The following is a 62,212-nucleotide window of genomic DNA, read 5'->3' as shown; positions in this document are numbered from 1 at the left end:
TTTTTTTTTTTTTTTTTTTTTTACTTCTTCCATTTGCTTCTAAAGTAATGCGAAGCATTTAAGAAAACACCCTGCTGTTTTTTGGCAATAAATTGTTTTTTGGTGTCTTGAAAACAAGCAGTTTCAAAAACTTACCACATTCAACGAGCATTCCGCCGTTACCTAGCAACCCCAGCTAAGGCCAGCCCCGTTACCTAGCAACCCAAACTGAGGCCTGCACTTTTGGTGATATGGTTTTAGCGTTGGCTGCTGGAAAAGACAGATGTTTTGTTGTTGACTTACCACAGGCAATGACAGGAACAGATTTTTCAAAGAATATGGATCGTTTGACACATTGCAGTGTGAAAGCAAACCACACCAGCTGAAAAAGAAACAAATGTTGCAATTTTGGTCACCAAATGAACAACATCTCCTGGACTATCAGGAGTGAAAACAGCTTAAAATTAGACTTTCCAACTTATTGGTTGTTCTGCTTCTCAAAGATGTACAGTTGTATAATTGTACATCTGTTTGCAGCCATTTTCATGTGCGAGTGTAAACGTTGAGTTGAGGGGTGTGGCCAGCAGCTAATTGGATTTAAAGTGACAAGAGGCCCTAAAACAGATTGTTCTGAAAGGAGCTCAAAATACTGACCAGACTAAAATCTAATTATGAGTTTGTGGAGAAAAATGTCATGAACATGTTTTGTTTATCCCATAAACATATCTCAAGGAAGCAGAATAGGCCACCTTTAAATAGTATTTTAAGAATTGGCCAAACATTGACAGATTGACGCATGAAATGCAGATCAATAATAATCCTCATCTGAGATTATGCCACCTCATTTTTTAGAGGTCTAATAGAAAAGCGTTGTTTTGTTTTGCTTTCAGCCTGTAAACACCGACAGCAGCATCAGTCAGACCGAATCAGAGCGATGGGAACAGTATAGCTGAGTTAAAGCTGCCTGGATTAGGAGCAGCCTGGCATGGAGCTTCACTCCAGCTGAATATACAGATTAGTTCTGACTCAGACTTGTGTAACTACAGCTAAAAGACTCCTTCCACCCAACAGGTGTACGACCAGATGCCTGAGCCCAGATACGTCATTTCCATGGGAAGGTGAGTTATTCCTTCACGTTGTTGAATCAGAAGAGTCGCAGTCGAGATATTTTGACGACATGGGCTTTGAATTTTATCACAATGTTTTGTGGTACAATAGTGACAATGACATAAATTATGATTAAAAAATTTTATTTATTACTTCTTTTTTAGGTAGATGTATGGCTAAATCCTTCTCTTGAAAAACATTCCCCTTCTTCACTATGTCTCTTACTTAAACGAGTGTGATTTATATCTCTAACCTGCACACAGTAACTACATTTAATCATAGTTTTTAATTTACTGACAGTGGTGAAAATAGTAAAAAATAACATTCCCTATAATGCTGTCAGTTTGCTTTGGTTTTCAACATCATTAATTTCAATGTAGAGATTTTTAAAGTGTAATTTGTTAAAAAATAAACAGATTTCATATGGTCTTACATACTTTAACTGACAACTCTGAATTGTATTCAGGCCCAGATTGTGTAAATTATTTTAAAATCTTATTTATTCATTTCAGGACATCATGACTCAAAGTAGTATGAGAAAATCACAGCTTAAAAAGTTATTAGGACCCAAAATGCTCAATTTATTACCTATTAAAGTAATAGGCAAGAAGTTGTTTTCTTTAAAAAATATTAAAGATGCTGCATTCAGAAACCTCCATCCAGTCTGCAAACTAAATGTGAAATATAGTTACTATAGTTACAAGTATTTATCACATGGTGGCAGTATTGGCCTTCTTATCAGGATTAAAGCTGAAGTTAAACTTCAAACCCATCTGCCTGAGTCACTCTTTGCATATCATTAGTCTCTAGACAGACTAAAAATATTTAATGTTTTTCTGATTTCGTTCCTGTAGTTGTGCTAACGGAGGAGGTTACTACCACTACTCCTACGCTGTGGTCCGAGGCTGTGACCGGATCGTACCGGTGGACATTTATGTTCCAGGTAAGCTTGAAATTTATGTTCAGTGACATTAAAAAGTGGTTTTTGCATAGTTTAAATCAAATTACATAAACCAGAATTTATGTAATTCTGGTTTATGTGAGTCATATTAAACAAAAAAGATACATATATTGCCCTGTGCAGTGTTTCACTTTTTTAGCTGGAATAAATTATTTATTGATATGCATCATTTAATTCTTAAAAACTAAATTCTTGAATCTTCTCGTTAACTAGGTCTGCAGCTAAAAGTTATTAGTAATCTATTATTCTATCGATTATTCTGATCAATAATCAAGCAATTTGGAGGGAAAATTAACAAACTGCATTTTTTTTTTCATTCAGAATACAAATGAAAATAAGAAACTAAACATTTTACTGCCTGAAATGCAATAATATAGTGTTCCTTCAGTGTACGTTTGATCATTTTTGGCATCTCCAGCTAAAAAAATACTAAATAAATACTTAATAAATAAATACTAAATAAATACTTATATTCAGAAAGCTGTATCTAAGTACAGCAGTTTTTGGTTATAAGTTCATGTTTTTTGGAGTTTGTAAAATGAGCCGTTTCTTATGAATGGACCTACCAACCCCAGCAAAACCCAGGCCGTTACTTAGCAACCCCATCAGAGCTCCACCCATCACCTAGCAACCCAAGCTAAGCTCCAGAACTGTTTGATCAGCTGGTTTTACCATTGTATTCGCTGTACAATGGCTGCTGGAAAAGACAAGTGTTTTGTTGTTGACATCCCACCCAGAAACTACTAGCTGCATTCTTCTTGGTTGTGCAGGAGGCTCTACTTCTGCTTTTCAAAAATGTACAGTTTATAATAGTCCATATGTTTGCATTCATTTTTATGTGCGAGTGTAAATGTTGAGTTGGAGGTGTGGCCACCAGACAAAACTCTCATTATCTAAGAATGATTTTGTGCAAAAAATCCAATGAATATGTTTTGTATTGCTCATAACCTGTTCTAGGAAGCATAATAGGTCACCTTCAATGGCTTCTTTTCGTTCCCAGGTTGTCCTCCCACAGCAGAAGCTCTCCTGTATGGCTGTTTACAGCTGCAAAAGAAAATCAAACGAGAGAAGAAGATAAGTATCTGGTTCAGGAAGTGAGCGTGTAGTATATCTGTGTAAATCTGTGTGTAAATGTATTTCTGGTTTCATTTGGGGCATTGCTCCTCTTCCACATAGAGCAGCAGAAACTTCAGTAAATGAAACATTGTAATTTATGCAAAGCTGCTTTTCATGAGACTCACCAGCTTCTGCTCTGTTTAGGTTTCTGGGTCTTTAAATTAATGTTACTGTTTTAAAACACAGTTTAAAGGCAAATCAGTTTAAGCAGCATTTATGACTCTACACACGGTTGTAAACAAAACAAGTGATGCACCACAATATAATAAATGTTGTTTCCAATAAATTTTGGTTCATAAAAATCAAGGATTTTGTCATTTTTGCAACTGCTAATTTTTGGTTGACACAAAATAATGAATTGTTATACTAAGTAATAAAAAATACAAATTGTTTGCAGATATCTTAATGCATTAATTAAATACATAAATAGATTGTTACATATATGGAAATTATTCAAAGTTGTGTTGAACTGCATAAATTTGATGGTTTTTGCTAGAATTTTGTCCCATTCCTCCTGACAGAAAACTGACCTAAAACAAGAATTTTAAGTCAGACTGAGAAAAATAAATGTATTTTTGTACTTTGACTCATCTGGGTTTGTTTTTTTTTTAGCTTTGTCTTAATTCATCATTAACACAATTGTTGAATTATCTGTGTGTCCACATCATTTTAATGCCTTAAAATGTTCATTTGAAGAAAGTAAGTTAGCCTTAAATATGTTAATCACATGTCTTAAGGTTGGTCTTGGTAGATCTGTTTATAATCTAATATATTGAATGTATTTTTCTCTCATGGGACTTTTATGTCAGGCAAAGGTTTGAGTCAAACAGATCTCTTCACTGCATTCTGTGACTTACTGCAAATATACCATGCTAGCTGGCTGGCATTTCTGAAGCTATCATGGGTCAGTGCAAATTTACCCAGTTAAATTCCATCCATAATGGTCTTTAAAGTCCTTAGAAATTCTTACGTGATTTGAGTCTGTAAAACATGCAGAAACCCTGATTATAATTTTTTAGAGTCTTGCACTTTTTAACTTCCATAAAAGAAAAGTTAACGATGAAAATCATTTTCTAGAATCTTCAGCCACAGCTGCTTCACTGCATGCTTAATCATTGTAAAGGTAAAACATTTATTTATGCAACACGCATTTGAACCTACAAATATTCACTTACATTTGTTGTGAGAGTTTATGAGTCATGCATTCACTTTGTGTTATTGCTCCTGGGTGCTCTTGTTCTTTAGCTGCGAACATATCAGACATTGTACTCTTTATGGTTTTAACAAAACTCCATTTGGTTACTGAATACTGTTTTAACGCATTATCACTGAATCAGCCACGAGTTTACATTGAAGCACTTTCAAACAGACGAACATTTGTTATATCCAACAGGCAAGGTTGCTCATATGCAGACATTTTCTTTATTTTTGAAATCATCTGCCCGATGTTAGATAAAAAGCATGGTTGATAAAACCTGGTAAAAACCAGCTCCACTTCCTACGCCATTTGCTTCGCACTAAGCTCTCAGCTGTTGAGAAGCGATTGCTTGGACTCCGCTGAAGTTTTTAATTTTACCCAATCGCTAACGTTTGCCCGTGACGTATGTAATGCGTCAGTTCGACGCTAAGAAGCTTATCGGAAATTGCCTGCGCTGTAAGCAACCGTTTCTCCACTGCTAACATAATAGTGCCAATCCGAATAAGACTGCTCTTAATGTTAATTCAATATTTGGACTCGAACTGAACGGCTTCGTTCACCTTCTGACTAAAAACTATAGGTAGACTACAATTTTAAAACAGCGCAGAACATTTACGTCATCGTTAACAACTTCGCTGATTGGCCCAATAAAAAAAAAAATGTACCGGTGGGAATCGAAGCGAAGGAGAGAAAGCCCAAACTGTGAACAGTAAGCTAATGACCAGGCTAACACTGTACTCTTTCAATAATACTTCATTTTTACTGTGAAAATAGAAGAATAAGATGTGGAATTTTAGTTCGAGATTGTTCTCTCTGGTCAAACGCAGACATATTCTCTACAGTTCCCTCCCCTGCCCTGTTATATAGCACTGTAAATGAACACGTACGGCTGGTCGGTGAAGTCCTGATTCAGATCTGTGAGCCGCCAGCAGCTGTGGTTTCCCACCAGAGAGCAGTCTGTTGTTGCATCATCCATCCGTCTAATGATTAATGGCTCCTCGCCAGGTGGTTACTTGTTCCTACGTGTTCACTCTTTAATCTCACCTTACACTTATCTCCAACCATAAATTAGGACATCCGTCCTATACTCAGCTGTTACAGACAGTTTAAGAGATTATATTTTAATACAAAACTATTCACACGCGTCCATTTCTTTTTCATTCTGCAGCCAAACTTCAATGTGTTTTGTTAGGATTTTATGTGGCAGGCGACTAGCATTTTTTAAATCCCATTTCTCCATTAATCGATTAAAATAATAGACTACTAAAACAATCCTTAGCTGCAGCTCTAAACCTATTTAAAAACAAGAATCGTTTTCAGCTAAAGTTGGTAAGAGCCATTGCGAGGTCGGAAGAATCACTTCACGGTAAACCTACATTTTCTGCAGTCTTGATGGGCATTTAGTTTTTATTTTAGCTCTTTACATCACCACTCATATTAACGTAGATATTTATGCATCGTATTTCCTAATTTATCTCGCTGTTATCTTCAGAAATATTCACAGACATAGGTGTGCAGATTTACAGATAGTACCTCATTTATATATTTAAGATTTTTATTTCAGAAACTTCCTATTCAAACTCTGTTTGCTTTTAAAACCACATGTGAACTCTCCATCCCGGGAAGGTTTTTACTGAGCCAGCATTGTTTTCAGGTTTATAAATAACAAACACAACAAAACATAAATAACACGAGTACTGCAGACGGGGAACATCTTGCACTATAACTGCAAGAAAGCATGTTTTTGTCCTGTTCCATCAGTAATCATTTCACAACGTAGACTTGGAGTGGGTGCATCCATGACAGGAGGCGTGTTGGGTGATGTAAGACCTGGAAACAGGTGAGTTTGATGTTGGAGTAGAAGGGAAATTAAAACCAGTACAAGAATTTTGTGACAGGAAGAAAATCTAATAATATCAGCTACGATAAATATAGGGCTGAAATGATTAATCGTGATTAATCGATTATTGAAGTGAACGTCAGCTAATTTAGTAATCGATTAATCATTAAGTAGAATCATTAATTAAACCAAAACTATATAAAAAATATATTTTGCATTTAAGAAAATAAATATTTGTAATATTTTCTATATAGACCTCCTGAAGTGATATAAATAACTTCACCTTGTTCAAATTCTATTAAAGAAATTAAGCACCTTTCCTAATTGTTAATCATTTACTCAAAAAAAAAAACAAAAAAAAAAAAACAGATCAGCCAGCCCTACACTGTATTGATAGAAATGGCTGAGCTAGATGTAGTTTTTCATATGCATCCTTTGCTACAAATGATCAAACTCTAAAATAATGCTGTTTTTGAACTTAAGGCAATAAAATGCTTATTTTCTTATTTAAAATAGAAATTGAATAATTTGCATCTTTTACTTTATTTCTAATATTGTCTAAAAAGGCTTAAGTATAAAATCTACAAAATATGGCATTTTTAAAATCCAGATGATTAATTGATAACTAAAATAATCGATAATTGCAGCCCTGCTCTATAAGTTCAGCACATCCACCCTTTATTCCCCCTTATGCATTTCTGATTTAATAAAAGTGGTCAAATGAAAAATGTATTCTTTTTTTGTCTGACAGATCAATTGATTATCTAAAATAACCAATAGAATAATCGATTACTAAAGTAATCATTAGTTGTAGACCTAAATAAATACAAAAAACATTAAATGCAGTTATGATGGAGTTTGTTTTATTAAAACGTTGTACAGTGAAATACGTGATTGGCAGGAGACAAAAGGCACATCTGAATATAAAAAGGCTGCAGCAGCAGCGGCGGCGTCTTCGTCCTTTATTCTTTCACAATAGTGGGAGTGATCATCTTCTTGAAGGAGTAGTATTTGCATTCAGTGGGTGGTTCAATGTCCATGGTGGTGGTGCTAATCTTCTCCTTCTTGAAGCCGGCCTCGAGCAAATGGGGCACCTGGGTTTCCTGAAAATCATTAACAGAGACAGAGAGAGGCGGTCGGCGTGCGGTCCAATTCGGTTTATCAGCAGCAACCTTCACATGAAAGCAGCAGGTAACTCAGGTGAACGCAGTGATGTTTTCACCATCTGCGTGTGTCTCTTGTGATAATGGTTGTTGCATTGGAAGCATCAGCATATCCAAAGGAATGCAGATGCAAATTAGCTTCTGCTATAATCTGGTACAGAAATTCAAATGGTGACATTTACACCATTTGTCCCTTTTAAAACAAAGATTATCATTATCATTAATAATAATTATGATCTGCATGTTTTACAAGCAGAGATCTGCATCTACAGCTTTCCAAAGCTACATCCCTACAACGTTTTGAGGTGCATCTCTGCTGCAACGCAGCCGAGTGAAATTATCGGATCACCTCTTCAGTGTCAAGTTTAAGACGGAAACAATTAATGGGATTAATCAGGATGCAGCTCTAATCATCTAAAAGCTGCAGAACCGTAGCTCTGCAGTTGGAGGGTCCTGCTAAAGTACGTAGTGAATTTATACGGCCAAATCGTCTTATAAAAACTGTCTTTATGTTTCGGTTGCGTAGCTGGATCATGGGAAGTAGTTCAGGGGAATTGTTGTAGAGAAGCAGACAATAATCAGATAATCGGAGGATTTGATTTTGATGAGATCATCAAGGCAACAAACCTGGAACATTTTCTCAATGTTGTCGTATTTTCCCTTGAGCAGTTCGCCCCAGGAGGTCAGGTTGCAGTAGGTGAGGACGCCTCCAGGTTTGAGCATCCTGTGAGCGTGACCCTGCAGGTAAAGAAACCACAGCGTTAATTTTCCCTTCATAAAAAATAATAATAAGATGGTCTGGGGTCTCGTTGGGCTCCGACTACAGAAACAATTCATCCTCCACCTCAATAACAACATGGTAAACACAGGAGCTGTTAGAAAATGTATTTGACTAAACTGAAATCAAATAAAACTCTGAAAAGACCTTAAGGGGACACATTATGCAAAAGTCACATTTTGCATGTTTTTATACGTTCATTTGGGTCTCGACTGCTTCTATAAACAGTCCAAACTTGTTGTTTTTTGACAATAAGTTTATATTTTTTGGTGTCTGAAAAACAAGCCATTTCAAAAATATTCCAATTGTTGAGTCACAATCAACGAGGGCTGCGCTGTTACCTAGCAACCCCAGCACATCACCTATGGCTGCTGGAAAAGACATGTTTAGCTGTTGATTTCCTACCCAGAAACCACTTGCTGCATTCTTGATGGTTGTGCAGGAGGCTCTACTAATGCTTTTCAAAGGAGCTCAATATAGGCTGAACTGTGCAGACTGATATCTCATAAACTAAGAATGATTTTGTGCAAAAAATGAACTAAAAATGTAAAACAAACCTCTGCTGCTGTATTTAAAAATAAAATAATTATAGGAGTTCTTGTTATTTTTGCCATTAGCTTTAAATAGAACCAACAAAGTGGCTGAATAGTTTCAGCTGCAGATTCAGCTTAGAAAATTAGCTTCTTTCAGTCACTTACCTTAATGAAATCAAACTGGTGAGTGTGCCACGTTTCCTCTGAGAGAGGATATGTGTCATAGAGAATACCTGAAAGAGAAGGCAGAGGTGGCAGCATGCATCATGCATTCGAATTTATTTATTTATTCTTTTTATTATTTCTTCTCTACAGTCAGTCATGCTTTCCTTTTAGCTCATGATGTCACAGGTCACAGATAAAAACATTCAGTTAGCCCAGCACTGCTCCAGCGTTCCTGTTCCCAGTAATTTATACATTTATGACGAAATGCGTCAGGAAATGTCTCACCATCAAAGTGATTGTCTGGCAGGGTTGGAACAACGTTTTCCCAGAGACCCTTCAGAGGGACGACCTGCAGGAGGAAAAAAGAGGCTCACTAGCACCTTATTTTACCAACTTTCCATTCTCAGTTATCACTGCACTGACTGAGTCTAATGACCTTGTGAGGCTGAGACTTGGCCCAGTTCTCCAGACGGGCAAATACTCCATCGTTGCACTCGATTATCCAGTGCTCCTCGATGGGGAAGGACTCCACCTTCGTGGCAGCGATGGCCATGCCAAACCCGATCTCCAGAACCCGACCGCCTGTCAGACAAACAGAACCAAACTTTTCATCTGTTCCCTGCTAGTACGACATTTACAAAACCCATCAAATGTTCAGGGTGAACTAAAATTGTCAGTATTCTACTTTATGTGTGATTTATTACACTGTAGGGCATTGAGAGTAAGTGATTGCACAGAAATGTTGAGGAGTAACTTATAAAACTTAATGCTTAAGTCTTTTATTTAATGATTGAAAAATCTTTTAATTGCTTTCAGATCATCAGAAATATTTAGATTTGCTTATATTTTTGCACCCTCCAGGAAATTTGTTCTAAGATGCCGAATTTGCTTCCAAATAAAAAAAAACCTTTACAATGTAGATATTTTACATGCATTTGCACATCAATCTAAGAAATAAACTGAATATATCATTCTCACTGTGCAAATTAAACTTGAATTTTAAACTTTTTTGCATTCTTTGAAACATCTGGATCAGTCTGGCTTTCAAAGATGAACGTATGTGAGCAGAAATGCTCTCTGCCCTCTGCAGACTTCTTGGCCTTTTCCCAGTAGTGAAGTAACAGCTGCTGCAGTACTCACCAACACAGCGCACCATGCTTCTCACAATAACATGTGTTTCACCATTACAGAATCAAAGAAACTGTAAACTGTAAACTTCTTTTGGTTAATAGAAAAGACGTTTACAGATTTATATACTCACATACATAAACTATTATCTTTGTATATATTCTAAAAAAAATTGCAAATATTTAAATCTATTTTTGTAGTTTGTAGTCCTCAATATTACGCATTAGAGCTCTAACAAAATATTAACACATTTATATTTTCAGCTGAGCTAACACTTTTCTGTCAGACATTTTAACGCCTTTTAAGTGTACACAAGAACAAAAAACACATTCCTTAGAATATTCTGTGTTGCTGTCTCTTTAAATGACAAGTTCATGCAGTGTGAGTTCAACATCGGACAAGCCGCGCGGCAGGGCGCGATGCCCGATAATACACACTCCTTCCCGGCCGCTGTTACCTTTAGAAGCTGCAACGGTCGCCAGCGAGTGCATGTACGGGGTTTCCCAGCGTTCCATGACCGGCTTGCCCATGATCTCTAGGTGTGTGTCGGCCTCATTGTAGCCGGCGTTAGCGTCGTGCCAGGAGGGCTTGCAGTCCTCTCCCTTGGTGAATATGGGCTGAGGAGCGGAGGTCATTTTGGTTTGCTGTCGTTGCGGTTGGCGGGCTCTACTGGAGGGTTTCTCTGACACAGAAGAGGGTGAAAGTGGAGGAGGCGGTGGTTTATATCGAGCTCACAACTGCTGACACCGCAATCGTGTGACTGGGGGTCAAAAAGCGCAAATACACATTCCAAGATTTAAGAGCCCAAGATCCTCTGAAGATAAGAGAACTCACTCAGTGGGAAATAACGGATTATCATTATTGTTATATGTACCAGTTTGATGGCTTTTCTGAGCCAAATTTTCCAACTTTTAAAGTACTTGCAGGCTACTGTTTTGTTGTTGTTGTTGTTGTTGTTTTTTCTATTTTCAATAACAACACAAAATAATTAATTTTGATGTTTGTACTTGTTGTTCAGCAATATTTAATGAATCAAACGACTGAGTCAGATTTCTATAAAAAAGGGGATCTTTAGATAATTGTTCATCCTAAACATAAAGGTATCACAGGTTTACTTTTTTCTTGAAGAAAAGCACACAGTGTTCTGATTGTTGAATTTTTCTAGCATAGATTATGAAGTCATTTAAAAAAAATGTTGCTAACCTCCCATTTTAAGACAAAAAAAAAACTCCTGTAAAAAATTACAGATTGTGTCCATTTGCATCATTTTTTAAATGCCTCCTGTAAAACATTTGTATCATTCTTGAAATGACATTGTGGTTGGGGCCACAAATATAAATAGAAAAACAGAGTGTCTTCAGTCTGTCTTGTTGTAACCTTTCCTTCCTACAGTTATAACCATCTACAATAACTCTTTTATTAAGAGTTACAACAATATTTAATTTCTCTTTGTTGTCTATAAAGTATTTTTTCACCATTTGGACACCACTGGCCAAACCCTACTTGGATTGATCTTCTCAAGGAAGATGTGAAAAATGTAAAAACTGCATAAATATTCATATATTGAGGCACTTCACCATTAACAATAGCCAAACAGTCGCTACAAATGGAAATGTATTAATTTAGGTCAGGTGAAATGGAACAGAGACACATCTAAAACGTGGGTCCTGATGACCAAGGTTAAGTTACTGGTCTATCACTTAAAACACCAATAACATACCGGTTTGTGGTTTTCACATAAGAAAACGTTCAATGGTTTGAACATGAAATAAATCAAATGACTCTTCTTTTGGCAGCTTTTTCCAGAAGCAGCTTATCCAGCTGCTTCTGGAAAACATATTAAAAGTTGCTGCTTTCAGCTTCTACTGTTAAGAGTATCAATCTGACTTAATCTTTGGAATTTGAACTTTTGGTCTCACAAAGTACTTATATCAATACCTTTGAATCAGCTGCTGTTCTGGTAGACGTGTCTGAGCTGTTCCGTTGAAAAGAGTTAAATCTGCATGGAGGACAATTAAATCTACCCTGAAAAATAAAAAAACACATTAAAACTTCAGAGACAGGAAACAAGAATGTCCTGGGTTTGAATCACCTTTTTGAGTGACGTTTGCAATAGTTCTCTCTGGGTACGGCTTCCATCCACAGCCAAAAATATCCAAAACCAGCCTAACTGCTGGTGCTAATTTCCTCTAAAGAGTGTGTGCATGGATGTGTTTTTCTACATTGCGTACTTATGGATGTGTGAAATATTCAGGGTCACTTTAGCTTTTGATTATTACAATTAATTCATCAGTTGAATTTAAACAATCGGTGCATTCTGCAGATTTTTAATCTAAACCTACAGAATTAGATCTGCCCACAGTTATTACCATTTTTTTCTTTTTCTTTTTTCATCAACTTATTTTCTACTGTGTTATCATTTTTGTACAACGCTGGTGCAGTTTCAAACCTGTTTTTAAAGGTGCGATATAAATAAAGTTGACATGACATATTAGAAATGCTTTAAAAAACAAATAAATTCAATTCTTATTTCAAATAAGAAAATAAACATTTTATTATTTGAAATACAATTTCAAAGTATTCCTTCTAGTGTTCATAAAAGTTGCTTCTGCAGCTAAAAAGATACTTTTAACATCAACATGTGAAAAGCTCAGCTGATTTCTGCTTGACTTGGCATCAGTACAGTGTAGAGCTGATCTGTTGAGTATTTTTTGGATTAACTGATTAATAATTTGTGCTTCATTGGAAAATTATTTTAACATAATTTGAACCAGATGATGCTATAACTATGCCACATGTAGGGGTATACTTTTGGCTTGATTACTGCTCTGATTGTGTTGTTATTTCAGAAAATTACATTTTCTTCAGTCTGTATACTCCACCAAGCAAAAATTTAATATTTAATTGCAGAAAATGAGAAAGCGTCAAAATAACAAAAAGATACAGTTCTTTCAGACCTCAAATAATGCAAAGAAGCTAATATTAATTTAGAAACAACAATACTAATGTTTTAACTCAGGTGGAGCTCAGACATGAGTATTTGGTGGAATAACAGGAGGTTTTCAATGGGGCACAGTTCACTGGGCTCTTAGTTTTAAACAGAGCTGCATATAATAGAAAAAATATGTATATTATCCTTCCACCTTTATTAATATCCACTACTCTCCTTTGTTCTGTCATATAAATTTCCACTGAAATACATTGAAGTTTGTGGTTGTAGCGGGACAAAAGAAAGCTCAAGAGGTGTGAATATTGTACCTAACCAGAAGAGTAGTGGTTTATTGTTTCCTGTGTCAGAATGCATTAGTTAATGCATGCAAGTGAGATTCAGTGCAGCAAAGTGTCATTGAAGGGAGTGGATATCAAGAGGCCCGTAAGAGGTTTGGTGGATGATGAGACCCTGCAGAGCAACAAGGACCTTCGCTCAGCTTCATCTAATGGAGTAGAAAAGGAATTGGAGGGAAAGATGATCAGCGGATCTGTTCCCAAGCGTTGGTCTGTCTGCTGTGATTCACCACATAATGTTGTGATTCACATCATCTGCAGTGAAAAAGATAAGTGGCTCTAAATATAGTTCTGAGAAGAGTGGGCTTGATTTTCAGATTTTCATCCATCCGTCGTTTACACACACTTATCCTGGTGGGGTCATGTGGAGGGCTGCAGCCTGTCAGCAAGAGGACAGAGACTGAAACGATTAATCAGATTAACCAGATTAACCAGATTAACCAGTTATTGAAATAATCGCCAACTAATTTAGTAATCAATTAATTCTTACCTGGAGTAAACAGACTCCAAAAAGGTCCGATTCCTGAAACAACAACACAGTCAAGGCAGTAATTAAGTCAAAACTGTAAAATATAAATATATTTATATTTCCAGAACTTTTCAAGTGGCATAGTTTTGAGTGTTTATTTCATTATTTGTTTATTTGCATTTTAATATATTTTTATCAAGTTTTCTTTTTTTTTTATGTTTATCATATATTCTTCTCTGACATTTTACTTGTTCAAAATAAATATTTTATTTCATTATCAGCTGGTCTGGTGGCAACAGGAAGAGGGAGCTGTTTTTCTAACCCGGCAAAGCTGCAGTTTTCTGCACACAGCAGCTGGTTGAATCTGACTTTAATAACACAATATTATAATAGAAATGTGGCAATATTACATACTTAATCGGGAAACATTGAATTTGTGTCAGATGTTACGATCAGAAGAGGTTGTAACAACATGATTCATTCTGCCAGCAGCCTTAAATATCATTACTTACACACAGGGCCGGCCCAAGACTTTTTGGGGCCCAGAGCAGATTTTCAATTGGTGACCCCAACATCATTTCTAAGATACTCTATGTGTGTAATGCAACAACTAGTATCATTAGTGTCATTTGTAATTATTTTACATCACACAAATGTTATTATGGCTGTTGATTTTAGCATTACAGGATTGCAAACTAAAATAAAAAAATATTTGGATTTTCAAATGCAGAATCATATTTAAGTGTGACATATTATTTTAACTGATAAACATTAAATTTACTGTAAACAAGTTAGTAAATCTGATATCTTACCCTTCCTAAAGGTGGCAGCAGCCATCAGCAGTACTATTTGGGTAAAAACTCTGAAAATAATAGAAGTAATTTTTCATGTGTAGTTTGTGTTTTTTTTTTTACATAAAGCTCTTTAAAAATTAAGACTGAACCCCATTGGAGACCTCATGATTATTCCACCAAATATTGATCCCTGAACTCTTCCTGAGTTAAAACATTAGTATTGTTTCTAAATTAATATGAACTTATTTTCTTTGCATTATTTGAGGTTTGAAAGCTCCGCATGTTTTTCCTTATTTTGATCATTTCTCATTTTCTGCAAATAAATACAAATTTTTGCTCTGAATATCAGAGACATGCTGTTAGTAGTTCATAGAATAAAATAACAAAGTTCATTTTACTCAAACATAAACCATCAAAAAGTAAAAATTAAGTGGTCTTAATTTTTTCCAGATCTGTATATATTTCATGATGGACTAAGCAGACAAAATGTATCCTATTAATCCTATTCATGCTCAATATTTGTGATCATTTCAAAGTAAAATACATTTGACACGTTTGAATATTTACTAATTATACCCCTTATTTATGTGCTTTATGTCCGCCTCCCCTGCTGCTCCTGTTTCTGTCTTTGTTAGTGAAACAGAAGTGAGTCCATTTCCTCTGAGAAACATGATCAAGCTGTTTCCCTCACACATGAGGTGTTTTGAAAGAAATTGGCTCCAGTCCCAGCGGAGAGGCTGCTATAAATCATGACATGCTGATGTTTGTCCTCAATTTGTCCTTTATGAATGATATGAAGCAGATAAAGAGAAACAAGAGCATCTTCCAGGGACACGCTTTGCTGAGTGAGAAGGTGGTTCTTGTTCTGACTTTTATAATTCCCACCGGCTGACTGGGAAAGCTTTGGGAATAACAGCAGCACAGAGACACTCCTGTACTTCTATTTCTGTTGTTAATTAGATCCAAGATACATAATTGGTTGAAAGGACACAGTTATAAAGGGAAAAGGGGAACAAATGTGTAATAAAGATGATGATCCATGCAACATTGTATAATATTTTCAGACAATATTTTATCTTCCAAATATCTTTGTGTGTGCGTTTGATTCATGAAAAAAAAGTGGAGAAACGTTTCTTAAATCTGAAGCTATTGATAAGCTGATTGGAGGTGTGGGTTGTTGAGTTCATTTAAAATATATAGAAAGTTGAAAAAATGTAAGATTTATGTTTTTTTATTATTATGTGATATGTTTTAAACCACATGTGTCAAACTCGAGACCTGTGGGCCAAATCTGGCCCGCCATAGTTTCTTATGTGGCCCTTAGATTCTAGACTACTAAATGTGCTTAAATACTATGTTATCAATCAAATCAATGCAGTTTTTGTCTGTTTACCGACAAATTATATAAATTGACTTTTTATTACTTGGATCATGGACTACGATCTGACATCAATTAGACTCCCAATTATGTATTAGCACAAAAAAGAGGGTGGATTTTACATGAATTTGCACAATAATACTCAAGAAACCGGAGGGTCTGACTGATATAAATAAGAGCCCCAGTTAAATGACATTTAACTGAAGTCCTAAAAGGGGTGCGGGATTTAATGTTTTTATCTTTTTTAATCTTTTTCAAAATGTCTTTCTCTTTGTCATTGTTTATTCAATGTCACATGCTGTTCTTATTTTAATTATGTAAAGCACTTTGAAATGCCTTGCTGCTGAAATGTGCTATACAAATAAAATTTCATTGATTGATTGATTGATACATTAAGCGATTATATTTTTGTGATTTCAATTTGCGCAACTTTATTGTTAACAGAAACACAGCTAGTGTCTTCTGTCAGGCTTCTTGAGATGTTGCTGTAATACAGACTGCTACAGGAGATCCTTCAGCATCTACAACTCTTTGAAGAAAAAATGTTACAACATTCAATTCCCACTCGGATTAATACAGTATTTGAATATGAGTTAAACTTCACAGTTACTTGCAACTTCATGTCGCTTTATCCCATAAAATCCCAATAAAATCCAGTGGCGTTTGCGGTGCACTGTAAACTGAGAATGACGTAATTTCCAGATTACAGTTCTGTCTTTCTAAGCAAATGAACCATGGAGAGCTGGTGTTTGGGTGTAATGTTCCTTTAAAGGCTGTTGCCCCCTGCAGCGTCGTCATTGCGCAGAACAGTTTGAACCAAAAAGCGGAGTGACCTTCCTCCGCTTTCAGTCTGAGAGGGGCAGCACTGAAGCAAGAAGCCGCTCACAGCTCCCAAAGTCCACCGCTACAGCCTCAGAAATGAACAACAACTTAGTCGGAGATGAAGTCGGGTGAGATATGCCTAAAAGAGTTTCCCTGTGTTTCCACAAGAAAAATTTTCTGCTGTTTTGTAACTTGCAGCCTGCGCTCTGTGTTGTCAAGCTGTCATTTGACAGCTAGCTGCGGCTAGCTCGGTTAGCTTCAGTAAGCCGGAGGAAACGCGGCTAAAAAGTGAAACTAGTCCTCAAAGTGAGTGGGTTGTTTGTGTTATGGCTTGTGGCGAATTATACCTGGTTGACCTGCGGTAGTGACACACTAGTTGTCAAATTGGTTTTTACTGTTGTCACTTATTTCTAGTTAGCTCCAAGCAGCAGAGCTAGTTTTGCTAGCGCTCGTCAGCGAGGCGAAAGTCAGCTCTTGACTCCGCCGCGGCTAGGACATTTAGCGGGCACTGCTGGAGAATGGAGCATCCTCTCCTGCACCGGGCTCTCGGTTTTTACATCCATCACCTCACACCTCATGTCGATTATCTCCACCGGGTAGCTACCCGAACAGTTGAAACAGACGCTGAACTTCACGGTTATTTAATCGGCACCGGGAGTTTGGTTCGCTCCGCATGCAGCGAGCCGAGCAACCGCGCTTCCCCCGGCTCTGCTTCGCTGTGGTCGGGCTCTCATGGTTGAAGGCTGGTGGTTTCCAGTTAGCTCCCCCAACGTCACGGCTCTGTCCCGGGCTGACTTACGTGGCAGGACGTTTCATGTAAAAGACCTCTTTATTGTCAATGCCGCTGCTTGCAGTATTTAAAGCGCAAAGTGGCGAACAGCGAACATTAAGACGCGGTGATTTTAAGCGTTGCACCGTGTGTTTATATCCTGATGTTGCAGCAGCTTGTGTGTGTGTGTGTGTTTTTCTTTAAACTTTTAATGTTATATCCGCACATTTTAGCAGAAGCTCTGTTTTTCTCTCAGTTTATCTCTTTGCTATAACTAGTGATTATGTTTGGTCTCATCTTTTAGGAAACTTTTTGTAGGTGGACTGGACTGGAGTACGACACAAGGTAAGTCCTGCCGCCATAACATAAGTAGGCATGTCAGGAAAATAAAAATAAAGCTAAAGATGTAATTGCATATTTGTGGAATATTGCATTGACTGCAAGTGCCAATAAAGCCACAAGTTCTTCATTCATCCAATTTGTCAAATATAACTAGCAAGAAAGATTTGAATGCATTGTATGTAAAACCCTATGAAATGCTGCATTCAAGCGTTGCACTAATTGACTTGTATGCTGATTATAATTCCATATGTTCTGCTTCTCTATTCAAAACAAACATTTCCTTCTGAAAACAAATGATACCAGCATCATGTTAGGACTCCAGTTAATATCATGCAACTTTTATCACCATCTTTTAGCTCTGCAGAGGTCTGGAAAAGAGCCATTAATTTACATCAGGTGTTTAGAGTAGAATAAAATTACTTTTTATTGTCCCACACTGAGGAATGTTTGGGTGCAACAGAAGTAAAGTGACAAGCAATCAAAGTATGTAAAGTATCACAAATGCATATAAACAGAAAATATATAAAAACAGAATTAAGAATAATTTGCTGCACTGTAACAGTAAAAATACAACATAAAAATACTGTGCAGTTATTAAAAATAGTGTAATCTGAGGCAGAGGTGGGCAGAATACACAAAAATTGTACTCAAGTAAAAGTACTTGAACATATTTTTACTCAAGTAAAAGTAAAGAGTGGCCATCCAAGAAATTACTCAAGAGTGAAAAAGTATTTGGTAAAAAATCTACTCAAGTACTGAGTTACTGATTAAATTGTCAATCATTTAATATTTAAAAGTTGCATAATCAGACAGACCAAAATATAAAGTTAAGTGGAAATTTTATTTTAAGGATGAAAATGACAATAATTCAAATAAGTAACAAAAAATAACAAAATCAGGCAAAAGAAAATCTTTCTAAATCAGTTTCTTTCAATAAAAAAAACTTATACAACTTGAACAAAAACTGCAGGTCTTTGGTTGATTTTTGGTTAAAACATGTTTTGTTTTTTTCATTCAGTGAAGTAGAAAATCCAGAAATTTTACTCAAAGAAGAATAGAAATATTTCATAATAAAATTACTTAAGTAAAAGTACAGCACAGTAAAAATCCTCCTAAAAGTCTGTTGTTTTTTCCCCAAAAAAGTTACTCAAGTAAATGTTATTGAGTAATTGTAACTAGGTACTTTCAAACTGTGTGCCACTGAGTAGGATCAGTTTAAAAGAAATATACAAAATGTGTGTTTTTTCTTAAAAACAACAAACTGTTCACAATAAGTGACAATAACAGGAGGTTGTTGGGAGCGGTGATGGTAATAGAGTTTAACAGCAGATCGAAGGAAGGATCTACGGTAACGCTCCTTTGTGCACCCAGGATGCAGCAGTTTGTCGCTGCAGGAGCTCTGCAGTTGAGCAACACATTGTCCAGCAGTGATGTTACATTACTTATTCCTTCGGCCTCCCATCACCTGAACGGGGTCAAGAGGTCGTTCTGGGGCAGAACTGGTGCAGGATAGTAGATCTTCAGGACTGGACTGGTTGAAATTAAAAGGCAACAATGTTTAAAAAGCTGATAATCTGGGGTAGCTGATCTCATTCTAGGGAAATTAAAACCATAATAATAATTCAGAAATGTAAAAAAATTTGTATTTAACTGGCAGATATTTCCCTCAAACATTCATAGACGCTCTACTTTTTTAATGCTTTGAATAAAATCTGTTGATTGATTTGTATTAGTTTTATCGGCTAGAAAATATTTTAACCTTTTAAAATGACTCATTATATTCTGAATCAAAAAGTCATCCTGCTTTCTTTGATGTAAACGTTAGAGTTAAATGTAGACTCGTTGATCAAATGAATCAAATCAGTTGATATGGAGCTGATATTTAAGGCAAATCAAATGCATCTGTCATTAACATGAGTAGATGGCAAGTTATATTCTAAAAAGGTTTTATTTACATTATCAATGTCATTTACTGAAACTGCAATCCTCATCATAAAAGAGTGCTGCTGTAATAATAATAATAATAATAATAGTTATTATAAAACCACATAAATTTTACATAATTTTTGACTAAATGTGAAAAAAAAATCTGAAGAACTGATTAAGTACAAGAAACCATCTGATAACTGGGCCTTTAAATATATAGCATTTAAAAAAAATAGTTATTACAGGATGATAAATTCATTACTTCTATTTGATATCGGTTATGCAGAACCAGAGCAAATGGTAAAATAAGGCATGTTTATTACGCTTACTTAATTTTTTATTTATTAGTAGACATGCACAAATTTTTTTTTCTGCCGATTTCAGTTAAACTTCAAGGCACCGATTCCAACTTTTATTTTAAGTACATTTTAATTCATAAAAGAAAAATGTGCTGCTGGGTTTTATTCATACAGGAATTGGTTTTGAATCCCACTGACTTTGAATGAATAATCTCAATTTATGCATAAAGCAATAAATAACATTATAAAAAAGAAAAGTCAAAGTACATGCAGGTGGTTGATGGATTTATTTACTGAAATTATTGGAGAATTTTATTTTTGAGGCATTAATTGCACAGGTTTGCAACTGAAAGTCATTTTTGTCTTCAGTTCTGCTGTATCTTTTAATCTTTTCAGGGGACAAAAATTTAATTAATAATCTGTAATCAAAATTTATCATTTTTAAACCACTGCCATTTTTGTCTATTTTGACATTTTAAAACAAACAAAAAAAAATATACATTTCATTATTATTTCATCCGCTGATCAAATGCAAAATGTGTCAATCGATTAGTGTCTCTCTATTAATTATTTGCATTGTTTTGTAAACAAAGGAAATAACACTGGAGGCTAAAGGCCTGCAGGAAATGCTGATTTGTTTCTGCTTTGCTCTTTCTCTTTCAAGTCATTCAAGGTATTTTCCAGATATGATCTAAAGGGAAGCGCTCTTGTACATTGAGACAGTTTAATTTTATTTAAATACACATCTTTATGATGCTTTCACATGATATTTGGCAGGAAGACCTGTAAATCAAAAGCAGTTGGTTTATATTTACGTCCTGCTTGCATTCAGACCCAACAGGAGTCGACTTCCAGGTTTGCTTGAAGCCCTTCTGCAGCTCATGGCTAATTTGCTGTTGTTTAACTTTGCACAAGAGCTTGTCTGTATTTACCGCCGTCTTAACTTTAAGATCTGCACCACAGTTCTGCGTAACTCTGTGGTTTTTCTTCTGCGCCGATGCCCCAGGGCTTTCCAGCAATAAGAAAACCGATTATACGAGCTCTCCAAAGTGACTTCTCATTTGTTCAAACTTGCTCGTCTTGGTTGAATCGGCTCCCTGGGTGTGTGCTGGGTTTGCAGTGCTCAGTAGCATGTTTGGCACCGTACAAGATGACTCTAGCTCTGTGCTTTGTTTGCTCTTAGGGAGTTTCTGTATGCGTCTTATTCTAATTTAATGTTTTCACGTAAATAGTCCAATCCCTGGTAATCTGATACAACATAAATTCAAGGTCGCAGGAGGATTTTCAGGGTTTAGCAGCTCAGGATGCTTTACTTTTGCACTTCTTTTTGCCCCACTTACATCTTCAGAGCAAGTTTAACTGCTAAGCATAAATTCATCCTCCATTTATCCTGACTGTACTTCTTGATTCTGTTTTTGAATCTGTGGTTGTAATTTCCTGCAAAGCTGTGAAATATCAATGCAATGTCTGTCTCTGCTTTCTTAGAAACTTTGAGAAACTACTTCTCGCAGTATGGAGAGGTAGTAGATTGTGTCATCATGAAGGACAAAACCACAAATCAGTCGCGAGGCTTCGGCTTTGTTAAGTTCAAAGACCCTAATTGTGTACGAACAGTGCTGGAGACAAAGCCACATAACCTTGATGGAAGAAATGTGAGTATTTTAGGCTGTAAAACTCCCCTGCTTTGTGCTAACTGTGCTTAAACATATTTCATATTTATAGGAAACTGTTTGAGGAAAAAGAGAAATTATATTAGGATACTGACCTTTCTGTGCAGTCCTATGAGTGAAATGTGATGTTTAGAGTAAATATAAGACTTTATTGTCAATATATATACAGCTCTGGAAAACATTGAGCCCAGTGCACTGAATCCCATTGAAAACCTCCTGGTTATTCCTCCAATTATTGATTTCTGAACTCTTCCTGAGTTAAAACATTAGTGTTGTTGTTTTCTTTGCGTTATTTGAGGTCTGACAGCGCTGCATCTTTCTCGTTATTTTGACCATTTCTCATTTTCTGCAAATAAACACTACATTTTTGCTTTGAAATTCAGAGACATGTTGTCAGTAGTTCATATAATAAAAGAACAATGTTCATTTTACTCAGACATATACATAAAAAGAGTAAAAACTGAGAAAATGATCATTTTAAGTAGTCTCTTACATTTTTTGTCAGATCTGCGTTTAGGTACATTTAAGAAAATTGAGAGTATAAGTTAATTTATTTAAGTATATCAATTAGTTTAAGTCTTTAAAGTCTCAGTTGATGGAAAAACACATTTTCTGTTTTGCAGTATCATGTAAAATCAACTGCAGATATTTTTAAGTAGAGATATTGGTCAGCAGAAAAGTATTTTCATGAACTGATGCATGCACTCAGTTCTTAGTGGGGCTCTGCCGAGGCGGTAAGGCAGTCCAAGTTGCCCTAAAATGTATTTCTAATGTAAAGAAAAGGGCTTGAAATCTGGAGACTGTGCCAGTTTTGTCATAATAATCGATAGAATACTATAATTAAAATAATCATTAGTTGCAGCCCTGCTTGCAGCAAGCACCATGTTTGTTGTTGCGTTAATATGATGCATCGTTAGGCGTTTAGCTCATGAATCTACATTCGACTTTCTTCTGTTCTTCTCCTTGAGAATATTGTGGAAATATTTCCTCCTCCTCTCCCGTCAGATTGACCCAAAGCCATGCACACCCAGAGGAATGCAGCCCGAAAAGTCTCGAACCAAGGAGGGCTGGGTAAGGGTAATCTGATTACTTCTCAGATAAAACACACTTACGAAACAAGATGGCGGCTTTGTGCGTGCTGACGTCACTCTGAACGATGGAAACTGATGGAGTTCAATGATGGGGGTGGAAAAAAATCCATATTTTTCTAAAATTAAATATTGTTTAAAAAATTGCTTAATTGAAGGCTGTTCATCATTAAAGATTTTCCTGAGCGATAAATTGTCCCAGAAATTGTTTTGATAAATAATATTATTGTTTTGAGATCATTTTCAAATGTTATATTTATTATTTTCATTATTTTATGAAAGTTTTCCCTCTCAAAACTTTAACTTTGTGCAGAACACTTAACACTAGAGCTGGAAGACATTTTAAATATTCAAAATAAAACCAACAAGCAAAAACGGTAAATAAAACGGAAGTAAAAACAATGAATAAATTGGATTACGATGTCTCTGAAACTAAAATTACCCTTCAAAAAGTTTACATTTAGCTCATTTTAACTTATCATATGATTAATTAATTGCTTAATTTGAGAGACTTAATTGGTTTATTGCCTAACCCTATCATGAAATCACACATTAAATTCCTTATTTATGGTTTTCCCGTCTCTGTGGCTCCTTGGTAATTTGTAGAAACATTTTTAAGACAAACAGCCACTTTTATGTGAAACGTTCTCCCTTGTAGCATTTTTCTCTGGATTTGGATTTGAAAATAAACTGGATTTTATGATGTAACAAAAAAAACAAATAGCTCTCAGCACTGAATTTATTTAGGCAGTGAGAAATCTTTCCTCCAACTTGGATAATTTTGGGTCAACCAGCAAATGCTGCAAAGCTGGAGTCATTTTAAGTCACATATTTGGCTGTATGAAGAATGAATGTCAGCTTTTTAACCCCCCACCTTCCCCAAGTCATTCAGCTGGTTTTTACTGAAAAAAGTCAAGATTAATTGGGTAAAAAATAAGTAATTTAAGCAGCGCCTTGCTTTTATTGCCAGATTGCAGCAGCAGCAGAGAAAAGCTCTGCGGTTGAGTGGAAGTGGAAGATGCCGCGTTCTAGACTGGAGCTGCATTGACTTGACATGTTAAGAATTATACCCCAGGGCAGTAGAAGAGCCTAATTTCTTCTGCACCGTCTAAATAGATGATAGCGTACTGACCTCCCCCTCCTCCTGAAGTGATACTGTAACACACTTTGATATCAAATCCATCCACTCTCTTGCTTTTTTTTATTTCAGAAGGGCAGCAAAGCTGATAGCAATAAATCTAAGAAGATATTTGTAGGTGGAATTCCCCATAACTGCGGAGAGCCTGAACTCAGGGACTATTTCAATAGATTCGGAGTGGTAAGTATCACTGCTGCCCATTTAGTGTTGGTTAAAATCACATTAACGTAAAAAGAAAAAAAAAAGTCCCATCAGATTTCCTCTGGTTTTGTTTTTTTCTGTTGCATTTAAGTTTTTCAGACACAGATAACCTGAGTGAAGATAAATCAGAGTTTTCAAATTTTGATTATTAAAAGAAAAAAAGCCAGCCAACTTGCCTCTGTGTGAAAAATTGAGTGTCTGCAGCTTCCTGCTCCAGCACCGCTGAATAAAATGAACGACTAAAACTGAAGTAGAAAGTTTTGAGAAAACCAGAAACTTGGCGTGTTTTCACACCTGATAGTCGGTTAGACGGTTTGGGACCAAAGTTGCAACATTTGTTACTTTTTCAGCTGATGCGCTTCTCTTTCTCACTGCACTGTGTCAAATGGACCAAACCCTTTGAAAAACCTTTTCCCCTCCTCGCCTGTGGGGACGCTGCATCAAGAGCTACTGAAGAAGACGCTGAATGCTACTTCCTTTTTATGAAATGTAAACACAAACAGAGTGGCGTCAGATTTAGTAGGATTTCACTTTTGTTTTTGGTAAAAGACAATGAGCCTTTAATTTTAAAATTATTTGAATAAGGACGACTTACAGGTTCTCAGCTCCTCCATTGCGAATCGTGTCGAGCTTGAGAAATTGCCAATTTTCCTGTACCTTTAAGTTATTTCTCCACCTTTATCAAAGCAGCAGTCTTGAGCTTGAACCACTGTACTCAATGTGGTAGAGGCGGGTGTGAGCAGCACCTTTACAAGTGTGATTGACAGCACAAAGACCCTCCTCTTGGCTCTGATTGGTGGTTTTTGAGCAGGAGTGTTGTATTTCTGCAGATGGCAATAGGACCACAGGGAGGAGATGGAGGAACCTGATTTAGTTTTTCACATTTTCTGTCTCATATTACCAGGAGATTGTAATAGTTTTAATAATTAGTTAAATAAATAAATGTTTATAGAAGTTACCTAGTGCTTTGCCAAACCTGCTGATTGCCAGTGACGCTGCGGCAGCAATGCATCCAGATGTTGGAGGACAGCGTTGCAGACACCCGATTTACAATAACTGATGATTTTTTGTGTGGCTGAAATGTTTAAATTCAGCCACAATTAAGGGTTATTGAGCATCAGTTGTCTGTTCTCCATTAGATACAAATGCAGACTTTGACTAGACCAACTCCCAGAAACCTTCATTGTGTTTCTCTATAGCCATTCAGAGATGAAGTGACTGCTTGTCAAAATTTGCTTTAGCTTAATGTAACGAACCGATGGGCGAACATTTTCCTTCAGGATTTTTTTGGTTTGCAGCAGAGTTTGGTTATTCCAAGCTGTCCAGATCCCCAGATCATCATACTGCCGGCACCGTGTCTGACCATAAGCATGACGATCTTTTTTCTGAAATGCTGCTTCTCACCAGATTAGTAGCCGTTTTATTCGCTGAGCATCTTTCCTGTTGAATCATCACTTATTTCACCGAAGCAAGTGAGACCAGCGTGGTTTAGATGTGGTTCTGGGTTCTTTTGTGACCCTGATGAATCGCCACTTCATTCCTGGAGTAATTTTTGTTGGCCAGCCGGATGAACTCCATGTCTTTATAATTTGTTGTTTATGGCTCTCACTGTTTCACTGGAGTCTTGGAGCCTAGAGGGCAGCTGCACAGATCAGTCAATAAATACGCCCCAGTTCATTTTTCTACCACACACACTGTCTGCGTCTAGTCGGTGGCCGACGCTCCGAGGCGCAACGCCCACATCAGCACAATGAGGCTAATTTGTATTAAAGATGCAGATTTATGCGTTAATTGATAAGATCCAACAAAGTGTTTTTGAACCTTTTCCAGACTGATGGATGTCAATGGTTTCCTTGTGTTATTAAATCTATTTTTTGGATTTTTTTCTAGCTTAAAATAGCAGGAAAAGGTTCTATTTGAGGAGATTCTGGATGCTGCAGCTCTGCTTGTAAAGTTGAACTGATATTAATCATTAATTACAGTTAATTGATTTAAAGTGATCAGTTATTGTTTTACATAGGGGTTGGTTGCTTTGGATACCTTTTTTCAATTTTAAATAAATGAAATTATTTTGTAAAATAATCTACTCAGGTTATCTTTGTCTATCATTTTTGATTATTTGAATCCATAAAGATACATTCACACAGCAGATCTTGATACTTCATTCTGATTTTTGATTCTTTTTTTTGCTTGTTTGTTCATAGTACCAATTAAATGCGACTGTAATAAAATTTCAGTTGATGAAAAATATCCAACCTTTTTTTATGCCAAATTTGATTTCTGATTTTAATCTTTTTCTTCTTCGATCAATTAAAAAAGTTATTTTTAAAAATTAAATTAATTTTTTTCAATCCTTCTTTCTGTGAGTTGACCTGAATTCAAAGTCGAAATAATTAGAAGCTGTAAATACGCTTGTCAAACAAGATGGCTGACATCACTCAGTCTGAACTATGGAAACTCAGAGTGCACTGCTGGAAAAAAAAATCCAGATTTTCCAAAAAAATTAATTTTCAGAAACAGAAAATTTGATTAATTGACGACTACTACTGTAGATACTTGAAAACAACAGATTTAGTATCACATGTGGAAGTGACAAATCAGATTTTTTTTGATGATCGAAAGAATCAGAATTGAGTCGTTCAGACTGGTGTGAAAAAGTCTGATAAAGGTCGCATTTGGGCAAAAAAAGGAACAAAAATCAGATTTGGGTCGCATTTGCCTGGTGTGTGAACGTAGAATGAAACACTTTTTCATGGCATTGAAGAAGAACGTTAACAGTGAGGGTTATTAAATTGAATATGAAAGGATCCTGTCCATTTTTCTAAATGGAGCCACTGTTTTCCTTTTGTCCCGTTCAAGGTCACAGAGGTGGTAATGATCTATGATGCGGAGAAGCAGAGGCCCCGAGGTAAAAGCTGATCCCGTTTTTCTCCCCCCCTCTCTCCCGCTCTATTCCTCACCATCTTAAATCCCATGGCAAACTATTCTGGCCCAAAGTGAGAAATCACAACCCATTCATTTCCATTTAATTCACTTAAAACATGTCACCCTGCAGCAGGAGTTGTATGTTGGACGCACACTGAATGACAGGCACTTAAAAGAAGCTCAGTTTTCTAGAAAACATTTAGTAGAAAAATGACTAATTCGTCTCACCATCTGCTATCGCTTCATGATTGAATAAAACTTAACTCATTGTGTTTTTATTGTTTTTTCCTTCATGTTTTTTGAAGTTACTGTAGCTATTGTAGGGTTTGCTTTGTAGTGTGTGGGTTGTGACCTTGGTGGAGAACATGAGTCTTCCTGTGATTTTTCCTCAAGATTGATTTCTGAAAAGAAATCGGTGATCAAACAGAGCAAGAAAGCTATTTATTTTAGATTTCTTACATTGAAGGACAATAAAAACAGAGGCTGTAGCTTTAAAAATACCTCTAACAAGACGACTTATGACATTTGTTTGTTGACTTGAGGTTATTTGTAGTTGAAGGTTCTGCTTAGGCTCTTGATTTTACATTAGGACACTAAAATATTTAATATGCATGCGGTAGAACGCCATTTCGATTTATTTATGGATTTATTTTTATTTTATTTTTTTGTTTAAAGGGGACCTATTATGCAAAATTCACTTTTTTGACATTTTTATACTTCCATTTCAATTCAAATTCAATAATACTTTATTGATCCTAAAGGGAAATTAAATATTTTTGTAACTCGTATTAATTAAAAATTCTTCTGAGTTATTGAATCTCAGATGTTCCTAAAATCAGCTTAAGATCTTAAAGAAAAATACCCAGCTGATTTTTGGCGATGAGTTACAGTTTTTTGAGGGGTTTAGAAAACGAGCCATTTCAAAATATGTCCCAGTGCAGTGCTGTTACCTAGCAACCCCAGAACCTGGCCCATCACCTAGCAACCCAACTTGCTCCTGCGCTTTTGTTGGTCAGTTTGTTCTACCGCTGTATGTGCCATACAATGTACCTATTCTAACCTGTTCAAGGAACTATAATAACTTTAACAGCTCTCCATATTTCTGCAAAAAATAAGTAATTATTTTGCAGGAATTTTGCGAGTTCTAGTTTTTGTTTTTGTTTTGTTTTTGTCGCATTTGCTTGAAAATATGCCTTACACTTACTGTGGCAGTGACAGCAGGGCAAATGTTTTGTGTATTTTAACAGGATTCAGTTAATGTTAACGCATCGTTGTCTAAAGTTTTATGTAATGTTTTGCTTTATAGGAACAAAAGCACCAGGACACATACATTTATATTTAATAGTATGTTATGTTTAATATGTTTTTTGTTTTTTTTTAAAGGTTCTTGCTACAAAACACTACACTAAGCCGTAAAAACACAGCTAAAATAAATATTTGTAATTGAATCAGTTTTTTTCTGTGCTGTTATAAAGATATTTTCTTTTTATGCAAAAAGAAAAATTAGAAAATCCCACATGGGACGGATGAATGCAAATCCGTGTCCACAGTGGCATTAATTACACATGTTGATGTATAGCTTCATAAAATGCTATCTTTTTTTTTTGTTTTTTTTCATAGTAGATGCTTCTCCTATAAAATACAACAAAACGGATTCATTCAATTAATGAAGAAGTTAATGAAATGCATTCTGGGATCAGAGCTAAAAGGAATTGCTACCTGATAAGGAGACAGATTGTGGGAAAAATAGGTGCTCCAAAAAATACAGCACTTAATCACAGTGCGCAGCTGGCATATTGAGAACAGTTTGAGCATCTAAAGAGGGATTTGTCCTTCAGAGCGGCGGCTCGCAGCCCAAAATCCATATGGCGAATACGACATCGTTACCACAGGAACAATAGCATTGAACTAAACATTTTTCACCCATTGAAAAGTTTCTCTAACCTATTTCCCGACTACAGAAATGACTGACTTTTACATCTGTCCGGTTAAGTCATAAATAAATGATGAGCCTTTGACATGTGTCGACACTTTTAGCATTCACGGTCTCCTTGGGAATCAGACTCGTCCCGCCGGCTGTGCTGGCGTCAGGCTCGGTCCGCTGAGTTACAGCCACAGCTGTTTCATCTGCGCTCGTCCCGCATCGCGGCGATGCGGCCGCTGACCCACTGCTTCCATTATCGCTCCGCCTTTTATGTCACCATTCATCCGCTGTTGGGAGGAACCCAGAATAGTTTATCATTGGGATTTAACATGATGATCTGCATCAGTAACAATCATTTATTTAATCTTTAATAGCATTAACGTTTTCTGGTACTAAAACTACTTTATATATGTCTTAAAGATTGGAATAAGTTTTCTTTACCTTGATTTAGAAGTAACTTGTACTTGTATCTTAAATGGCATAGTATGTTTTCCCATTTGTAGAAAATTAAGTATTTTTGTAAGTAAGCCCTTTCTATTTTTCTTTCTTCTGTCCCCTTTCTCCTTGTGAATGGTTTGAATGTGATTAACTTTGTTTTCATAAGATTTGTCTTTTCTCCTTTAGGTTACTGTGCATTGACAGGTAACACAGAGGTACAGGCCTGTTGTAAAAGCACTTCATTTTTACTCTGAAACGGGGTCTACAGAAGGTGCATCAGTTTTTAGACTGAGATAAGTGGTGAGAGAGAGAACCGACTTACTGAGAGTTTTCAATCAGGTTATTCTGGTGGATGGGTGCATATGAAATATTTACTGCATTTATTCTAACCATATGTATTATTTACTGGTAGAAAACTGGCACTACATTTTCAATTGCACTGATCAGATTCTGCGTTTAGTGTTAAATCAAAAACCTGTAATCAGTGGTGGTTTTTGGCATACATGCATTAATAAATTAACAGCTTATATAAGTGTTAGCAAATTGGCGATAACATCTGCACATCCATTGTGGAGAGTATTGAGATCTGAATTTATTAAGTATATGAAAATAATTTATTAAATATTTTTGACTTGTTTGATATTTGACTGATTCATTTAATCTGCAAGTTTGGGTTTTAAACATCCTTCCTGTGTAAAGTTTAAACATATTGAGACATGTTTTTTCATTTGCATTCCCTACTATGTACTATAGTCAGTTCTTGCATCTTAAATGCATGAACTGCTACAATATAACATTTTTGTACCTTTTGTTTCTATGTATGTTAGAATATCTCATTTGTAAGACATCAGATGTTTTACATCTTCTTTTGGATTCTAGCGCACCACAAAACCTGTGTGCTAAATGCCAGAGGCAAAACGGGTCAAACATGAGCTTTCCATCTTTAAAACATAAACACGACGGAAAACTTTCTGAAAGAAAGCAAGCAAGCTTGAAAGAAAGAAAAATCCAAACGATTTGGACTATTGGAGTTATTTTCATGGAGTACTGTCGCCATCTGACAGGTTTGGTTGTCTGAATGGTTAATAACAGGCAGTTTTCATGTGGAGTCCCATCTATACCGAAAGATATTTCACAAACACGCAGTTAATAAATTGAATTCCTGCACCAAAGAGTTAAGAAGTATATATAAGTGCAAGTTTAAATTGATATTTATCACTGTGAAGGAATACAAAAGAAAAAAAAAATCACCTGTGCCCCTTAAGGGGATCAGTAATTTTCAAAAAGTCACTCCAGGTGTAATATGTAACCTTTCTATGTAATATAATATAAAAATGCAATAAATAACCTTAAAACATGCAAAACAATAGCTCCCAATGAGAAGTTGGCAGCAGTTATCATTGTAACATTAAACATGGCTAAAATGGGCAACATTAATAATGATACAAAACATAGCAATTTACTCATGAAACACTGTGCATTATTAATTTGATCTAAAATACATGTTAAAATACACTGCTCAAAATAAAGGGAACACTCAAATAACACATCCTAGATCTGAATGAATGAAATATTCTCATTGAATACTTTGTTCTGTACAAAGTTGAATTTACTGACAACAAAATCACACAAAAATCATCAATGGAAATCAAATTTATTAACCAATGGAGGCCTGGATTTGGAGCCACACACAAAATTAAAGTGAAATGTTCCCTTTATTTTTTTTGAGCAGTATATAGTACTTGTAAAGAAAACGCAGAGCTGATTCTAATACATACCACAGTTACAGACACCTGAAAAAGTGGCAGTTACAGGTTGCTACGGTAACCACCGCCAAGAGCAGCGGAAAAAGAAAATAAATGTTGACTAAACAAAATAAATTCAAAGAATAAACAAATGTTGACAAACTTCACATTGATAACGTTAAAATAAAACCCCATTTTATATAAATAAATACATATAACCAACATTTTAGAAACCATTTTCTACCATTCCAGTTTGAGTGCAACCAAGATATTTCAAACTTCTTAATGGTGCCAGCGTGGTTGTAAATTTAGGTTGGGGACGGGTCATTGACAGATGTTATTAATAGTGGTAGAGCATAAGGCTGGGGAACGCCTGGCGTTGCACTAGAGGTCTCTGAAATCGTCTCGTAGGACGTTTAATTGGATCCAGGTTAGGTCCCTAAGTGGAGATGTGCTCTCAACCCAGTTCTGCCAGAACCCAAAGATAATCAGATTGAAAAGTAGATCACTGCAGCTTGTTAACACTCTGTAGAGAAGTTTTGAAGTAGTTCATTGAGAGGTTGGTGTTCCCAAAAAGTTTGACTTTGAACTCGATTCTTCTTGGTGCACTTTGTGTATTCCCCGTGAAACCCTTTGAGCGAAATAAATAAACGGATCGGCGAGGGGAAAACGCTACGACCTGTATCTTTGTGTTACCTTTGTAAGCAGTTTTGCGAATGTCCGTTTTTTTTTTTTAGGCTTATCCTGGCAGACTCAAAAGTAAAAAAAATACTGAATTTGGGAAAGCTCGGAGAAAGCTTTAGGCATTCTACAATTTGTGTTACTCCATGTTTTTGTGATGCATTAACAATGGCTGCTGCGAGTGTGTGCTCCACAGCAATATACCAGGGGACAGATCAAGGTGGGGTTTGGATGAAACGGCACTAACTAACAATATGTAACAATACTGCAATTTATTATTTAGGTGGAAAATTTACCTTACTGACCGACCTCATTTTGTAACGATCCTCACCCATCATCCTTCATGTTTAAAATGTAAGCTGTTCATAATTGTTCATTTCACCAAGTATTGCTAAAGAAAAAGGTTTCCTTCAATCCCCCCAGGCTTTAGTCTTGGATTTGTGTTGCTCTGCAAGTCTGCGACGTCATCCGAACCCCAGGAGCCTCTTGCTCATCCTTGACGGATCCTCAATCTGCTGAAGCCCAATACTGTTCTTCATCTTGTGTTGTCACAACCCCCTGCTACCTTGATTCACTCTTGGTCGTTGGCTAGGTTTTGGATTTATTACTTTCGAGGCCGAACAATCAGTGGACCAGGCTGTCAACATGCATTTTCACGACATCATGGGCAAAAAAGTGTGTAGTTGTAGTTTTATTTTACCCTTAAGATCGAACAGAGGCTTGGGCGATGTGCTCTGATGATGATTGTCAGAATTTTCATCAGCAGCTTAAATGCATCATTTAACATCCTAAAATAACAAGAATATTGGCACCACGTAACAACTTATCTCGGCTTCTGTGTGGATTTAATTGTCGCCCAAGGCTTTGTTTAAACTGACCACTCCTTTAGAGTGTCTCAAGTAGATTTAACCAAAATTTCTTAAATTTGTCATATTTTTCTGGCTTTCAGTGCAAAATTATTTCCAATTCAAGTAGTTTAAAATACCATTTATCACCTAAAGGATTGGTCTAATCAGTTCTGTTTTCTTTTTTTCTTCATTCTTTCTTTTGTCTGTTTTCTAATGTTTTGTTGGCAGGTCACTTACATGTCAACATGTTTTATTTTTTAATTTTTTTTTTCTTTTTGAAAAAGTTCAACTCGGTGACCTCAGTCGAATCTCCATACTGTGTCTGTTAGCTGTCGGAAAAAGCAAAAAGGAAAGTGTGAAGCGCCAGGCAAAAAAAAAGATATTTGCATATCACTTCTGGGTGTTTGTTTAGCTTGCTGGTTTCTCCAGATGGATGGAGTTTACTGCACTCGTTGCAAGGCGTTTCAGATAGAGGCAGGTAAGCTGCTCATACAGGCAGAAACAACACTCTGTTGGTGGTGTCGCATTCGAACACTCTTCATAACCTTTTTGGCACAGTGTGTGTCGGCTCAGTGTGTGTAGTAAACACCACCAGCTGCTGCCTCAGCTGAGTAAAACCCACCCACAAAATTGGCAAGTTTTAATCAAAACATATCTGATATTTGCTCCAAACATGTCTGTTTCCTTGCAGCTCTTGAATCATTGGTGTTAATTTAGTTACATTTGGTCTAATTAAAAAAAGTTAGCCTAATTTTCTGCCTTAATACAAACAACAGTGAATATTGTGGAGCATTGATAAACTTTGTTTTTGCATGACATTATAGGGAAGAAAATGTTGTGAAAGTCAGTTTAATTTACTAGACGTGAACAAAACCTTCAATAAAGTTCAGTTTTTATCACAGCAGCAAAATCTCACTCTGAATATTTCAAAAGATCCACAGTTAAATTCTCATTGTGATGTTATGCTAATACAATAAATTATAATTTGTCCACATCTGTACCATTTTATATTCTGGCACAATTCAAGTTGTATTTAAAAATGCTGTTGTAGCTGTTAACATAACTAAAAACTAAAAGTTTATTTGCTTGGCTGAGATTATTTCTCAGTGCGAATAAGCGAATGTTTAACAGATTTGATCATTAAAGTTTTCTAAGATAACTTCTGCTTAAATACAAACTGAAAATATAATTGGGATTTATTTAAAAAATGTCATAAACCAAATGCACAGTTCCCTTTAGCATTACAGAACAAAATGGATTAAACATGTAAAAAATAAATAAATAAATACTTTCTCAACTATTATTAATGTAATAAACCCTTTTGAGGAACTGTTTGAGAGTATTCAGTACAAACAGAAATTATGTAAATCCAGTTTATGCTACTGGTTGCCATCTTCTCCCATTTTGTAAACCTACTTGAATAAGAACATGCCACATGCATACAGAGTTTTAATGTCTATTTTTATCATTTATAGTCCTCTACAACAGCTCATAGCGCATATTATCTGGAAATGTATAAGTTGCATTTGAATAAATAGAAGGATTTGTGTGGGCATCCTTAAAAAAATTTAAATTAATGCATTTAAAATGAAGGCCTTAAAATGTCTTAAATTAATTGAAAATCAATAAGTTGGACTTAAATATGTTTAGACTTTTTAATCTGATTCTATGTAGTTTTTTTTCTTGCAGGACTTTACCGTTATGCATAAATTTGTCTGCATTCATTGTGTTCTATGATTGAAGGCAGTTGCTGCTACTTGTAGCTAGCTGCTAATATACTCTTGTTAGCTAACTAGCTTGCTAGCAAGAGTAACGCTAGCCAGCTTTTTTACATCCATTATGTGTAATTGAAAATTTATCAGCAGTTAGTCTTTGCCACTGGGTCTCCTCTGTTGCCACTTCTTTAGTCCATTTCTGTTGTGATACATGTCTTAAATTCTGGTCATAAAAAGTCTTAAATTTGAGTTGGTGAAACCTGGAGAAACCCTGATATAGATTGGACAGAGATTTTATAGGCTCAGGATTGTGACATCAGTGAAAAGTTGAAAGGAATTTAATAAAGACAGTTGTTTTGTTCTTTAAATAACTTGAACTAATGGGTCACAGCTGCTTTTAATTTGAAAAACCTCCCCAGGAAGACGAGTAAAAACCTGAACAGGCTTTTTATTGCCAAGTAATAAGACATTAAGCTTTGCTGATTATTACATTACAAAGATGAGTTGAAACCCGTTTAGTCGGTTAATGATTCAGCCCAACCTGTGCGCGTACCTTTGGTACCCGCTCGCCTCGACTTTGCCCTCGTTTCCTACAGGAATCGCGGCTCGACTTAATCCATTGTTCTTGACTTGACTTTACGCCGGGACTAGAGGGAGCCTGGGAGATATAAGTTACAAAATTAGAAACTGGAGCACATCAAACTGTGGAAGAAATCCCAGTTCTGCTGTTGGGGACCACGCAGAAGTCATGGTATCCATCACTTGTAGCTGCGGCGCCCATGGGGAGAAAATGCTCAGGTAGCAGCCGGCGGCGGCGAGGGCCACTGCTGGAAACATGTGCATGTAATTAGGTCAACAGAGAAAGAAGACGGGAAGCTGGGGAAGGTGGTAACACCTTAAAGCGGGGAGGAATTTGCTATTCGTTTTCCTCCTGCAAGGTGACCCCAATAAGTCAACCCTTCAGTCTATTTCTGGTTGGCTCCGCTTGGTCTCAACCTGCTTCTTTGCTCTGGTTAGCTGCTAGCGTAGTTAGTGGAACAACACATAACCGGAGCTAATTTTTCAATTGGGATCAATTACTCTCTTTTTTGACACAGTATGAAGATTCTGTTTTATGTTGACTTAAAAAAAACAAAAAAAAAACTGTTCATTTGTACAATCTGCATGTTTACTGTTTATCCTGTTAGAACCAAGACACAACTTTCTCTTTACATCCATTAACCCTCCAAAACTTACTCCAAATAAATTTGATAAATTAGATCCTTTTTTAAGCATTAGCTGAAGAAAGGTAAGTCATGACATTACATTAGAATGTATTGATCTTACATAGGGCAATTGATAACAAATAAATACATAAATCTATGTTTCTCGGGTACATTTTAAGATCTGGAGACAAAATGTTTTAAAAGTACAATCATTGAATGACTTAATTGTGTAACAAGTACCTGAGACACATAGCCGTGCAGCTCTTGTGGCTACACTTTAAATTTAATCTAAGTAGCTCCCCCACATTAATCCAATAAACATAAAGTGAAAGATTTTAAACTGGCCCAAAACGTTAAGCGTAAGCATCACAGATAGGGCAGGTGAAGGATTTATTTGACCCGTTTACAGGTGTTGCCAAATGTGCCCTTCTTGTCCTTCATCCAGGTGGAAGTAAAGAAGGCAGAACCTCGTGACAACAAAGCTCCTGGCCAGCTTGGTCCTGGCCAGTGGGCTCCCAGGGGGATTTTGACTGCAGCTAATGGTTGGACAGCACAGCCGGCCCCAGGCTGGCAACAGGCTTACGGCCCACAGGGTGAGTGGGACCGAGTCCCAGAGTGAAACGAGCAACTACCTGTGTAGATATGGAACATGTTCTGGGTAAATATTAACCCAGTTTATGTAGATTAGCACTTGTTCTTGTTACCTTGAACTTTAAAGGGGACCTGTTAGGCAAAATTCACATTTTGCACATATTTGTACTTCTCGGCTGCTTCTAAAAACGGCCCAACCGCTTAGAAACAAAAACACCCAGATGTTATTTGGTTGTAAGCTAAAGTAGTTTGGTCTTTGGAAAGTGAGCCGTTTCAAAAACCTCCCAATAAGTCATAATTAATGGGCAATGCGTCGTTAACTAGCAACATCAGTGGAACTCTGCCTGTTACCTAGCAACATCAGCAGAACTCTCCCCATTACCTAGCAACCCAAGCAGAGTTCCAGCACGTTTGATTGGCTGCAGGAAAAGACAGTAGTTTTATTGTAGACTTGCCATCTGAAATTGCTGCATTCTTGTTAGTTGTGCAGGAGGTTCCACTTCTGCAATTCATAGATTCAGTTGTATAATTACACATCTGTATGATTTTTAGTGATGGCACTCATCAAAATGTAAAGTTTGTTCAACTGTGGACTGTATGGTGTTTTCTTTATAATTTTCTTTATGTAAAGCACTTTCACCTGCCTTGCTGAAATGTGCTTCACAAATAAACTTGACTGATTGATTTGCAGGCAGACACACAAACAAATGTAAAAATGGAGAGGGGGGGGGCGCCACCAGCAACAACTTCAGAAGAAAAAAAGCGACAAGACCCAAAAAACAAATCATAAAAAAAGAACAAAAAAATAAGGAGAAGAAAAAAAAATCATCAAAGAAGAATAATGTGAAAAAAAAAAAAAAAAAAACATGTTTTTTTTATCACACACAGACCTATTCTAAGCAGTTCAAAGAAGCATAATAGGTCACCTTTAAACATTAATCCAGTTTATGTAGATTAGTCCTTGCTCTCATTGCCTTGAACTTTAAAGGTAACCTGTTATGCAAAAATTCACATTTTGCATGTTTGTGTACTTCCACTTGGGTCTCAATTGCTTCTAAAAACGACCTAAGAACTTAAAAATACGTACCTATGTGCTTTTTGGCTTTAAGTTAAAGTATTTTGGTCTCTGGAAAGCGTGCCATTTCAGAAACCTCTTGATAAGTCACAATAAATGGGCACTGCGCCGTTACCTAGCAACATCAGCGGAGCTCTGCCTGTTACCTGGCAACCCAAGCAGCAGAGTTCCAGCACGTTTGCTCAGCTAGTTTTACCACTGTATTCGCTGTACAATGACTGCTGGAAAAGACAAGTTTACCATCCAGAAAGCACAACAGGTCACCTTTAAACATTAATCCAGTTTATGTAGATTAGTCCTTGCTCTCATTGCCTTGAACTTTAAAGGTAACCTGTTAAGCATAATTCACATTTTGCATGTTTTTGTTCTTCCACTTGGGTCTCAATTGCTTCTAAAAACTACCTAAGCTTAAAAATATGTACCTACGTGCTTTTTGGCTTTAAGTTAAAGTATTTTGGTCTTTGGAAAGTGAGCCATTTCAGAAACCTCTCGATAAGTCACAATAAATGGGCACTGTGCCGTTACCTAGCAACATCAGCGGAGCTCTGCCTGTTACCTGGCAACCCAAGCAGAGTTCCAGCACGTTTGCTCAGCTAGTTTTACCACTGTATTCGCTGTATAATGACTGCTGGAAAAGACAAGTTTACCATGCAGAAAGCATAACAGGTCACCTTTAAACATGAACCTAGTTTATGTAAATTAGTCCTTGTTTAAACTGTAATATTTTACCTTTTCTGGGTTGGTTTTAAACTGTGGCTGTTTTCTCTTCTTGAAGGAGTGTGGGTGTCCGCTGCCGGCCAGCCTATAGGTGGGTACCAGCTCCTCTACTGACGGACCCTTCCTTAAGTTTTCTGCATGCTGGCTGGCTGTGAGATTGCTGATAGATGTGGCGTGGCTGTGTGATCACGTGCATATCTGGAAACGCTCACGTGGCAGAAACGGGGCTGAAGCACTGTGGCCAGCGTGCTGCTGACAGTCTAGCACTGCATGTTATCACTGATTCATAATGGCTGAAGCTGCTGATAATTTACTACTTGAGCCAGATGGCGGGGTTGAATGTTTCCGGCGTCACTCTGCTGTTGGTCAGGCTTGACTTCATGCCAGCCTGCAGGTCAACCTGCGGGGGTCGCTGGAGTGTCAACCTGTCAGAAAACTCAGCTTTCAGATGCTGCTGTAGCTTAAGTTATTAAAACACAAATAAAAGCTGTTGTATGGTAACCTTCAGTAATGATATTATGGGCTTTACAATAAACTGAAATGAATTAATTGTGATTAAAACTAGTTTAACTAATTGCTAACTGTAGTAAATCGGCTGAAAAATGGCGTCCTCGGAGCAGGACTGAGTCAGAACTAAACACAAATATATTTATTTTGCATTTAAGATATATACATATGTAAAAAAGAAAAACCAAACCCTTCTTTGCCTGTAAATGTTTTACTACTCTAGTGGCAGTTTTTTGCTTCGCCTGGATCAAATTCTGGGGGAAAAAAATCTCTTGACCACCTTTTGCTATCAAAATATGAATTGATTACTTGAAAAAATAATTAAAAGATCAAAAGCCTAGAAGTATTTTTTTAGCTGCAGATGTGTCTTTTGCTACAAATGATCAAGTATACGCTAAAAGAAATAGTACGTTATTGCATTTTAGGTAACAAAATGTTTATTTTCTTAAAAAAAAAAAAATTAATTTAACCCTTCTCCAGTCATGACTGACTATTTTTCCTAATCCAAGTTATTTTCAAAACATCTTTTCTTCGCTTTAAAGTAGGGAAACATGTTGTAAGCTTCCGTCATCCAGCTGAATTTCAGTGTGCAGCAACATGTGGGGGAGGGACAGCGTAGTAGAACCCTGTCCACCATGCAGCCAGTGAAAACTTCAGTCACTTTTTGATGAGAAAAAGATGGAAACATGAAAAGCTGAAAAATGATGACCGCTGTGTGCTATGATACTGGTAACCAGTCAATGTGTTATAGTTACTGTCGAGTCAATAAATGAAAACAAGTCAATTCGTGATTAAAAAAAGTTTCTCCATTGAGTAATTGATGGATGCTTTCTTTGTTTGAGCAGGTGGGTATGTACCTTCGCTTTCAGCGGGCCGGGGAACCCCCACGCAACCTCCGTCACCCTTTAACGCATTCCTGGTCACCACGCCGGCCGGCAGCTTCGCAGCACCTCAGGGCTACCCTCAGCAGGGCTACAGCACAGCACCTCAGTTCGGTCAGTCCTTCATTCACAAAGATTACTTACTCTGATAGCATCATTTCAAGGGGATTTTATGCAGGAATTTTGTATAAACTGATGTGGTCGGAGTCGTTTTTCTGGAGAAGATAAGCCAGCAGATGGATTGGATGTGTCATTTTAAATAAATCAAATACAGTTTACCCTCTTTCAGTTGTAGCGTTTAATCTAGTGAGCACATAATAAAGTTATCTGAGCTACTAAGTCACTTACCAAGTCTAACCTTAAAGCTGCAACTTTTATAAAAATGTCTATACATATTTGTTGAAACTGATAGTTTCAGACAACCTGTGAAAAATCGAGCTCTTCTCTAGAAACAACCAGTCAGAGCCAGGAGGAGGGTCTTAGCGCTGTCAATCACCCTCCGTGTGGCGCTGCTCATCTCTCCTTTTCGCTCTGCTACGCTGCAGCTAACATAGCCTGTTATGAATGCTCAGACTACGTAACATGGCCACCGATGACGGTGGATAAACAGTATTCCTATGACTTTAAGTTGTTTCTCACCATTACCACGTAGAGCAGCGAGTACATGAGGTTGATTTACAGCGTTAAGACCCTCCTAGCTCTGATTGGCTGATTTTGGTCAGTGGTGTATTTCTTCAGAAGGCGATTGATTAATTCTCCGTAGTCAGGAAGGAGGTGGAGGAGATCGATCTTTTCACATATTAACTGTTACAACATGGCAACACTTTTAACAAATATACAAAAAACATAAGTAATTTATTTAACATATTTGTTAAAACTGTTTTTATGTCCTGACTGCATATAATCTGAGTCAAAACTCCTTCACGATGTGTGAGGCTGATAAAGTCACACAGAAATTCACTAAGTATTTTTCTGCTAAATGTTGCTCTATAAACTGTTGACTTACGGGATGCATTTAGTTTTTCTCAATAAAACTTTCCCACTTTGGTTTCAACTTTGTATATAAAATTTTATAGCCTTACTTTTTATTGTGTTTTTGTAGATTTAAAGTCATATTTGAATAATTTTGGACCAGAACGTTTTATTACTTGTTAAACCATGAGAGTGAAGGAGGGTGTGTGTTAAGCTGCTGTAAGGGAGTAACCTTCGTCTTATCAGAGGACAGCATGACTTGCAGACTCAGAAATGAATTAAATGCAGCTGGAATAACCATAAAGGATTACTGACTCGCACAGGGTTCGTACCTGTGCTGGAAATCCTTGAAAAGCTTGAATTTCAGTGCTCTCAAGGTTTTCAAGGTGCTTGATAATCAAGCAATCAGTTTTGTAATAAAGTGCAATTATCTAACGTATTACTAAAAGCCTAAATTTTGAAAATTATTTTTAAAGTTGAAACCAGATACTTTCATACACCTAATAAAAAGGCACTTTTTTCACAGTTTGAAGTTAAATCAGACCAAACTTTTATTGTTTTACTTCAATAATAATCACAAAAATTATTTCTACTTGCTAAATGTCAGAAAACAGTATTTTTTTGGGATATTTGTTTCTAATTTCCTTTTTATATTGTGTTGAAGCATTTACTCTGAGCAGGAACATTATTTACCTCAATACTATTTATTTGGATTGTTTGTGTTATTTTTAATAGTGACTTTTTGATTTTTGTAAATGAAATAAATATTGGCTTATATTTTTTACTTTAATGGTATTGAAATTGGAGAGGTTTTTTTTTTATGTATTAGTAATTCTCAGTCCAGTCAGGTGTACAGAGTGTGAGACATTTCAGTAATAAATTGTACCTAATAGTGAATAGAAACTCTTTTTTTCTCTTTTTTAGTATATTTTATTGTTTTTTATCTCTAAAATCTGGTGCTAGAAAAGTTTTGAAAAACTTACCTGGGAGTTGGGAAAAGTTTACGAACCCAGCTCATGTTGGCACGTGTTTTTGACGGTAGTTATGTTAATGTTTTGTAAATGATGTTCAACTAATCTTTAAAATAACTCCAACAAACCAGAGAATTAATTATTTAAAACGTATTGATGTGTGAATTCTCTTTGGACGTATCCTGGGATACATCTTCTCAAAATTGTGAGAACAATTTTGAGAAGATAAAACTTCAGAATAAAATGGTCTATTATTTGTTTCCTTCCAGGTTTATTTAACTGGAGATGTTTGTTTACATTGAAACAAACGGCTCTCTGTAGGCGGCTCACTGCGGTTGTCTGATCTTCTCCTACAGGTTACAGTTTCGGCACACCCCAGGCAGACCAGTACGCTCCGCAGGTTCCTCCTCCTCCCACCACACCGGGAACGGCAACGCTGGGCTTTGCCCCCGCAACCACGCCAACTCAGGACTTGAGCAAGGCTCCCACAGGGCAGCCTGATTTTCCTTACAGCCAGTATGGTAAGAAAAGCCTGAAGGAAGGAAGGGAGTGTCCTGCACGTTTTCTGTACCTTTTTGATTTATTGTTGTGTTTTTAATCATTCCTTTGAGTCCTGCACATCTTCCCAAATACACTCCAACCTGGTGCAACATCTGAGTTCATTACAGCAGCAGGAGCTTGCTCTTTGGTCCCATTTAGCTTGGACATCCATACATGCTTTCTGCGTACATGAACACCTCTGGCTCTGCTGTGGAGACGCTGCTGACGTTTTCCAGAAGTCCTCGGCAATAATTTCTGTCACAGCTGGGCAGTGCTTTGGTTTTTAAAGATTGGTAGGTCTTAGTTGGGTTTGAATTAGATCATCCTGCCTTGCAATGTGTTTTGTTTTTTATTTTTTTAAGGGCTTCTTCATGCTCTGTGTGCTGGATTTGTGATTTGATCCCAATTCTACCACTTTTTATATTAACTCTTCCACCTTCTCCCTCTCTAACCCTAATCTTGGCATGGTTGTTTTAGAAGGGCACTTGCATGACAATGTCACCTTTTTTTAATAAAATTTCTGATTAATTTCGCTTTCTTAGCAAAGTATAGGGCTGGAACTATTATTCTGGTAATCGATTATTTTGATGATTTAATCAGATAAAAAATTTGGCACCTTCTAGAGATTTTTTATTTAGCCATTTATGCCTTTTTATGCAACATTGGAAATGTATTAAACATGCAAATAACTATTCTGTTCTGTTTAAATGAGAAAATAAACGTTATATTGCCTAAAATGCAATAAATTAGCAACATAGCATTAACGTACACTTAATTTTCTTATGTTTTATTTTTTGCAGAATTTGTATCGGGTAAAGCTAAATCTGTGTAATCTGTGCTTTTTGATTTTCTTATAATTTTCTATCCCACAGAAAAAAATTTGCTAAATTGTGTGTTTACCTTTATTTCAAACCTTAAAAATAGAAGTAAAATGGTAGCTCTTTAAAAATGACAACAAATTTCTAAAATTGCAAGTTATCTTTTTTTAAAAAGTCGTGACATTTGCAGCTCTAACCAAGTTTTATTTTACTGGCCTGAAATTAAAAAGTTGCAGATTTTTGGATTAGAGGTACTAGTTTTGAACCAAAATTGCAAGGTTCTCCTCATTTATGCATTTATCAAAGCAAATAACATTTCAAAAGCTTAAAAAGAGCTTCAAAGCACATATTGTGATGCATTTATAGACTGAAAACTGTGGGAAATTTTAGTTTTGATGCTTCTAATGAACAAGGATCTAATTTCTGGTCAATTGGTGTATCTATAAAAATAAAAAATTTTGCTAGACGTGTAGAGTTGTGGGATGGAAAGTTACATTAATCTTTTATAAAGTAGTAAACTGCTTACATTACAGTAAGCATTTATGCAGATATATAGGGAATTAAAATCCCTACTTCTTGATTATTTTCTTTTTTAAAGACGACAATGCAGTAGCTGTAGTTACCTGAAAAGCCAACATTTATTCAGCTTTAAAATAAACGGAAATGCAGTGAAAACAACCATAGTGACATAAACGCAGCCGGATAAAAGACGTTAATGTAGAAGAAGCTTCGGTTTTCTGTCTGTTTTCACTCTTGGCTTTCAGCTGCTTGAATCTGCTGAGTTCATGTTTGGAGCAGTCATGTGACCGCTGTCAGTCATGGCAGGTGTCCATCTTGTTCAGTGTTTCCTGCTTGTGCTGGGCGTCCCATTCACCTTTTTTGCTTCAAATGTTTGCAGACCCGGTAGAAACTACTAGACTTTTTGTGTGATGTGGTGCTGTTGATGTTAAGTCCTTAACCGTTTGTAGAAAAGAGTAGCTAGCAGTGGAGCTAACATTATTTATTTGTAAGGGTTTTGTTTAGTTTGTGTTTGGCTCAGGAGAAGTGATGAAGGCTTAGTCAGGATTAAGCCAGTGGGGATGCGTGTTAAATATTTTCAGCAACGAAATCCCTAAATAAGAGTTTAAAACCTCCTTGAATGAGTTCTTCATTTTATTTTTAGTGTTTTTTCCAATTTTACACACATTTACTCACTAAACATTCATGTTAACTGTTTATGAAAGAACAGACCAGTATCTGGTCTGTTTGGCAACAGACCAGATACTTTTCCCTTGTTTTTGGTCAAGTTAATATTGGCCAAATGCTCACCCATTACCACATCTTACCTTTTTTTTAATTAATAGGGTAATAGGGATTAAGATCAAATCTAAATTAATCTCTACAGAGATCCCAAATAGTCAATTTTGACTAATTCTTGGATATTTTTCTCACAATGTTAATAAATTAGAATATAATTGATAAGTTTAGACATTTAAAAATCTAAAGTTGAACTCAGTGTTATTTTTAAAATTAATAATATTTTATAAAAGCTACTTCTCAGCGCAGAAATGGAGGAACGTTGTGATGACTTCCTGGAGGCGGAGAAAGAGTAGGAGCTTCTTAAAGAGACAGAGGCCCAATTTCAAGGCATTAAATTGCAAAGTCAAATTCCTTCATGTTTGATTGATGTACAACTTTTTTATAACTGCTTTCAGATGGCACTACGTGCCTGAAAAGTAGATAATGTCGCCCCTTTAACACAAAGAAATAAATATTCCTAGTATCTTGTAAGTTGATTTGATTCAAGGGTTTGAATCTCACACGAACTATTGAATGGGTTTTCGTTCACAATCTTCTCAAGCCTGCAGTTACCTCTGTTGAGTGTTGACATTTTATCACATTTTTTCCTTCCACTCAACTTTCAATTGACATGCTTTCAAGCATTTCAAGCATTCTGTAAATGGTGAGCCTTCTTAGCAACAACCATTTGCACCTTAACTTCTTTGTGGAGAGAGTCAAGGACTGTCTGTTAGTCACAGGAACAGCCCATGATTGTTTTGGCAATAATTATCACATTTTCTGAGAAACTGAAGTTTAAGTTTTCATTTGCTTTGAGCCATAATCCTAAGAAATTTTGTTAAAAACAGGAAATGCCTCACTCTGCATGTAAAATCGATATAATATTTCATTTTAAATTAAATTACTGAGATAAATTAATGTTTAATTTAGGTTCAAATATACTGAAATGCAGGTAATTTGTTAAATCTAATTTTAGCTACAAACATTAATTATTTAAGGTGTTTAGATTAATCTGTAGAGAAAATCACAGAAAGATTTCTATGCGTGTCATTTCAAGCCAAATGAACAATCTTGTTTATGAAGAAAGTTGCTTTATCAAGAACACATTTTACAGCTGCAGTGAACAGTTTGATATTTTTTATCTAAATTACAGCCTGGTTTATTATAATTGATGTTTTCTGTAAGTGTGGAAGGGTAAAAAGCTGCACAAACAGGCAAAAAGAAGCTCAAAGTCTTGTTGAATGTACGTTAGCCTGCCCCCAAGTGGTAGAAATACGTCATGACAAGCATTTGCATTGTAAACTGCAGTTTTTTCAAATGGCTAAAACAGATAAATTTGAAATGAAACCACACAAAGATAATTTCCCACTGGCTATTCACAGCAAAACCTTAAACATTTATCTTTAACGTAAGATATTTATTTAGATAGCGACCCCGAGCACTTAGTTTTGGCATGATTTTCAGTCCTTCTTAACCAGCGGACGATGCAGAAAGGTAGAGCAGAGTAAAACGCGGAGCCAGTGAGTGAGCATAGATGTACACAGTCAGTGAGGGAACTATAATAAGGTAGTCAGCCAGCACAATCTGGGTTCAGTCAACCTGGTCTCCTCATCTCCCTGATAGGCCTGGGTAACTACCCTCAGGACCCCTCTGCCTACGGACCAACGCGTCCTTCTCACAGTTATGGTCAGGATGAGCAGGGAGGATATAGTGCAGGTAGGTGCCAGCATCGTCTTTTCCAACAAAAAGAAGCATTTATTTTCTTCACTACTTTAGTTCTTACAGAGCTGCAGCTTGATTGTTTGGCTTTGTGTGTGTTGTATTTTGCATGTACATTTTTGCATGTACATACAAATTACCGCGTGCCTTCTTGTATAGTTAAGCCCGGCTATTGTTGACATGACAGCTGGCTGGATTTGAAAGACATTTACATCGAATTGGCTAGTTTAGCTCAAATCAGTGGCTGTGGTTTGACTATACCAAGATGAACATGTCCTCCTTTTTTGTTGTTGACTGTCTGCATTGCTTTGCTGATTTCTAAAAGGATGATCTAATTGTCAGAGATTTTGTTCATGGTTCAGTTGTCTCTATGCATCAGCAGTCCATTCACCCATCGTTTTTTCCCCCCCATCTACTGTCTCTAATTGTAGCTAAAGGGGTGAGAAAGGAAAGAAGATTGAAAGGAGACCAGCATACCAGTAAATCTGAGTTTCTCACAGATTCTTCTCTCTCTGATGGTCCTGTTGGGATCATTCTTCCAAAAAAAAACAAAAAAAAAAAAAAGTCTTGTATTCTGCTATTTGTGCATTTCTTCCTCTCTTTTTCTCTCCCTCATCTTTCCACTCAAGTTGTTTAGATCTTTTTTAGAAATGTTTTAATAGCTTCACTCTTGTTTTGAACTGGATGCTGCCAGGACAGGAAAATACCTAAACTCTGAAAATCTGGCCACCAATTTGGGAACCAAAACTGACATTCAGGCCTTGGTCTGAACCATCTCCTCCGGGAGTTTCCTTTCTTAGTAGTTCCTGTGTTTCCCTTCTGTTTTTGCAGGGAAATGGTGCCATCCAGTGCCTAAATCAATTAGAAATGTTATGCATACTATACAAGACACTCCACACATTTTACATCAAAACAGCAAAAAAAACAACAAAACAAACTTATTGCTCTAATTTAGGTGAAACTTTCTACTTAAATATCTCATTAAAATGCAATTTTTGACAATTTTGGGAAAAATCCACCTTTTTTAAATGTTTAGGTTATTTTAAAATAAAAATATTAACAGCTCTACATCACATGTCAAACTCAAAACCATTTATGTGACCCTAGAGACTCTTTCAAGTAAAAAAAATGTGCTTAAATGTTATTTTATCAATCAAATTAAAGCAGTTTTATGTGTATATTGTCAAAAAAAATCAATGTGAAAATATGTTCAGTATTTCATTTCAAGAACTACTGATGTAATGCAGAAAAGGATATTTATTAATATTTATCAGCTTATTAGTGTGTTGTTTTATCAACACATTTTGCTATAACAAACATCCGGCCCTTTGAGGAAATTCTTGATTCTGATTTTGCCCAAAATGAAAATAAGTTATGCACTACTCCTCTACATAAATAGAAACCGTTTTTGGGGGTAAAATGAATAATTAATCAGGCAAAGAGATGGAATAATTTGTTTAAAAACATAATCACCTCTGGTCATACCTCCAGTGAAGTTGAAAGGTTTTTCCCTCTTACAGAAATCTCCTTTTTTTTTCTTTTTTTTTTTCTTGTTTTAAAAATGTTTCAGACATTTTGGAAATGAGACAGAGATTACCTGAATAAATACAAAATGCTGTCTTTAGATGGTGATTTAAAGCCATCCAGAACAATATAGTGCCCAGTGAAAAAGTATTGACCACCAGACCTGGCAACCTCAGTCAAACCAAACCTCGTAACCTAGCAACCGAAGCTGAGCTCCAGCACATTTGGTCAGCTGGTTTTACCGCTGTATGCACTGAACAATGGGTGCTAGAAAAGACGAGTGTTTTGTTGTCGACTTGCCATCCAGAAACCACTTGCTGCATTCCCGTTGTTTGTGCAGGAGGCTCTACTTCTGCTTTTCAAAGATGTACGGTTGTATAATTGTGCACCTGTTTGCAGCCGTTTTACACTAAATGAGTGTAAACATTGAGTTGGGGCGTGGCTAGCAGTGACAAGACACCTTAAAACAGCTGAAAGGAGCTTAAAATACTCAATCGGGTAAATTCTCGTTATCTGTGAAAAAATTAACATGATTTGTATTGTCAATAGATGTAACCTAAGCTGTTCAAGGAAACATAATAGGTCACCTCTAAAAGTGGCTTTGTTCCTCATCTTTTCTTGAATTTCTTTAGAACAGGGCATGTTATTGTTTGAGACCTTTTAACCTACTTCATGTCGTCAGGCAGGTTTTATTATAGGTGTGTTACTTGCAAAACAGAAACTAGCATTTGGTTATTCAGTAGATTCATCATTTTATAGGAGTTTCTTGTTCTCATATGGCCATGTTGGTTTGGATAGCTTTTTTGAAACAGTCATTTGAAAACTGCTTTTTGTTTTTCCTCATGTTCTTTAAAATGCTTTTCATTAGAAACATTTGTGACAAAACAGTAAAAACTGCAGAAATCTGTCAGGGTTTTTTTTAACGGATCTGCAACTGTATATTTTTCAATAAATTAGGTTTTATTTACCAAAAATATGTATCATACTGATCCTTACGAGACTCTAAAATTACAACCTTAAATTTAGAACCGCATGATCTTTTGCATGTTGTGATGTACTGATCAGAAAAGCTCGATCAGCAGTGGTGGTGTGTGGAAAAACCAGACCCACCTTAAAGCACCATGTATCAGTTTGTTTGCTTCTCAGGCTGTACAAGCATCTGCATGTTGAACTGACATAATGATCAGAAAATAACAGATCAAGCCTCATTTCTGAGGCTACAAAACGCATGGCAGTTAAACCTTTGTGGAGTTTGTGTCCAACCCCTTTACCCTCTTGTTGCTGTGCACCGTTGATCAGCTGGCTGAAAGAGAGCTTTTACACTTCCCCTCTATGACAAGAAACAAAATTGGTTACTTTGGAAAAATTTCTGGTCATAAAACAGGCAGTTTTATAGCTACTTATTGTAGTCCGTTAAGTAGCTCAATGCAGGCGAGCAACCAGAGCAGATAGCCCAACTAGTCAATCAGCTAATAACATAATTTCTTAATGTACTGCTAAATAAAGGTGTAGTATCCTTGAATGTGACTTAATCTGGAGGTTTTTGAACCAACTCATTTTTCCAAACACCAAAAAATACTTATTTATTACCAATAAACAACTTTTTAAGCGCTTCATTGCAAAAACACAAAATCTTACCAAGTAATTTTGGTCTAGAGAAAATATCTCGGTACAATTCAAACTAACTAAAAAAGTAACTTTTCAGCAAGAAATAGGAGTTTGTTTTAAGTACACAATTCCTTAATATTGATGAAAAAGTACTTTCTTTTGGCAAATAAGTTTTAAAAATGGGGAAAATGTCACAAGTGAAATAATCTACCAATGAAACAAGTTTGTTTTCATCAATATTAAGGAAATATGTACTTAAAACAAGCCTCTATATCTTGCTGAAAAGTTACTTGTAGGCTAGTTTTGCCTTGTTTCAAGTATACTAAGACACTCACACTAGAAATTACACTAAAAATACTTAGTAAGAGTTTGTGTGTTGAGCTACGCTGCGCTCAAGAATGCCTCAAGTTGGAACAGTGCAGTTTGAAGTCAGACGCCTGACATTTTTTGCTCTGGACGCACCGCAAACGACAGGTGATATTGGGGGGAGCCTCTTGACTTTTTCCCCCCTCTACTGGTTACTTTGAGCAATGGCGGATGAAATATTGAGAGAGCGCCTTGGCCTTTATTTACTGGAAGCAGAAGAATGTCTTCGTCGGGCTCCTCTGCGCCGTGTTTGAATTCACCAAATAATTCGGAGGTGTTGAGTTTGCGATTCACAGCCTAGCTGGGCGCTGACGAGCGTCACTTTAGCGCTATTTTCGTCTGACCGAGCCAGTTTGACGACCGGCGTTCTAACTAGCATCGGTGTCTGTATCTCCTAGCAGAACGCCAACGGCAGAACGCCAACCAACGGCAGGGCATTATGTTACGTAGTGGAGTCTCTCTGATTGGTTGACTCTCCGCGTCCGGCGTCAAACGTTCCAGCGTCTGCCGCATTGGACGTGAGTTGAATGCTCGAAACGCTTCAAACGTGCAGCACAAACAAAGTACTAAAGTAGCCCACTTTGGTTTGTTTTGGAGCAAGATGGGGGGCCTGACCTAAAAAAATTTTTCTTTAATATCTCAGAAACCAAAGCAACACAAACGAATATTTTAATGGCACAAACGGAGCACTAACCAGTCTGTTGGCTGTAATTTTTGAGGGCGGGATATCCGCTTCACTCAGACGCCCCTGATGCCCAAATCACGGTTGGACTGAATGCAGCTTAAGAAGCAGTTATTATCCAAAAGAAGTACTAAACAGCGCAAAGTATGAATTTTTCCTTTAAAGCAAGGTGTAGCTATAAAATATTTTCTTCCAACAAAATTAAAATTCAAAAATACTTTATTAACAAAGGGAATTGTATAGCTGTAAGAGGGGGAATGGTGGATTTTTCCTTAAATTTTTTGCTTTGTTTGGTTTTACGTAGCAGTTTTAAAGGAGTTTTGCTAAACCTCCTCCAGGTTCTTACTATTATCTTTCTGTTTTTAGCGTACGGTCAGGACCTGACAGCCTTCGGCCACAGCTTTGGAGACCCCAGCCAGCCGGCCGCTTCGTACGGAGCCCCCACAGCACAGCCGGCCGCCGCTCCCCAGCCTGCCGCCAGCGCGTTCGGCAGGGGGCAGAACCACAACGTACAGGGCTTCCACCCCTATCGACGCTGACCGCCTCCCTGTGGCGGTGTGGCATGGTGTAAAGTTCAGAAACCACAAAAAAAAAAAAAAAAAAAAAGTCAGGGAAATAAGTGTTCTTGCTCAATGCAATACTGGATTGTTTGTTAGGAATGTTGAAATAACACAGTTTGAGATAGAAATCTTTTATGAAAACAGGGACTCCAGAAAATTTTAAAGAGTTTAAAAGATATTTTTCTTTCTTTTTTTTCTCTCGCATAATTTAAGAAATATTGAGCAGAAAGAAACTTTTATCCCCCACCTTCCCCTACACCCATGTTTTATAGTAGATCTAAACTACTTCGCAATAATTTTGATTGTCTGGTGAAACACTAGCACAGAGACTTATATGTAAAGAGACTTGCATTTAAATATGTATATTTATGGTGGATGCAAATGGAAAAAAAACAGGGTTTAAATTTTTCTCAGCTTTAAATTCTAGGGAAAAAATGTTTTTATTTTTCATTTGGTGAATTTTTGTTTACTTTCTGAGCCTTTAAAGTTTGTTTAAAATGGAGATTATGAATATATATAATATATATAAATATATATATATATATATTATACACAAACTGTGCAATTTTTTTAAAAAAGAGAATTTTGTACTATAAATGTACACTTTGCTTGTTTTTTATTTAAAGATGTAGACTTCCCTCAGGTGGCTGTTTTGGGTGCATTTTTTGCACTTATGCAAAAAGGAAAAAAAGGACAAATTATTACAAAAATAAATGTTTTAAGATTAAAATAAATGTTTGGTTTTGTTTCTTTGGGAAAAAATTCTTGAATGCGTTTGTTGAAGACTATTTGTTATTGTAAATTGTGAATGACAACTACTGATTTAGCTGTGGTTTCTGCTTATGAAATTTGATTTTTAGATAGAAATACTTAATACTCATTTTCTTATGGGTGGAAGATGAAATTGGGCTCCTTGGTACGAGCATAGAACCCTTCTATGTCCATCTCAGGTCCAGTCGGTTGACTTCATGACGCACACTGAGGTTCGCTGTATTTATTCTAACAAAACAGAAAAATCAAGTTGGTAGTTATCATCAGTCCAGCGGCTTCTTCCCCTTACATTAAATAAAATACAATAAATAACCCTAAACATACAACAGAGTAATAGCTCCCAATGAGCAGTTGGCAGCAGTTAGCAATTGTAACATTAAACATGGGTAAAATGCACAACGTTAACAATACCAGTTAAAAACATATTCAACACTGGAAACTTACTCATGAACCACTGTATAATTCAACTTGTCTGAAATATATTACTTATAAAGAAAACACCACGGTGGGCTCTTTGCACGCACGGCGTTGACGTCACATCCGCATGAGCGAAATCCGGCTTTCTTGTTTCCGCATTGAGTTACTGTGACAGCTAGAAAAGACAAAGTCGTATTTCAGACGCAAATAAAGCAATACTATGAACATTGCTATCTTCCGAACATAGTGGGCTTTTAAGTTTTCATGGATTTCCAAGCGATCCTTAATTAAGAAGATGGCGGCTTGTAAATATTTGTCGCTACCAGTTAAAGCTAACGCGGCACAGCAAAGTTTGCAGCCTTCACTTCGCTCCGAATCAGCTTCTTCAGCCTAAAACTACCGGGGGAGGCGGATGGTAAATAAAGGAGCCGTCCTGTGTTATTTCCGTGGAATAACTTCCGTTTTCAGCCTGAAAGAGCGAATGTTTGGGAATGAGAAAGCAGACCAGAGCCAGACAGCCGAGCAAGTGATCCGCCTGTACACACTGCTGTAAACACCGTCCTGCTTCACAAGAAGCATGCAAAAGTAATAAAACTAAATAACACGGAGACCTTAAGGATCACGGCCATACTTTTCTAAAAGCAACAACTTTGGACCTGAACAGTCAACTGAACTCGAACTCTGACAATTACCAGTGATGCCCTACTTTTAAGCTATGGGGCTTGTTGTGCTTCCTCATGCTTGGGAAGCAAAAAGCCCGATCTCCCCCGGTACTCTGTTTGATGCTAACGACAATAAACACATAATATTTGAAAAATAAATACAAAATATGGTAAACAAATATTGTATTATAATTAGAATTGTATTAGAATGATAAGATACTTAAATAGCACATTTTTACAAGAAAAACATCCGAGAATTTTGCCTACTAACATAAGCTAAAGTTAATGTTCTGAGGCATACATCTTAAAACCTTTCTCCAGCTGACTTGGAGCTTTGGATCGATGTATCATTGTTGGGCAAGTCCAACAAGCACTTAGTGTAAAATGCCATTTTCAATAGTATCCTGTGTGTGGTGGTTTATTTATCCCATCAAGTGACTTGTTACCTTCAGTACTTATAAAATGCTGTATATCAATATGACTTAAAAGAAATTGTACTTCCTGATTTAATGCATTGAAACCGGAACTTTGTCTCTTTAAAAACTCCTGCTCTTTCTAAAACTCTGCCTTCAGGAAGTCATATCAACATCTTTTAAATCTTTAACAATGTTTTTACCAGTGTTGCACTGAGAAGTAGCTCCTGTAATGAGCTCAGAAGATGCGCAGTTCCACCATGTGTTTGCTAATTGCTGGTGACTAGTCTGAAGGAGCTGAATAGGCACGCCTGAAGGCAGAAGCTTGGAAACTGCAATGCCTGAAGGTGATGCTAAGTCCACCCAGGCGTTTTGTGCAGCTGAATGGTTCCCATGGGAGATGAAATTACTTTTCAAGCAAAGAATCAAGGCAACACTCCAGGTATGTTTTTGATGAGGGAGTAACATTATAACATGATCTAAAGCTCAAAAAGCAAATTTTACACAATCCTACCCCTTTAAACTTGCAATGCATCAATTCACACCTGCTGATGTGTAGACTACCTATTAATGTACTTTAATTTGCATTAGTAAAATAATTTTCCCTCAGTGGTTTGGGCACCAAAATGGCCCCAGCCCAGGGGCCCGCATTCTTGTGAATCCAGCCCTGGCTGCTACTCTTCTATTGTCTGCCACATGTGCGTGTTGGTTGGGTATTTATATCGGTAATTACTCAAATTACCATTAACTACAACAGCAGTCATACTTAGATTTATTTTTTAATTAAAAATATTTTTTTCTTGTGCTAAAAGTCGACTTATTGTTTTTAAATTTAGACTAACACATCATAAATTCAAGGTGTATTTGACATAATCTTTTTTTTTAAAATATTTTAAATAATTTTTTTTATTGCTGAATTTCCGTGCCCCAATATATCCGGGGTAAAGGTTTCAGTGTGATTTCCACTCACCGTCTCTTTCCGCGTTGCTCACGTATTAGCATTGAGCGGCTAGCTGCTCTTCGGGAAAGTTGCCCACTTCATCGGCTTATTCGGCTCTGACTCCCCACTTGGACCACAACACTTAAACCGAGAGGAGGAGACAAACTTTCGAGGTCTGTGGGCAGAAAGTGTAAACGACGTTAACTCCGTTTCTGTCTGTTTTGATCCTGTTTACTGTGCGTGTTGTGCTAGCTAGCTTAAAACTCAACGGCTGATGATACACTGACTGGGTCGAAACCGAAATTTCAAGAACCCGGAGCGGGTTTAAAAGAACGTTTGACATGGTTTAGTGACGGGACACCTTCAGTCAGATGTTTCCTGTCACTCAGTGAGTCACTTCAAGTTTTACCGGAGTGTCAAACTGAGTTTATATTCCTGCTGAAATTGTTTTTAATGACATAACTGAGAATGGATAAGCTGAGGAAGTTTCAGATTTCAGTAGTTCAAGATAAATTGTTAAAATCTAACACTCTATTCTGTACAAACTATAGGTTTACATCAACAAAATAAATCATAATTATTCATATCCACTCAGTTTGTAACCTTTAGCACCTGAAAAACCATTTTTGTCTTCAGTCCTGCTTATTAAAACCTAGAGCTGCAAATGTAAAATGACCTGTTGAATAAATAAAATTTAGAGTTTTTGTTGAGAAATGGTAGATATTGAAAATAATTTTTGTTTTTAGTTTCTTAAATAAAGAAAAACGTAAAACTTCTGCAAAAAGAAGATGGATACATTTCCTTCTATGGAAAATTATGTAAACAAAATGACAAGAAAACAAATTATAAAATGTATTATTGTTACTTTTAGTGGCATACATTTGAATTTCAATCAATGTACATTTTTAAAATTATATCAATCTTCAAAAATTGGTTCTTAATCATTTTTAGCCAGTTATTAAGAACCACTTTAGGCTCTGGAGGCCCTGCCGTAAAAATAAATGAGAGTAATACTAAAAGGTTTATGCATTCAGGAACTCATTCACTAAGTGCAACATATTATGTAGATTAATTGTATGTAAACTTATGCTTACAAATATTTTAATGGATTTTATTTCGACTTAAACAAGATTTTCCATTGGTTTGCTAAACCTATTCAGATGTATTTAAAAAGTGTTAATAATTGAGTCATTTAGCTGATTTATTTTGGTAAATGAAGCTGAATTTTCAGGTCATTTAGGCCAGAAACAGGCAGCAGGAGACATCCTGCAGTACAATATGGAGTTACAGTGTAATATTTACCACCGTTGTGACACAGACGTCAAGCTGTCAGGGTGCTGCAGCTGATTCACACGTGGTGAGGAACCAGAACATTGGCACTGATCAGCTGAAGAGGACCGGATCCTCCAGGAAGCAGCTTAGGGAGAACTGTCACTGTTTTCAGCATGTGATCAGGTAGGGCTGGGCGATCAATCCACTTTATTGATTAATCACAGTTTTGGTTTTTGAAGGGCAATTTTTTTCGAACATTTTTTTNATAGCTTCACTCTTGTTTTGAACTGGATGCTGCCAGGACAGGAAAATACCTAAACTCTGAAAATCTGGCCACCAATTTGGGAACCAAAACTGACATTCAGGCCTTGGTCTGAACCATCTCCTCCGGGAGTTTCCTTTCTTAGTAGTTCCTGTGTTTCCCTTCTGTTTTTGCAGGGAAATGGTGCCATCCAGTGCCTAAATCAATTAGAAATGTTATGCATACTATACAAGACACTCCACACATTTTACATCAAAACAGCAAAAAAAACAACAAAACAAACTTATTGCTCTAATTTAGGTGAAACTTTCTACATGAAATATCTCATTAAAATACAATTTTTGACAATTTTAGGAAAAATCCACCTTTTTTAAATGTTTAGGTTATTTTAAAATAAAAATATTAACAGCTCTACATCACATGTCAAACTCAAAACCGTTTATGTGACCCTAGAGAATCTTTCAAGTCAAAAAAATGTGCTTAAATGTTATTTTATCAATCAAATTAAAGCAGTTTTATGTGTATATTGTCAAAAAAAATCAATGTGAAAATATGTTCAATATTTCATTTCAAGAACTACTGATGTAATGCAGAAAAGGATATTTATTAATATTTATCAGCTTATTAGTGTGTTGTTTTATCAACACATTTTGCTATAACAAACATCCGGCCCTTTGAGGAAATTCTTGATTCTGATTTTGCCCAAAATGAAAATAAGTTAGGCACTACTCCTCTACATAAATAGAAACCGTTTTTGGGGGTAAAATGAATAATTAATCAGGCAAAGAGATGGAATAATTTGTTTAAAAACATAATCACCTCTGGTCATACCTCCAGTGAAGTTGAAAGGTTTTTCCCTCTTACAGAAATCTCCTTTTTTTTTCTTTTTTTTTTTCTTGTTTTAAAAATGTTTCAGACATTTTGGAAATGAGACAGAGATTACCTGAATAAATACAAAATGCTGTCTTTAGATGGTGATTTAAAGCCATCCAGAACAATATAGTGCCCAGTGAAAAAGTATTGACCACCAGACCTGGCAACCTCAGTCAAACCAAACCTCGTAACCTAGCAACCGAAGCTGAGCTCCAGCACATTTGGTCAGCTGCTTTTACCGCTGTATGCACTGAACAATGGGTGCTAGAAAAGACGAGTGTTTTGTTGTCGACTTGCCATCCAGAAACCACTTGCTGCATTCCCGTTGTTTGTGCAGGAGGCTCTACTTCTGCTTTTCAAAGATGTACGGTTGTATAATTGTGCACCTGTTTGCAGCCATTTTACACTAAATGAGTGTAAACATTGAGTTGGGGCGTGGCTAGCAGTGACAAGACACCTTAAAACAGCTGAAAGGAACTTAAAATACTCAATCGGGTAAATTCTCGTTATCTGTGAAAAAATTAACATGATTTGTATTGTCAATAGATGTAACCTAACCTGTTCAAGGAAACATAATAGGTCACCTCTAAAAGTGGCTTTGTTCCTCATCTTTTCTTGAATTTCTTTAGAACAGGGCATGTTATTGTTTGAGACCTTTTAACCTACTTCATGTCGTCAGGCAGGTTTTACTATAGGTGTGTTACTTGCAAAACAGAAACTAGCATTTGGTTATTCAGTAGATTCATCATTTTATAGGAGTTTCTTGTTCTCATATGGCCATGTTGGTTTGGATAGCTTTTTTGAAACAGTCATTTGAAAACTGCTTTTTGTTTTTCCTCATGTTCTTTAAAATGCTTTTCATTAGAAACATTTGTGACAAAACAGTAAAAACTGCAGAAATCTGTCAGGGTTTTTTTTAACGGATCTGCAACTGTATATTTTTCAATAAATTAGGTTTTATTTACCAAAAATATGTATCATACTGATCCTTACGAGACTCTAAAATTACAACCTTAAATTTAGAACCGCATGATCTTTTGCATGTTGTGATGTACTGATCAGAAAAGCTCGATCAGCAGTGGTGGTGTGTGGAAAAACCAGACCCACCTTAAAGCACCATGTATCAGTTTGTTTGCTTCTCAGGCTGTACAAGCATCTGCATGTTGAACTGACATAATGATCAGAAAATAACAGATCAAGCCTCATTTCTGAGGCTAAAAAACTCATGGCAGTTAAACCTTTGTGGAGTTTGTGTCCAACCCCTTTACCCTCTTGTTGCTGTGCACCGTTGATCAGCTGGCTGAAAGAGAGCTTTTACACTTCCCCTCTATGACAAGAAACAAAATTGGTTACTTTGGAAAAATTTCTGGTCATAAAACAGGCAGTTTTATAGCTACTTATTGTAGTCCGTTAAGCAGCTCAATGCAGGCGAGCAACCAGAGCAGATAGCCCAACTAATCAATCAGCTAATAACATAATTGCTTAATGTACTGCGAAATAAAGGTGTAGTATCCTTGAATGTGACTTAATCTGGAGGTTTTTGAACCAACTCATTTTTCCAAACACCAAAAAATATTTTTTTATTACCAATAAACAACTTTTTAAGCGCTTCATTGCAAAAACACAAAATCTTGCCAAGTAATTTTGGTCTAGAGAAAATATCTCGGTACAATTCAAACTAACTAAAAAGTAACTTTTCAGCAAGAAATAGGAGTTTGTTTTAAGTACACAATTCCTTAATATTTATGAAAAAGTACTTTCTTTTGGCAAATAAGTTTTAAAAATGGGGAAAATGTCACAAGTGAAATAATCTACCAATGAAACAAGTTTGTTTTCATCAATATTAAGGAAATATGTACTTAAAACAAGCCTCTATATCTTGCTGAAAAGTTACTTGTAGGCTAGTTTTGCCTTGTTTCAAGTATACTAAGACACTCACACTAGAAATTACACTAAAAATACTTAGTAAGAGTTTGTGTGTTGAGCTACGCTGCGCTCAAGAATGCCTCAAGTTGGAACAGTGCAGTTTGAAGTCAGACGCCTGACATTTTTTGCTCTGGACGCACCGCAAACGACAGGTGATATTGGGGGGAGCCTCTTGACTTTTTCCCCCCTCTACTGGTTACTTTGAGCAATGGCGGATGAAATATTGAGAGAGCGCCTTGGCCTTTATTTACTGGAAGCAGAAGAATGTCTTCGTCGGGCTCCTCTGCGCCGTGTTTGAATTCACCAAATAATTCGGAGGTGTTGAGTTTGCGATTCACAGCCTAGCTGGGCGCTGACGAGCGTCACTTTAGCGCTATTTTCGTCTGACCGAGCCAGTTTGACGACCGGCGTTCTAACTAGCATCGGTGTCTGTATCTCCTAGCAGAACGCCAACGGCAGAACGCCAACCAACGGCAGGGCATTATGTTACGTAGTGGAGTCTCTCTGATTGGTTGACTCTCCGCGTCCGGCGTCAAACGTTCCAGCGTCTGCCGCATTGGACGTGAGTTGAATGCTCGAAACGCTTCAAACGTGCAGCACAAACAAAGTACTAAAGTAGCCCACTTTGGTTTGTTTTGGAGCAAGATGGGGGGCCTGACCTAAAAAAATTTTTCTTTAATATCTCAGAAACCAAAGCAACACAAACGAATATTTTAATGGCACAAACGGAGCACTAACCAGTCTGTTGGCTGTAATTTTTGAGGGCGGGATATCCGCTTCACTCAGACGCCCCTGATGCCCAAATCACGGTTGGACTGAATGCAGCTTAAGAAGCAGTTATTATCCAAAAGAAGTACTAAACAGCGCAAAGTATGAATTTTTCCTTTAAAGCAAGGTGTAGCTATAAAATATTTTCTTCCAACAAAATTAAAATTCAAAAATACTTTATTAACAAAGGGAATTGTATAGCTGTAAGAGGGGGAATGGTGGATTTTTCCTTAAATTTTTTGCTTTGTTTGGTTTTACGTAGCAGTTTTAAAGGAGTTTTGCTAAACCTCCTCCAGGTTCTTACTATTATCTTTCTGTTTTTAGCGTACGGTCAGGACCTGACAGCCTTCGGCCACAGCTTTGGAGACCCCAGCCAGCCGGCCGCTTCGTACGGAGCCCCCACAGCACAGCCGGCCGCCGCTCCCCAGCCTGCCGCCAGCGCGTTCGGCAGGGGGCAGAACCACAACGTACAGGGCTTCCACCCCTATCGACGCTGACCGCCTCCCTGTGGCGGTGTGGCATGGTGTAAAGTTCAGAAACCACAAAAAAAAAAAAAAAAAAAAAGTCAGGGAAATAAGTGTTCTTGCTCAATGCAATACTGGATTGTTTGTTAGGAATGTTGAAATAACACAGTTTGAGATAGAAATCTTTTATGAAAACAGGGACTCCAGAAAATTTTAAAGAGTTTAAAAGATATTTTTCTTTCTTTTTTTTCTCTCGCATAATTTAAGAAATATTGAGCAGAAAGAAACTTTTATCCCCCACCTTCCCCTACACCCATGTTTTATAGTAGATCTAAACTACTTCGCAATAATTTTGATTGTCTGGTGAAACACTAGCACAGAGACTTATATGTAAAGAGACTTGCATTTAAATATGTATATTTATGGTGGATGCAAATGGAAAAAAAACAGGGTTTAAATTTTTCTCAGCTTTAAATTCTAGGGAAAAAATGTTTTTATTTTTCATTTGGTGAATTTTTGTTTACTTTCTGAGCCTTTAAAGTTTGTTTAAAATGGAGATTATGAATATATATAATATATATAAATATATATATATATATATATATATTATACACAAACTGTGCAATTTTTTTAAAAAAGAGAATTTTGTACTATAAATGTACACTTTGCTTGTTTTTTATTTAAAGATGTAGACTTCCCTCAGGTGGCTGTTTTGGGTGCATTTTTTGCACTTATGCAAAAAGGAAAAAAAGGACAAATTATTACAAAAATAAATGTTTTAAGATTAAAATAAATGTTTGGTTTTGTTTCTTTGGGAAAAAATTCTTGAATGCGTTTGTTGAAGACTATTTGTTATTGTAAATTGTGAATGACAACTACTGATTTAGCTGTGGTTTCTGCTTATGAAATTTGATTTTTAGATAGAAATACTTAATACTCATTTTCTTATGGGTGGAAGATGAAATTGGGCTCCTTGGTACGAGCATAGAACCCTTCTATGTCCATCTCAGGTCCAGTCGGTTGACTTCATGACGCACACTGAGGTTCGCTGTATTTATTCTAACAAAACAGAAAAATCAAGTTGGTAGTTATCATCAGTCCAGCGGCTTCTTCCCCTTACATTAAATAAAATACAATAAATAACCCTAAACATACAACAGAGTAATAGCTCCCAATGAGCAGTTGGCAGCAGTTAGCAATTGTAACATTAAACATGGGTAAAATGCACAACGTTAACAATACCAGTTAAAAACATATTCAACACTGGAAACTTACTCATGAACCACTGTATAATTCAACTTGTCTGAAATATATTACTTATAAAGAAAACACCACGGTGGGCTCTTTGCACGCACGGCGTTGACGTCACATCCGCATGAGCGAAATCCGGCTTTCTTGTTTCCGCATTGAGTTACTGTGACAGCTAGAAAAGACAAAGTCGTATTTCAGACGCAAATAAAGCAATACTATGAACATTGCTATCTTCCGAACATAGTGGGCTTTTAAGTTTTCATGGATTTCCAAGCGATCCTTAATTAAGAAGATGGCGGCTTGTAAATATTTGTCGCTACCAGTTAAAGCTAACGCGGCACAGCAAAGTTTGCAGCCTTCACTTCGCTCCGAATCAGCTTCTTCAGCCTAAAACTACCGGGGGAGGCGGATGGTAAATAAAGGAGCCGTCCTGTGTTATTTCCGTGGAATAACTTCCGTTTTCAGCCTGAAAGAGCGAATGTTTGGGAATGAGAAAGCAGACCAGAGCCAGACAGCCGAGCAAGTGATCCGCCTGTACACACTGCTGTAAACACCGTCCTGCTTCACAAGAAGCATGCAAAAGTAATAAAACTAAATAACACGGAGACCTTAAGGATCACGGCCATACTTTTCTAAAAGCAACAACTTTGGACCTGAACAGTCAACTGAACTCGAACTCTGACAATTACCAGTGATGCCCTACTTTTAAGCTATGGGGCTTGTTGTGCTTCCTCATGCTTGGGAAGCAAAAAGCCCGATCTCCCCCGGTACTCTGTTTGATGCTAACGACAATAAACACATAATATTTGAAAAATAAATACAAAATATGGTAAACAAATATTGTATTATAATTAGAATTGTATTAGAATGATAAGATACTTAAATAGCACATTTTTACAAGAAAAACATCCGAGAATTTTGCCTACTAACATAAGCTAAAGTTAATGTTCTGAGGCATACATCTTAAAACCTTTCTCCAGCTGACTTGGAGCTTTGGATCGATGTATCATTGTTGGGCAAGTCCAACAAGCACTTAGTGTAAAATGCCATTTTCAATAGTATCCTGTGTGTGGTGGTTTATTTATCCCATCAAGTGACTTGTTACCTTCAGTACTTATAAAATGCTGTATATCAATATGACTTAAAAGAAATTGTACTTCCTGATTTAATGCATTGAAACCGGAACTTTGTCTCTTTAAAAACTCCTGCTCTTTCTAAAACTCTGCCTTCAGGAAGTCATATCAACATCTTTTAAATCTTTAACAATGTTTTTACCAGTGTTGCACTGAGAAGTAGCTCCTGTAATGAGCTCAGAAGATGCGCAGTTCCACCATGTGTTTGCTAATTGCTGGTGACTAGTCTGAAGGAGCTGAATAGGCACGCCTGAAGGCAGAAGCTTGGAAACTGCAATGCCTGAAGGTGATGCTAAGTCCACCCAGGCGTTTTGTGCAGCTGAATGGTTCCCATGGGAGATGAAATTACTTTTCAAGCAAAGAATCAAGGCAACACTCCAGGTATGTTTTTGATGAGGGAGTAACATTATAACATGATCTAAAGCTCAAAAAGCAAATTTTACACAATCCTACCCCTTTAAACTTGCAATGCATCAATTCACACCTGCTGATGTGTAGACTACCTATTAATGTACTTTAATTTGCATTAGTAAAATAATTTTCCCTCAGTGGTTTGGGCACCAAAATGGCCCCAGCCCAGGGGCCCACATTCTTGTGAATCCAGCCCTGGCTGCTACTCTT

General features: G+C 36.7%; 3 protein-coding genes and 1 long non-coding RNA gene across 7 annotated transcripts in view; 2 read left to right on the top strand and 2 right to left on the bottom strand.

The window, feature by feature from the left end:
* Positions 1–3,469, top strand: part of ndufs7 (NADH:ubiquinone oxidoreductase core subunit S7) — a 6,760-nt gene extending 3,291 nt beyond the window's left edge. Inside the window, exons 6-8 of the mRNA XM_007560550.2 lie at positions 1,051–1,097; positions 1,941–2,029; positions 3,048–3,469. Of these exons, the coding sequence (XP_007560612.1) occupies positions 1,051–1,097; positions 1,941–2,029; positions 3,048–3,145 (234 nt within the window). The 3' untranslated portion in view covers positions 3,146–3,469. The remainder of the gene's footprint in view (positions 1–1,050; positions 1,098–1,940; positions 2,030–3,047) is intronic.
* A 3,573-nt stretch (positions 3,470–7,042) lies between these two features.
* gamt (guanidinoacetate N-methyltransferase) lies at positions 7,043–10,769 on the bottom strand. Its single transcript, XM_007560549.2, has 6 exons — positions 10,426–10,769; positions 9,277–9,422; positions 9,126–9,189; positions 8,841–8,908; positions 7,992–8,102; positions 7,043–7,304 (listed from the first exon to the last, which is right to left on the bottom strand). The coding sequence occupies exons 1-6, from the start codon at positions 10,601–10,603 to the stop codon at positions 7,164–7,166; spliced, it is 708 nt and encodes a 235-aa protein (XP_007560611.1). The 5' UTR covers positions 10,604–10,769; the 3' UTR covers positions 7,043–7,163.
* A 5,862-nt stretch (positions 10,770–16,631) lies between these two features.
* dazap1 (DAZ associated protein 1) lies at positions 16,632–50,486 on the top strand. 4 transcript variants are annotated; one of them, XM_016675571.1, is made up of 14 exons: positions 16,632–16,844; positions 17,790–17,830; positions 21,538–21,704; positions 22,728–22,793; positions 24,021–24,128; positions 27,009–27,057; positions 32,455–32,537; positions 36,076–36,223; positions 38,072–38,104; positions 39,366–39,515; positions 41,701–41,865; positions 45,604–45,696; positions 46,131–46,178; positions 50,246–50,486. In XM_016675571.1, exons 1-14 carry the CDS (start codon positions 16,813–16,815, stop codon positions 50,416–50,418), a joined length of 1,356 nt encoding a protein of 451 aa, XP_016531057.1. In that variant the 5' UTR covers positions 16,632–16,812; the 3' UTR covers positions 50,419–50,486. The 4 variants fall into 4 exon arrangements, 3 of the variants coding, with proteins under 3 accessions (XP_016531057.1, XP_016531058.1, XP_007560610.1); XR_001663121.1 differs by lacking the exons at positions 46,131–46,178; positions 50,246–50,486 and adding an exon at positions 42,013–42,177 and having other exon boundaries at positions 16,635–16,844; positions 45,604–45,690; XM_016675572.1 differs by lacking the exon at positions 46,131–46,178 and having other exon boundaries at positions 16,635–16,844.
* LOC107837127 (uncharacterized) lies at positions 28,267–32,456 on the bottom strand. Its single transcript, XR_001663122.1, has 2 exons — positions 31,215–32,456; positions 28,267–29,285 (listed from the first exon to the last, which is right to left on the bottom strand). It is a non-coding gene; the product is annotated as an uncharacterized LOC107837127 (long non-coding RNA).
* Positions 50,487–62,212: the final 11,726 nt, after the last annotated feature.

Source organism: Poecilia formosa, unplaced genomic scaffold, assembly GCF_000485575.1.
Source record: "Poecilia formosa unplaced genomic scaffold, Poecilia_formosa-5.1.2 Scaffold116, whole genome shotgun sequence".
In the NCBI taxonomy this organism is placed as follows: Eukaryota; Metazoa; Chordata; class Actinopteri; order Cyprinodontiformes; family Poeciliidae; genus Poecilia; species Poecilia formosa.
Note: the sequence above shows the minus strand (reverse complement) of the source record. Positions and strands in the feature narration are given on the sequence as shown.

Coding starts and splice junctions, on each gene's coding strand:
- gamt (XM_007560549.2), bottom strand. CDS start 10,603: ATGACCTCCGCTCCTCAGCCCATATTCACCAAGGGAGAGGACTGCAAG. Junction 9,190..9,276: donor CCAAGTCTCAGCCTCACAAG/GTCATTAGACTC, acceptor TTCCTCCTGCAG/GTCGTCCCTCTGAAGGGTCT. Junction 7,305..7,991: donor ACATTGAGAAAATGTTCCAG/GTTTGTTGCCTT, acceptor AATGATTTTCAG/GAAACCCAGGTGCCCCATTT.
- dazap1 (XM_016675571.1), top strand. CDS start 16,813: ATGAACAACAACTTAGTCGGAGATGAAGTCGG. Junction 32,538..36,075: donor ACGACATCATGGGCAAAAAA/GTGTGTAGTTGT, acceptor TCCTTCATCCAG/GTGGAAGTAAAGAAGGCAGA. Junction 39,516..41,700: donor CAGCACAGCACCTCAGTTCG/GTCAGTCCTTCA, acceptor CTTCTCCTACAG/GTTACAGTTTCGGCACACCC.